The 72,089-nt window shown below is 42.5% G+C and overlaps 1 protein-coding gene across 1 annotated transcript; it reads right to left on the bottom strand.

Moving 5' to 3' along the window:
* Positions 1–23,784: 23,784 nt before the first annotated feature.
* LOC127585887 (class I histocompatibility antigen, F10 alpha chain-like) lies at positions 23,785–67,889 on the bottom strand. The gene is made up of 7 exons (XM_052043602.1): positions 67,762–67,889; positions 51,583–51,843; positions 46,572–46,847; positions 43,818–44,084; positions 38,539–38,646; positions 31,286–31,355; positions 23,785–24,934 (listed from the first exon to the last, which is right to left on the bottom strand). Exons 1-6 carry the CDS (start codon positions 67,811–67,813, stop codon positions 31,315–31,317), a joined length of 1,005 nt encoding a protein of 334 aa, XP_051899562.1. The 5' UTR covers positions 67,814–67,889; the 3' UTR covers positions 23,785–24,934; positions 31,286–31,314.
* Positions 67,890–72,089: the final 4,200 nt, after the last annotated feature.

The following is a 72,089-nucleotide window of genomic DNA, read 5'->3' as shown; positions in this document are numbered from 1 at the left end:
TGCCACATGCTCTTCCGCCTATTTTCTTACCGTTAGTAAACATGGAAACCTTACATTTCGTTCCCACCTCCAGGCGGTTGATATAAAATGCGAACAGTTGAGGGCCAAATACAGATCCCTGGACTACTCCACTAATTATATCCTCTCAGCACTTCCCCTGTCAAGTACACTCAAAACTTCTTTATGTCCGAATGCCACCTTTTCTTCCACTAACTGACAAATTGCCCAACCCTTCCTGGTAAGACAACCGCTTCAAGCCAGGAGCCTTGTGAACACTCTCTGACCTGCCCAAAGATAATTATATCAGTCTTTAACGATGGAGACAACATGTGCACAGAATATTGAAGATGCAGTTACATCGATGTCACACATAGTTGCAGCAACATTTGTCCAATTATATACTACACCTACTTTGCAATAAAAGGCAACATTCCACTTATCTTTCCAATAACTTGCTGAACCTGCATTGCTGACATTTTGTGTTTCATCTATGACGACACTCTGATCACTCTGTATCGCGATATACTTTATAAAATAAGCTATCTTTATTAGTCACAGGTACATCGAAACACACAGTGAAATGCATCTTTTTGCGTATAGCGTTCACGGGGGCGCCCGCAAGTGTCGCCACGTTTCTGGCGCCAACATAGCATGCCCACAGCTCCTTAACCCGTATGTCTTTGGAATGTGGGAGGAAACCGGAGCACCCGGAGGAAACCCACGCAGACACGGGGAGAACGTATAAACTCCTTTCAGACAGTGGCCGGATTTGAACCCGGGGCGCTGGCGCTGTAAAGCGTTACGCCAACCGCTAATTACCGTTTCTTTCCCCTACTTCAACAATATTCTGTTTATATTTTTCACGCTTTCCCGGATTACATCCCATCTCCCATTGCTAATTTCTTCCATGGAGTACCTGTGTCCTTTGTATATTCCTTACATCCTTACAATTTGCATTTTTGCTTGTATTTGTATTGACAGCAAATTTTACTGGAAAATACAAAGTTCTTTAACTACCTTTTAAAGAGAGATTATACACAGCTGAGGCCCTAACCCTTGCCCTCTACCATTACAACGCAGAAAAGAGCAATTTATCCTGACTCTGGCTCTTCCAGATAGTCAGTCCTCTGTCGAAACAGAAAATGCATGTTAATATTAACCCACCAGTTGTCAGGAAAGCCATCAGGCTGAAATATTAAAGGTTTCTTTCTCTTCAGATACTGCATGACCTGCTAAGTATGCCCAGCAGTTTTGTTTTGAATTTCAGACTTGCAGCATCCGTAGTATTTTGCTTCCAAATAGTCTGCCAATACCTTCAATTCTATCCCCAATGCCACACTGGCATGCAGGATAGAAGAAATGAAGCCACCAAGATAGTTCACGAGTAAGTTCTCTTCTGTTGCAGATGATCACAGAAGGTTGAACTCTCAAGTCCTAGATTTCCATTAATTGAGTTCTAAGTTATAGTGCATGACCTTCCATAGAACCATAGAACAGTACAGCATAATACAGGGCCTTCGGACCACCATGTTGTGCCGACTTTAAACCACGCCTAAGACTAAACCCCTTCCTCCCACATATCCCACTATTTTCAATTCCTCCATATGCTTATCGAACAATCTCTTGAATTTGGCAAACGTACCTGCCTCCACCACTACCCCAGGCAGCGCATTCAATGCACCAACCTCTCTGATATCTCCTTTGCACTACCGACCCATTACTTTAAAGCCATGCTCTCTTCTATTGAGCATTGGTGCCCTGGCAAAGAGGCGCTGGCTCTCTACTATCTATTCCTCTTAATATTTAGTATACATCTATCATGTCTCCCCTCATCCTCCTTTCCAAAGAATAAAGCCCTAGCTCCCTTAGTCTCTCCTCGTAATCCATACCCTCCAAACTAGGCAGCATCTTGGTAAATCTTCTCTGCACCGTTTGCAACGCTTCCACATCCTTCCTATAATGAGGAGACCAGAAATGGACACAGTACTCCAAGTGTGGCCAAACCAAAGTTTTGTAGAGCTGCATCATTACCTCGCGGCTCTTAAACTCGATCCCTCGACTTATGAAAGCTAACATCCCATAAGCTTTCTTAACTACCCTATACACCTGTGAGGCAACTTTCAGTGATCTTTGGATATGGTCCCCAGATCCCTCTGCTCCTCCGCACTACTGCGAATCCTGCCATTAGCTTCGTGCTCCGCCTTGGAATTTATCTTTCCAAAGTGTGCCACCTCATACTTCGCCGAATTGAACTCCATCTGCCAATTCTCAGCCCATCTCTGCATCCTATCAATATCCCTCTGCGATCTTAGGCAGTCTTCCACACTATCCACAGCACCACCGACCTTTGTGTCGTCTGCATACTTGCCAAACCACCCTTCTACCCCTCATCCAAGTCATAAATAAATATTACGTAGAGGTCCGAGAACCTATTCTTGTGGGACACCGGTAGTCACAGCCCTCCAATCTGAATGCACTCGCTCCACCATAACCCTCTGCTTTCTACATGCAAGGCAATTTTGAATCCACACCGCCAAGTATCCCCGGATCCCATGCCCTCTGACCTTCTGGAGAAGCCTACCATGTGGAACCTTGTCAAACGCCTTACTAAAATCCATGTAGACCACATCCACTGCACTACCCTCGTCAATCTGCCTGGTCACCTCCTCAAAGAATCCTATCAGGCTTGTGGGACATGATCTTCCCTTCACAAAGCCTCAGGGCTTCCTGTCACACAACAGGTAAAAAATCTAACTGTCTGAAAGCGACTTTCAATATCCAGGGCACAGGGCACAGTTAATACAACTGCTGCCTCATAAACAATCATGACACAGGTTCAAACCTGACCCATTGTGCTCTCTGTATACAGTCCGTTCCTCCTAATACACGGGGTATTTTTGTTTTCTATTCGTAATCATTAAATTCCCCAACATCTTTACAATATCTTTCCACTTGATACTTATGACATCGAATATTTTACACCATACGTCCTTAACTAAGGAATATGCATTAAAGCACTCCTCAATGAAGAAAGGTTTCAAGATATTTATTTAAAGAATCCCGTCTCCCTTTTCCATCCTCTACCCCGATGTTGCGCTAAATAAGCCGTACGTTTTCATATGTATTTTTTATTCCTTATGTAGTTTAAAACAGCTTTATATTTCCTTGATTTCAACTGCTAAAATGTGTTATCTTTATTTCACTGCCTACATTCGTAATTTCCCTCCTGCTTATTTCTTACCAGAAGCTTTCTCTACTGGCATTTCGCATGAAATCCACTTTTTATTTTATCTTAACTATTCTGCGTGTCGTTCGGGCTGGGGTGAGTCTAGATTTTAGAACTGTAAATTCTGATGGACATATTTTTGCTCTGAATTCTCACGACCGCTCACAGCTCCGAATCCATGAAGTAAGATTCCTATTGCACGATTGCTGAATCATGTGTAGTCCTGGAATTGTTACCACTTCAAATGAGCATTTGTATTCCTTGTCTGACTTCGTCCTTTCCAATAACTATAGTTTAATCATCACCAACTGTGGCTTGCACCCCCAGGGTTAGATTATTAAAATGGAACTTATGAAAAAAATCAATCGTTCTATTTCCAGTCCCTGGTGAACGTATCCATTAATCTCCCTCTATTCCAAAGAAACAACCACAGAGGTTGTTGAAACCTCCTATGCACTTTCTGTGGAGTTTATGGAGGTGGATATTCCTACAATTTTTAAAGAATATACATATGAGCAATTGAAATGCCAAGGCTGAATGCTGGAACATGAGATTAGTATTCACAGATACAGAAAGTCATAAGGTTATATAGCACGGAACAGACCCTTCGGCCCAATCCATCCATGCCGACCAAGTTTTCTACCTGGGCTCGTCCCATTTCCCCACGTTTGCCCCAAATCCCTCCAAACTGTCCTGTCCATGTACTGTCTAAATATATTTTAAGCGTTGGAATTGTGAAAGTACTGGATATGTAAGGGTCAATATAATGTACGGCTGTTATTGCTTCAACCATGGCGTGACAATAGTTATGATTGCAAGATGTGCAGGTGCTTGGGAGTGCTTAAGTCATATCTTGTTTTGCTAAAATTTTGCTGTAAGCTACTGCCCAAGTATGTGCAACTTCTCACGTAGGCATCTTTAGATTAGGTATAAAAGGTGGGACATAAACATGTAAATCTTTGAGTGGGGATCAGTACAGAGCTCGGGTTGCACTGGTTACACTTACTCTGTATCCCTCACTCCCTCTAGTGTTAAATAATAAAGCACTAATTGTACGCTCCTTGGTTCTGTTGTTGTCTACTTTATTACAGCGCGGGTCGACTTTCACAGAATTGTCCCCGCCTCTACTACTTCCTCTGGTAGATTGTTTTATATACCCACAGCTTTGTATATGAAGAAGTTGTCCCTTAGATCTCGTTTAAACATTTCCCCTCTTGCCTTAAACCTATGCCTTTATTTTTAGAGTCATCTACCCTGGGGAAACGGCTGTGAGCATTCACCTTATCTACGCCACTCATGAAGTTATAGACGTTTATAAGGTCACCGTTCAGCATACTGCGCTCCAAGGAAAAGTGTCTCAGCCTAATAACTCTCTCCTAAGAGTTCAAGCCCCCGCAGTCTAGGTGATATCCTCGTGAATATTTTCTGCGCTCTTTCAAGCTTAATGACATCCTTCCTTTGCCAGAATGCTGTGTTTCCGTGGAGTATGGTTGATACTTTGTGATTCTCTGATCCTGGACCATCTGTGTCTGAAATTCAGCCAACATGCCTCCCTACTATCATTTTTCCTTTTATCCTTTGTGCTTCAACTTTGCTGTTTTACAACACCTTCTCAAAAGCTATGTGGAAGTCCCTTCAGAACAATCGACTGCATTATTGTCATCAGTTCTGATGACACCATTACCTCGGTGTTAGTTTCCCTTTTAGTTTCTGATTCAATTCACCTTCTCAGACACCAGTTTTCCTATTATTCATCTCATTACTAGCAATGCAGAGAGATGCCAGGAACTGAGGTAGGGGGGCATCATTATTCGCACTTACAATTCTTAAAGAGCTGCAAGTCTGGGGTCTGGATTTTGCTGTGCTGGGGGACAGTTATTGGGAGTGCAGTTGAATGAAGAATCTTATTTATCGATTTTCAGAGGAACACATTTGCTCCACAATATGATATTCATTTTCTGAACTTCTTTAGCTCCCACACATGGAACTGGAAGGAGGAAATGCAGCAATGACCGTTTAAGAAGGCGGCGTCCAGGTAAATGAACAAGCTGTTTGTCTTTCTCCTAACCTGCCGGCAGAATATAAAAGGGAGAGAAGTTCTATCAGGAGCTGCCATTTTGAGAGGGGCTTTGTCGAGGTCGGATTATTACCGTTGAGATCGAAGTGCGGGCTTCAGTGAGCGTCAGGTTTCGGTGGCTGCGGTGAGTAATGACAAGGATGTTTTTTTCCCCTGTTTCTATATTTTACAGTCTTAGTCGAATGGAAAAACGATAAAAGTTACGGAGGCTTCTCTTGCAGGATGTGGGAGATCGGCTGCATTTCCCACGTCCTGATAGATTCACTTGCAGACATTGCGGCCAGCTGCAGCTTCTAGTAGACAGCTTAGAGCAGCTGGATCTGCGGAGGGACTCGCCTGGGGCATCTGAGATGCGGAGAATGTAGGAATCGATGCACTGAGTGAGCTGGTGAATCGGCAGATACAGAAGGAGAGGAGTTGGATGACCATCAGCAAGGCTAGTGAAGTCAGTGTTGTTCAGAAGCCCATGTGCTCATTCCTTTCTCCAACAAATATACTATGCCAGATACTATTCTGGGTATGGCCACCCAGGTGAGAACAGCAGCAACCAGCCCAGTGTTTAGCTCCAAGTTTGTGACCCCAGTTTGTACAAATGAGTGGGGCATAACGGAGAGCGATAATGGGGGGTGGTGGTGGATTCCATCATAACGGAAGTAGATGGGCGTTTTCATCGCCGCAAAAGCTCCAGGTTGGTGTGTTGTCTCCCTGGGGTCGGGGTCAAGGATGTCGCGGAGCAGCCATTAGACATTCTGAAAAGGGAGGCTAGATAGCCAATCATGGTGCCAATGACATCGGTAGGAGAAGGAATGAGACCCTGCAACGAGTTTAGGAAGCAATATAGCCGTTTAAAAAGCAGGACCACGAAGGTTGCAATCTCTGAATTGCTTCCTGTGACACGAGCTGGTGGAACAGAAAGATATATCAGATGACTGCGTGACTGAATGGATGATACAGGAAGGTGGGCTCTGGGTTCCTGGATCATTGGCACCGTTTCTGAGGAAGGTGAAACCTGAAAAAGTACGATAGGTTGCTCCTTACCCAGGGTATCCTTACCCAGGGTTGGGGGGCTGCAAGAGCTATTGGAGAAGAATTAAACTGTTTAAGTGTGGTGGTGGTGTTTAGAGTAGGTGTAGATGGAGAGCTGCAATCAGCCAGAGGAAAACAGCAAGTCCAACTGGCAGAACAAACCAGTGCGTATACATCAAGGGACCTCAAGGCGTCATTGCATCCATTTTACTGCAATAAGCATGACTGCTCTACCCAAGTGGCGGCAAATATCTGATTAGAGAAGGTTTGATAACATGGTTGTGATACACAGTGATATTTCCATTAGTGAAATGCCGCAATGAAAATCTTGTGGACTCTCTTCCTGTCTCACTTCCCAATTCCCCAAACCGTTTCCACCAGTTGCAAGTCACTCAATGGGGCAAGATGAGTGCAACACCAATAAACCTCAGAAGCCGAACGCCATACGGACAAGGCACCCAACTTTATCGGAACCTGATATACCATTAAGACATTCACCTGCACACTGCGGTTGCAGTTTGTATTGTCTGTAAAATGCACCATGATTATTCGCCTATGTTAGATCAATTGAACTTCCGAACCCCCGACCTCCAACAACAACAAGGACAAGAGCCATATAGTCACGGAAACAGCAATATTCTCTATGTCTACTTTCAAGTTCACTCCATCCTGTCCTGTAAATATACCGTTCTTCCTTTCTCAACGCCGCGGCCAAATCCGGGAAGTGGTGCAGTGGTTCCAGAACAAAACTATTACAGTGGTTTCAAAAAGTGGAGCAATGACGATAAGAGATGTGTAAAAACTTCAGGCCTTGACAGTGACGGCCATGTTACATTAATGAATCATGAAAGGAAACCTTCCTGTCGAATCTTAGTTAATTATGTCAATGGTATTTTATGCATGTCGAAACTCTCAATTTCAGTCCAGATGAGGCTGCTTTAAGAATCTCGAGAAGGAATGGAAACGCCCATGCCAATGATCATATACGGTTACTTAATCATAACAAACAATAGTTGTGGAAATGTAAGATCCATATAGATTAATTTCTATTCAAAAGACCACAGCTGCACTATTTTCTACTGAGATGCCAAGGTGGCATTTGCGCTATTTATATTTTTTTTTGTTTGCATAACCTTTCGAATGAAATATATTACATAAACAATAGAGCACCAAGATTGCCTGACATGTTTTTGCAAATATCTGTAACTATTGTTAATGAAATATGATGTAATTATCTCACGAGACCTCTCGCTGATATACATGAAGGCTTTCTCTGAAGATAACCAGATTTCGTAGCTTTACCAACGATAAACCAATAGAAAATGGGTCGTCCGATACTCGTGCAGATAGAAGAAGTGTATTACCCTATCCTTACATTGCTTGGTGTTCCTGGTAAGTCATTATTTCCAATTACAGTTTTTTTTTGAAGTTTACTTGACTGCGGTTTTCTGCACTGAGTTGACTGAGATTTTTACTGCAGATGATTGTCGAGCTGACAGGTGACACCATTTTTTCGACTCCAAACTGCCGCGTTTCTTCCTCTCGATTTAATATAGTCCCCGGTAGAAATGTATGAGCCCAGTCTGATTGTATTCGTGCTACAGGGCTGCTGAAACGAGCAATTAAAGCTCATATGGAATCTGGAAAGCATCGCCCATTAAATTCCACCTGGTACCCAAACACAAAGAGCAGAGGATGTTTCGATGTGGAGGCAATTGGAGAGCCAATCTGCAGTTAACAGAATGTGTTGAACATATTTAGGCTGCATCTGAATATAATGTGGCATTGATAACGTAAAGACAAGGAAATGAATAGTTCTTTTATGGTCAATCGTTGCTCTGATGTGTCATGTTTACTGATGGTAATAACACAAAATGACTGATACAAACTTGTTCGTGAACTGTGGATTCACGAAAAGCTTATTTTCCCGTTTGTTGTATTCAATGGACAGAAAACTCGTCGGGAACTTACTCGTTCCACAACTAATTGCATGAAATTAGTTTCTTAATTCGAACGATAACGAATATAAAGAAAGTTCAACTCCTTTTCAACTCTCTCCATCGCCTCGAAAGTCGTACACGGTTAGCAGAAGTTCCACTACTGTTCTTTATTTATGAGCACAGCGCACAAAGAGATTGCACATTGAAATAAAATGTAATTATATTAAGGTTAGGTCGGTTTCAATTGAACAATTAGTCAGAAGCTGTGTAAAGAGGGGCGTCGACATGAAATTATTACCAATATACATACTGCAAGCATGCAGAGGTGGAGGAACAGGTCATTTGGATTGAAGAGCCTGCATCGCTATTCAACAAGATTATTCCCATAATATGACTAACCTGCTTATATGGATTTTATCAGAATACTCACCTTTTCTACAAGACGTGATGTATTTTTAGTTACAGAGCAGGAATCAAGGACTTCGATGCAGCTGCAGATGGGGGGATCGATCTGAATCTGGAATCACCTGAATAAATATTTATTTGGAAATACAAGGTGGCGCTGCAAAATAACTTTCTTTGGTCGTAGAAATGTTAACATTTGCGTACCATGCATTTCGCTATTTGTGTTTGTTAATTCGAAATCCGGTACAAGGTAGAATGGCCAATAAAAATACACGGAAACTAGATCACTGTTGATATCTACAAACGTGACGCCGAATCCGTGGGAAAGCTGTAGAGTAAGTGGGATATATCTCTAAGTTTGACTGTACTATAAAATGGTAAATAATTGACGAGGTCTGGAATTTGCGCAATTTTCCAATATTATTATTTTCGTTTTGAAGTACCGAAGGAATAAAACTCATGAGGCATGAATCGGTTAACACGTCTATATTATTTAAATGTCATGGATTGAGAATGGTTTAAGTGGGAAAAGTGTCATTAATTCCAAGACGGTTTTGACCTGCAATAATCCTGACTCCGTTCACTCCTTCCTTCAATCTTCATTTATTTCCAGGTAACGTGGTGGCTATTCTGATTCTCTCCCGGGGCAAGTGCGGCCTCTCTGCGTGTATCACGATTTACCTGGTGGCTATGGCCGCGGCAGATCTATTGGTTCTGGTAGTTGATGTGATCCTATATGAATTGAATAGCATTTATTACCATGACTCGTTCCTGGACTTCACTCCAATCTGCAGTCTGAATTTCTTCCTCATATTTGCATCTATTGAATGTTCTGTCTGGTTCACTGTCGCTTTCACCTTTGATAGGTTTGTTGCCATTGGCTGCCCAAAATTAAGAATCAGATACTGCACCAAGAAAACCGCAACTGTTGTTGTGGCAACGATATTGGTACTCAGTATTTTCGAAAACGTTCCAATTTACTTTACCTTTGAACCTCGCGTCATAACGGGCAATATTTCGTGGTTCTGCAATGTAAAATCAACCCTCTATACTACCCCTATATGGGTTTCGTTTTTATGGTTCGACATAGCGTTAATGCCCTTCATTCCATTTCTCTTGATCCTGGTACTTAATGGTCTGACCATTAAGCACATTCTACTGACAAGCAGGGCCAGGAAGAGCCTCCGCAACAGCAGCAGCAACAGTGATCCAGAAATGACGAACCGAAGGAAATCTGTAGTTTTACTGCTAGCAATATCCAGTAGTTTTATACTATTGTGGATGTTAACTTTTGTTCATTATATATGTGTGCAAATTACAGAAATACAATACTTGCACACAGATTACAATGACCCTTTCACAATCATGGAACAAGTTGGATATATGTTGCAGCATTTAAGTTCCTGTACAAATACCATCATCTACGCTGTGTCCCAAACGAAATTCAGAGAACAATTAAAGGACCTGTTTAAATATCCGCTGGTTATGATAACTAAGGGACATAAACAGAATGCCTGCATCCATCCAGAATTGACAAGAGACAGCCGAAATAAGCTTCCACCTTAATTTGGTAAAAGGTACAACAGCCAGTATTGTGATTGATTATCCACAAACACATTTCGGACGAGTGTACCGTCGATACTGCAGGGAAATTGCTGCTACCTTCATTGAATTCGGCTCTGTCCCTAGCAATTTCATAGTTCCCGTCGTCAGTTCAACTCATTATTGGCTATCGTGTCATGGTTAAGGCTGATAATTTTCACGAAAATGACACCTATTCAAGTCTACATTAATCAATAAAGGATCACTAATGACAAAATAGTCAAGATTTTCTCGGGTATCTTTCATATCATCACTATTCGTGGAACTTATGGTTCGATATTATATATTAGAGATGAGATAACACTACCTCTCTGTTGTCAAGCAGGGCGCTTATTTTAAGCTATTATCAGAAATGTAAGACATGAGTGAAAGCGACGTTACTTCATGGATAAAGCAACTGATTCACAGTGACAGTTTCAGTGTGCTGCACATTCTATGGAATTCAAAGAGAAATGGAAAAGGTGCAAATCCGTCTGCTGCTGCCGAATAGAAGCCGAAAGCAACTTTCACCCCAACGTTACTCGCGTTCTCTCTTTCAATAACAGCCTGGTATTAAATATGTTCGACAATGCAGCTCGAACCATATTCGATAAAAGCAGTTCTTACGGACGATTTTGTGTTGTTAGAAGAAAACCTTCTGTCTGAATGTATTGGACAAAGTTTCGGCACGTAAAAAAATCATAAGCACCCTCAATGACTTTCCCCCATCACGTTCCTATGATACAATTCAATAGCTTGGGCTGTAAACCGGCTTTCATTTACCCACCTACTTGTTCTAACGGAGTGTGAAGGTTATGAAGCATAAGAATTAAACTCTCTTCAGACACGCTGCCTCCGTGCAGTTCAAAGCTGATCATGGATGGTAAAACCAATGCCGCTTAAATTATACATTTCTAACACAATTATGCAGAGCATTGTTGGGACTGGAGCTGGAATATTGTGTAAGGCCTGATCTCATTTCCTCTAGCCCAATTCTCCGCATGTGCGTCACATGGAGTGTAGCTGAAGGTTATCCATTGACTCCTGACACGACAGGTAATGTTGGGAACTCTCAGCAGGTCAGACCGTATCGGGGGAGGGCGGGAGCAAACGGAGTTATTGCTTCAAGTCAAGACTTGACGACCTGAGGAAGGGTTTTTGCCTTTATAGGTCAGCCCTGTTTCTCTTCCCCCAGAGGTGGCCAGGCCTGTTGAGGATTTCCATCATTTTCTGTTTATATATTTCCTTTGATTTCTAACATCTGCGTTTTTTTTGTTTTGTTTTCAGTTCATCAGACAGGAATGTTTCCTGAGAGGAGAGGTGAAGCAGACTGGGTTTATACCCTTCTGAATACAGAAGAATGAGAGATGATCTAAAATAAATCTTACAGGGTTGGCAGGGTAGAGGCAGGGTTAATGGTTGGAATGTATTCTGGAGGGGGAGGTAAAAAATCTGTGGTCATTGTAAATGCCGGTAAGAGCGACACAGGTCGAAAAAGGGATGAGCTCAAAATGAATTTAAAAAGCTAGGATCTAAATTTAGAAGGGAGCACTTCACAGGTAGTCACTCAGGAATGCTTCTTCAACCATGCGCTGGTCAATATACAAAGATGAGACCGGATGAATGTGTGGCAAAAGAGAGAGTAATACCTTCAGCCGACCATGTCAGTTTTCCGGAGAGTGAACATGCAGAAAGCATCTGGTCCGGATGGTGTCCCTGGCCGTGTCCTTACATCCCGTGCAGAGCAGCTGGCAGGGATGTTGCAGGCATTTTTACCCTCTCCCTCTTCAATCTGAGATTTCTAGCTACTTTAAGAAGCCCATTATCATCCCGGTACCCAAAAAAAAAGGTAACGTGCCTTAATGACTACCGCCCGGTGGCTCCGACATCCACCATCATGAAGTGCTTCCAGAGGCTGGTGATGACGCGCATTAGCTCCAGCCTCCCAGACAACCTCGACCCGCTACAATTCGGAGATACAAGAGATTCTGCAGATGCTGGAATCTGTAGCAACACACACAAAATGCTGGAGGAACGCAGCAGGTCAAGCAACATCTATGGAGGGGAAAAAAAGGTGGCATCCATCGTTAACGACCCTAAAAACTCGGTAAATGCCCTCTTCATATTACTGCCATCGGGGAGGTACAGGAGCCTGAAGACCCACCCTCAGCGTTTCAGGAACAGCTTCACGTCATCAGATTTTTGAATGGCCCAGGAACCCATGAAAACAACCTCGTTATTCCTATTTTGCAATTATTTATATTTGTAACTTACAGTAATTTTTATGTCTTTATATCTTGCATCGTACTGCTGCCGCAAAACAACAAATTTCACGACATTTGTCAGTGATAATAAAGCTGATTCTGATTCTGATTCTGATTCTGATGTTTCCGGTGGAAACCCTTCATCAGGAATGGAAAGCAAGAGGGCAGAAGCCAGAATAAAAAGGCAGGGGGAGGAGAACAAGCTGACGGGTGATAGGAGAGTCCAGGTGAGAGGGGCAAGGTAAGTGGTTGGAGGAGGGGGGGGTGGTAAAATGGAATGGTGTGAGAAGCGGAGAGATAATAGGTGGAAGAGGTAAAAGTGCTGAAGAGGAAGAAATCCGGCAGGAGAGGACAGTAGACCATGGAAGAGAGGGAAGGAGGTGGGGATTGAGGAGGTGATGGGCAGGTCGTGAGGGCGGGGGGATGGGAAAGAGAAGGGGTGAGGGTCCACAGTAATGATGGAAAACGAAGGGGGGAAAGGCGGGGGGAACAGAGGGGTGTGGTTACCGGAAGTGAGAGAAATCGATGTTGAGGACGTCAGGTTGGAGACTACCAAGGCGGAATATGAGAGGTTGCTCCTACAATCTGCGTCTGGCCTCAGACCTTGAGACCAGACACAGGTTGTCGGAGCAAGATCAAAGATTCCTTGGTATCCTCCAATCTGACGCCATCAACATCCAGTTTTGTAACTCGGTAACCACTCCCCTCTATTTACCCCTTCCCCACGTTTTATTCCCTCATTCCTGTTGTCTCCTCACCTCTTCACTTACACCTCCACCGCCCTTAGGACCTGCCCATTAGCTCCCGCTCATTCGCCAACTCCTTCCCTTTATTCAATGGTCTTCGTCCTTCTCTACTGGATTCTTTCTTCTTCAGCCTTTTGCTTCTTCCCCCATCACCTCTCAGCTTCTCACATCATCCTCTTTCATCACCTTCCCCCACCCACTTACCTTTCCCCCTCTCACCTGGACTCACCTATCACCCGCCAGCTAGTGCTCCTCCCCCTCCCCATCCTCCTGCCTTTTTATTCTGGCTTCTGCCCTCTTCTTACCCAGTCCTGATAAAGGGTTTCGACCCGAAATATCGACTGTCTGTTTCCCTCCATTGATGCTGCCTGACCGGCTGAGTTCCTCCGGCATTTTACGTGCGTTACCACTGCAATTCACCTACCGCTGTTACAGCTCCAGAGCGGACGCCATCTCCCTGGCAAAACAGTCATCTCTGGAGCATCTGGACAGTAAAGAGACCTACGTTAGACTATTGTTTATTGAGTACAGATCCGCGTTCACTACCATAATTCGAAGTACTCATCACCAAACTCCTAGAACTGGCACTCGACTTTCTGATCAACAGACTGCAATCAGCAAGGACAGGAAGAAAAATCCCTAGATTCTGCAGTAACTTCATCCACAAGTTTGCAGATGATACCAGCGTAGTGGGACGAATCTCAAATAACGATGAGTCCGAATACAGGAAGGGGACCGAGAGCCGAGATGCATGGTATCATGATAATAACCTTTCCCTTAATATCAGCAAAACAAGAGAGCTGGTCATTGGCTTCAGGAAGGAGGGTGCACACTCTCCGGTTTATATCAATGGTGCTGACTCGACGTTGAAACCCTCTCGTTGAAAGCTCCAAGTTTCTGGGAGTGAACATCACCAATGGCCTGTCCTTGCCCAATCACGGAGACCACGGTCAAGTAATAGCACCAGCCCCTCTACTTCCTTATCAGGCTAAAGAGATTTAGCATGTCCCCTTTGTTGACCCTCACCAATTTTCATCGATGCACCCTAGAAAGCATCCTATGGAGATGCCTCACACCTTGTTATGGTAGCTGCTCTTCCCGTGACCACAAGAAACTGCAAAGAGTTGTGAACACAGCTCAGTACAGCACCGAAGCCAGCCTCCCCTCCATGGACCCTTGTCTACACTTCTCGCTGTCTCGGTAGAGCAGCCAGCATTATCAAACATCCCCATCCTCCCCAGACATTCTCTATATCCCACAACACACACCCACCACCCACCCCCCACCCCAATCGGGCAGGAGATACAGCAGCCTGAAAGCAAGTACCACCACCCTCAAGGGCAGCTTCTATTCTGCTTATATAAGACTAATGAACGGTCCAACAATACAATAAAATGGACTCTTGACCTCACAATCTACCTCACTATGGCCTTGCACCTTATTGTCTACGTGCTCTACAATTTCTTTGTTACTGTATCAGAGTCAGAATCAGAATCGGGTTTATTATCACTGACATGTTTTTCAGTAGCAGCAGTACAGTGAAAGTCATAAAGACATAAAGTTACCATAAGTTACAAAAATAAATAAATAGTGCAAAAGAGAAATAACGAGTTGGTGTTCATGGGTTCCTCGAGCATTCAGAAATCTGACGGCGGAGGGGAAAAAGCTGTTCCTGAAACGTTGAGTGCGGGTCTTCAGGCTTCTGTACCTCCTCCCCAATGGTAGTAACGTTAAGAGAGCGCGTCCCCGACGGTGAGAGTCCTTAATGATGGATGCCGCTTTCTTGAGGCCTTGCCTCTAGAAGATGTCCTAGATGGTAGGGAGGGTTGTGCACATGCTGGATGTGGCTGAGTCTACAACCCTCGGCAGCCTCTTTCAAGCCTGAACACTGGAGCCTCCATACCAGCTGGTGATACAACGTCAGAATGCTCTCCACCGTACATTGATAGAAATTTGCAAGAGTCTTAGTGACATTCCAAATCTCCTCAAACTCCCAATGAATTAGAGCCGCTGATGTGCCTTCTTTGTGATTGCATCAATGTGTTTGGCCCAAGATCGATCCTCTGAGGTCTTGACACGCAGGAAATTGAAGCTGCTCACCCTTTCCATCGCTGACCGCTCAATGAGGACTCGTGTGTGTTCTCCCGACTTCCTCTTCCTGAAGTCCATAATCAATTCCTTAGTCTTGCAGATGTTGAGTACGAGGTGGTTCTTGCGACACCACTGAACCGACAGATCTACCTCGCTCCTGTACGCCTCCTCGTTGCCATCTGAGATTCTGCCAACAGTGGCGTCATCTGTGAATTTATAGATGGTGTTTGAGTTGTGCCTAGCCACACTCATGAGTACAGAGAGAGTAGAGCAGTGGGCTCAGCACGCATGCTTGTTGTGCGCCTGTATTGATTGTCAGTGAGGAGTAGAATAAGATAACACCTCATTCTGCATTGTTATTGTTTTTCCCCGTACTACTTCATTCCATTGTTGTAAGGAAATGATATGTTTGGTCGGCATGTAAGTCAAGATTTTCACTGTACCTCAGTACATCTGACAATAATAAACCAATTTACCAATTTATCATGACGACCATCAAATACCTACTTACACTAATCCCATTTGTCAGTACTTGGTCTATCGCCACTGATGCTGGTCCATGTACTTCTTAAATTTCGTGCAGGTACCTGTGTCCGCGACCTTCTCAGAATTCAGCAACCCTCTGGGTGGGAAATTAAGTTTTCCTCAGATCACACCTGAAACCTCTGTCCTCTGGACTTCGACGTCTCTGCCAAAGAGAAAGGTTTAGTAATGTCTAATCTAACTGTTTCCCACATAATTATGCATTCTCAATCAGATACTCCCTCCACCTCCTCTGCTCCAAGGAGAACAAACCCAGCCCATTAAGTTTCTATTAATGGCTGAAATGTTCCATTCCAGGACAACTTCTCCAATGCAATCACGCCCATTCTATAGTGTGACGACTCGGCCTGCACACGATATTCAAGCTGTGGCCTAACCAGTGTTTTATAAAGTCGAATGAACAGCTCCCCGTTCACGCACTTGTCTCGGGAAGTTAAGCTTCCCACATGGGTTGTTCACCATCCTGTATACATGAGCTGCCACCTTCTGGGATCATTGGACTTGTACACCAAGGATCCGTTGTTCTTCAATAAAGCCCATGGGACACTGGCCCCATTCAACGGTCTGTTTTGGAGTTTCAAAGTGATTAAGAGCGAGGACTGTCCCATCAACTATTCCGTTCTTGAACCAACCGGCAATGCCTGAATCACTAAAGTTTAGCAACCCTATGACCACTTTGATCACTTTGCACTAAAAAGGACTTCTTTTGTTCTAATTGTGTTCTTTTTTTTGTAAATTTGACTACAATTTATGTGTAATTTATTCTTGCGAATGCTGCTTGTAAGATACAACGTGCCTGTGATGCTGTTCCTACATCTGTTCAGACATACAGTATACTTGTACGGTGACAATAAACTCGACATCCACTTATACAAGGGACTGCAGATGTTGTCGTCTGAAGCAAAAAAAAAGCTGGAGGTACTCGGCGGGTCGAGTAACATCTGCGGAGACAAGGGATGGTCGACGTTTCGAGACGAGACCCTGCATCAGGTCCTGTATTTAGGATCTCGACCCAAAGCTCCGACTATCTCTGACTCCACAACTGCTGCTCGAACCACTGAGTTCCTCAAAAATTGTATTGTTTTTGCTTCAAAACCATGTGCCTCCATTTTACCTTATTTGACTTTGCATTCTATTTGATCTGGCCGGATTTTTTCTTCACGATGAACCTCCGCAGGAATATATGGTCCACTCTTTCGGTTTAGTTAAGATAACCCTCCGAATGAGTGCTGTGGCCTCGTTAAAAAAACAGCTGTGCTTCTACCAATACAAGTAAAATTAATTGCATCAGCAAACAAACTTTTCTGACAACGTTTATAGAATTGCAGCTGTGAAGGCAAATTAATGTTAGTCATTCAATCCTCTATAATTCACCTTAATAAGCAAAATATTTTACTCATCATATTCCTCACAACCATATGGAAATAGGAAAACTAAGTTTATCTGAGGATTTTCTCTGAGGATTCGAATGAAAACAGCTGTACCGTTTATTTGTTCAACCAGGTGTGATTAATCCAATTATTACCTGAACTAATTACCTCATGCATAAGTGCTCAAACGGATGAACCGTCTTCACAGCAATGAATCTCATCCATACCTGATCACACCGAAACGTCCGTCAGTAAAGAAATGCCGCTCTCTATAATCCCACAGATTGAGAGAATTTACTACCCCATTCTTGCACTGATTGGCGTCCCAGGTAAATTTGTGACAGTTACTCCTTGCCGTGTATTGTAAATTTGTCTGTATTACTGCTCTTGCTGCAGATCCATTAATCAGTTTATTCAGGTTTTCTTCGCAAGTTCTTAATGCGATTTAATCACTGTGTAGATACATGAAAGCACCAGTTTCCATGATGGTTTTTAATGTATTTTTCGATGCTACTTATTGTATCTGGAGGTATTACGTCTCGTAATCTGAAAGCGGATGTCAGAATAACAAATATACCACTTAGCTATTCACAGTAATTGGAATTCAGTTTAATTTCAATGTGCTGTTCATGTCTTCTTGCGTTATAACAACGCATTTATACAGGTTAAGTAGCGGAAACATTCAAGGCACTTCCAGCATCTATATACTCAATATAGAGGCTGAGGCAATAACTTACACCTCAGACATCGTGTGTATGATTGGTGGTGGGGCAGGGGTGTAGTGTTTGTAGATTTGGGTAGATTGTGATTTCTGGTGAGCGCTGATTTCCCATTAGTAAAATTAACCTAATCGGTTTTCTTTTCTGACAAAATGAAATATTTCCAAACTTTTCAAGCATTCGTGAAGATAATTATTTAATATAATCATTAACGATCTGAAAATGACACCTCAAAGAATATTAACAGAAAGCTGCCACATCAAGAACCATGCAAGCAATGAAAGACTAGAAACCATGCAGTCGGTAATAACTCAAACAAATCGTCCCCATGCTTGATTCATATCGACTATAAAGAGTGGGGCATACAGATTGTGCTGGTGGAACAAATCTTTTAAAACAAAGTAAACGATAAAGTGGAGGGATCATCATTCAAAGATGTAATCTATAAACTAATGTAAACAGCTTTTTGAATTGATGTTACATATTTTCCTTTGCCTTTGTGTAAACGTGATGCTGTAGTTTGCTCCATGTTGGCCAAGATATATGTTTACCTGAAAAATGAAGAGACCCCTAGGTCACAAACTTCAAAGGAAATAAACGAAAATTTGCCAGAATCAAAAGTTTCCTCATTTGCTTTTGGGACTAACCTTGTGAACTAGTACACATATCGAAAAATGAATTTACCATCTACTAGGAAAATTCCAGTGCAAACTGAGCTGTAATGTTTGCAACGAGCGTGAAGACCTTCGGTAGATTGATCATGAGAACATGAATGTTACTTTTGTAGTTTAGTTGTAGCATAGAACATTTTTTGAATGTATTTAAGCTTGCTCGTTTTCGTCGGTACTAACAGGGAACAGATATGATTATGGTTAATGAAAATAACTTATATTGTGATTCTAATGTATCGTTCTCGTGATGGAGATAAACGAAAACAAAAGTCTGTGTGCTTGTTGGTAATCAGCATTTATCAGGAATTCAAGAGAAATGAGTTTACTGCAAAAAAAAGATTAAATTAGGGAACTATTGAGTGATTCTGAGTGTTTAGTTCTTACAATAACTCCACACAGACAATGGGGTTATTTCAATAATTTGTTACTTCCTCGATTAGTGATTCGTTAAAATGTTTATTACTCGATTTCTGCGCTGACTGATCCATCTGGGCAGATTTTACTTCGGCCAAGAGTACATAACGAGTGGTGTTGCAACAAGAATCATTTACTTCAATGAAAATGACAGGCAGAAATTAGATATCTTTATTAGTCACATGTACATCGAAGCACACAGTGAAATGCATCTTTTGCGTAGAGTGTTTTGGGGGCAGCCCGCAAGTATCGCCACGCTTCCGGCGCCAACATAGCACGCCCACAACTTCCTAACCTGTACGTCTTAGAATGTGGGAGGAAACCGGAGCACCCGGAGGAAACCCACGCTGACAGGGGGAGAACGTACAAACTCCTTACAGACAGCGGCCGGAATTGAACCTGGGTCCATGGCGCTGTATGGCGTTACGCGAACCGCTAAATGCCCCGTTTTAAACAAGTATCAATTTTATAACTCTCCAAGTTTGTTATTACTTCCCACGAAACCAAAAGATAAAATATCAGGAAATATACAAAATATGCCGATAGTTCCATCGCAACTCTTTATACTCTTTATTATGGCCGATCATTAAAACCCCCAGGCGACGTTTTGTTACCTTGGAAATATTATCCCGTTTTGAAGCAAAGATTAATCGTTGAGAAAATTAAAATGACCGCCATGTGTAACCAGCCGGTGACTCGTGGTGAACCCAGTATCGATCCAAATGAATTTCACCACCTTAGACGAAGCAAAAGAATATCTAACAGCGAGGCAGCATGAGAGGTCTAGAATAAAAGCTTCAAATGACGTTTTTCTTTTCTGAAGAATTTTGTGAATTCTGAATTTCCATCCACGTTTTCTGCTTTTACAGGTAACTTACTGGCGATTGTGATTCTATCCCGTGGGAAGTGTGGTCTTTCGAAATGCATCACTCGTTACATGATTGCAATGGCTGTGGCAGATCTACTGGTGATAATATTTGATGTCATATTGTACGAGATTAATGATAAGTATTTTGCACGTTCTTTCGTGGATTACACTCCCGTTTGTAGCCTCAAAATCGCGCTAGTTTTTGCAGCCATTGATTGCTCAGTCTGGCTAACTGTTGCCTTCACATTTGATCGATTCATCGCCATTTGTTGTCAGAAGCTGAGAGCAAAGTACTGCACTGAGAAAACTGCAGCCACAGTTATTATGATTGTGTTTGGATTTAGCCTTGTACAAAACATCCCGATTTACTTTGAAAATGAACACCGAAAAATTATTGACGATGTTCCCTGGTTTTGCAAAGTGAAGTCGCACCTCTCTGGTTTTACTCTCTGGGTTGCATACTTCTTTTTTGACATCACCTTAACTCCGTTTGCGCCATTTCTGTTACTTGTGCTACTTAATGCTTTGACCACCCGGCATATTTTACGGGCCAGTAGGATAAGGAAAGGGCTCTGGGGAGACGGGAGTGGTGAAGATTGCAATGATCCAGAGATTGTGAACCGCAGAAAATCGATCATATTACTGCTCTCTATCTCAAGCTGTTTTATACTTCTATGGATGGTAACATTTATACATTACATCTGCACACAACTTGCAGGCTTTCAGTTCATGCTCACAGATTATAATGATCCGTTCGCCATCATGGAACACACTGGGTATATGCTTCAGTGCCTGAGTTCGTGCACAAACACATTTATTTATGCAGTGGCTCAGGCTAAGTTCAGAGAATCATTAGCGAATGCTATTAAATATCCTTTCACTCTCCTGGTTAAAATCATGGGCTAGTGAATTCAGAATATAACGTAATCTATTTGCAGACTAGAGATCGAGTAGCATATATTATGATCTCTTATCCAAATCCATGCTCATAATACAATTGTTTCCATGGAGCATGGATGACACAGAGGTTGGGGCCTTTTTAAATTACCTGATCGAAGGGTATATACATACATACATATACGTGTGTGTGTGTGAGAGAGAGAGCGAGAGAGAGAGAGAGCGAGAGAGAGAGAATATTAAAGTCGTTTATATGAGGTGAATTGGATTTTAACAGCATAAAATTTGCAATGTCCATTGTTATAGACGCCAAGGTTGGTATCTCCAAATTAGGTCATGCACCTAATTTATATATATATATATAAATCAGGTGTATAACTTAATTTGGAAATCCAAACCTTGGCGACTACAACAATGGACATTGCAAATTTTATGCCGTTAAAATCCAGTTGATCCCGTGTAAACAACTTTAATATACAGTACTTAACGTGTTTCTTCTTTCACACTTGAAATTACGTCAACTAGATTTACTAATAATCCAATACAATTGAAAACTATTCTGTCTGCACATCATTTTCCTTCCCCTGTTCTCCCCCTTCCTCCCCCACACACCCCACCCCCAATAAGTGGTTAAATAATGCACCATGTTACAGTATCATGGTGGTGCAAATGCAGTTAAAAAACATCTTCGATGGGACCTTTGTATGGATGATAGCAAATCGACCTTTCATTTTACATTCCACCTCTCTGAATAAAATATTTTGCATTTGATGATGGTGTTTTTGTTATTGTGTGTTTATTTAAACCAGGAGAAATCTGGTTATTGCGAAATGTGTGCAATGTTTCTTTTCAATAGTCAGAACTATTGACAGAGCTATGTCATCTGTTACCATACCTTCTGTTAGTTACATCCATGCAGGAAAGCAGGTATCTTTTTTTGTTACATAAGTGTATAAGGTGTCCCTGGCTGGGCCATGATTTATTGCCCATCCCCAATTGCGCTTCATAATGTGATGATTAGCTGTTTTCTTGAACCGCTGATGACCATCTGGTGAAGAAACGCCAAAATGCTTTTGGGGAAGGAGTTCTATAACAATGAGGGACAATCAATATATTTCTAAATCAGGATGGCAGCCAATTCGGAGGAAGACCTGCAGGTGGTATCGTTCTGAGTGGTAAATTTCAAAGGCGAATTGCAAACCTTCTTCATATGGAAAGGAAGCTGTTTGTATCGGCCGGGGGTGGCGGTTTAGAGGGAAGACTGTAGTGATCAATTCATGGCTCGAGTGTCCAAGAATGATTCTAATCCAGGTGAATGTTAACTTCAAGGGAATTCATGACTAATTGTTTCCATTTTATTTATATAATTTCTCTCACTGTGGTATTTAACAGGGAGACAGAAAAAGTGCAGCCCTACCACAGACACAGCACAGTAATACTCTGAGATTATGGCACCCAAGGATTTAGGTGCAGCCACGCAGATGTTGAACAATTGAAACCACAGCATATTTCAGATAGTTTTCTTTCTCTGATTTTACACAATAGTATAATAAATTTTCCAAGGAACCAGAAGTGGGTTTAAAGAGAGTGGGAAATGGAGCCCTGGTGAGTGCAAAGGAGCACAGGAGTAAGAGGCTGCAGTGGAGTGCTTAAAGGCAGTGTGGTAAACAGAACCCCAGTGAGTTCAAAGTGAGTGCACGAAACAACCAATTGAGCAAAATGCTGAACAAATGAGATTTCCTAATGATCTGACATTGGACTATTGGAGTGTTACTGTATTTGTTTGTTCAATTATCCAACTTTTTGCAAGTGCAACTACAGTAAAAGCATTATTCGATTGAATGCAAGCAAGTACTCTCAGTTTAGTCCTTGATTCATACCTATTCTGGTTCTGTTGCTTTGGAACAAATACCACATGCTGTTTCTCCTGCTCTAACTTCTTGAAGTAAAATTTCCACCCAATTTTGCTAGATTATATCGTAGTCTTGAAAATGTTGTCAGCACATCTGAGAACCAGTTTCCCTTGTGTAGTTTTGTCCTTTTCTATAACTATGCTAAATTATGATCATTACCTCCAAAATACAACACTGAGCTGCCAGCTTGCATGCTAAAATTGTCCCACACCACCCACTCTTTTGGTGATTTGCCCCCCACACATTCATCTAAATAGATTTTCTTGAATGTATTTTAAGAATTCACCACCACCTATTTTTTTGCACTGCTCTTGTCCCAGATAATATGTTGAAATCCACAACAAAACTTGTTCAGAGGTTTTTGTGTCACACAAAATGGTGAATATGTGGTTCCTTCTATTTCTCTTTGACTGACAAATGATGAGAAATATGAAGCGCCGAATCACAGAACTCTTACAACACAAGATGGAGGCCACTCAGCCTGTCAAGTCTGTGCCTATTCTTGACGAGGACACCTCACCAGTTCCAACTCAAGCCACTTCATCACCTTGCATTTCTTTCCTCACACCATATTCGTCCAATTTTCTCTGAAGGCCATAAAAGAATCTGTTCCACCACAACTACAAGCAATGCATTCCAAGTTCCAAACACACACTGCATGGAAAAGTTGCTCCTCGTTATTATTTGTTTTCTTCTCCTTTATCTTGGTGACATTTAGCCCTCAACCCCTCCACAAAAGGGAGAAGCTTCCCATGATCCACTTGTCCAGACCCCTCATTGGATGTCCACTCAGCATTCTCTCCTGTAAATAAAAATCACTGCCTCTAATCCATTATTTATCTATATTGCTCATTCTATGGACCATTCTTCTGAATTGCTTCTGGATCATCTTGTAATGTCTTCACACCCTTCCATTAATGAGGCAACCAGAATTAAACAATACTTTGCTTCTGCCTTTTCAAAGGTGGACACAATCTCCCAGAAATGCTAGGCAATGTAGAGTCTAGTTGGGGGGGGGGGGGGGGGGGGGGAAATGAAATCAGAACAAATAGGGAAATAACATGGAGGAAACTGACAGGATGAAAAACTAGCAATTTCCCAAGGCTCCAGACTTCATGAAGTAATCCTAGAAATTGGTCTCATTTTCTGACATTGGAATTTTTGCAGAGTACAACCAATGGATGGAAGACAGTTAATGTAACCCCACTATTTAAAAGCTATGGAGCGAGAACAGAACTATAGACCAGTGAGCCTGACAGTGGTGGGAATAAATATAAACACATGATAGGAGGGCACCTGGGAAAGAGTGACACAATTGGACAGAGTCAAGCAGATTTTGTGGCATATTGGCACAGTTGTTAGCACTCCTGCCTCAGCTCAAGAGATCTGAATTCAATCCAAAGCTTGGAGCTCTATTCTCCCTGACAGTATGGAGCCCTCCATGTGTTACATTTCACTCCCATGCGTCAAGTAAGTTCTGATGGATAGGATCATTGGTGACTGTAAATTGACCTTTGTGAAGTGGGTGGAAGTTGCAGGAAGGATGCAAGATGAAAATGATTAATGTAGATGCATGATTAGTGCAGAGGGACTGAACAAATGCTTATAGCATGAAAAGTGAGAGACTATCCATTTGTGCCAATAAAATCAAGATTATCTAAACCAAAATAAATTTACTGAGAGGCAATGATTATCCTTGCTCATGATTCACTAAAAGCAAGCATACACATGCAATGAGTCTCCCTAGCAAGATTGAAGCCTTGAGTGATATCTTTCTGCAATTTTTTTGTGGACTCCTGAGACAACACCTTGAATCTTGTCTGAATTTTGTTCTCCTTATTGGAGGAAGGAGATTCTTGCTTTGGAGATAATGCAGAGAGGGTTCATCAGATTCTTGAGATGGGAGGACTGATAGATGAAGTGAGATTAGGTAAATTAGGCTTGTTTGTTGAATATTAAAAGAAAGGATCTCAAACTCTCAAATTTCTAACAGGACTGGGCAGACTAGATGCAGGAAGGATATCAGGGCAATTCACAGCCCAGGGATCACAGTTGGAAGGTAAGTGGCAAGATATGTAGGACTGAACTGAGGAAAAATTCTCTCCCAAAGAATGGTGAACCCGTGGAATTTTCTATTGTGTTTGTTTGACTGCCAATTCATCCATGATCAATTTGTCTGTTTCCTACAAAACAAAAAGAAATGATTATTGCAGTAAGATAACTGTGTTTCAGAATGTTCTACCTGCATTTCTTTGCAACAACATCAATCAGTTTATTTGAGCCCACATATAAATTGACGATATATATTTCCTCCAAAATGCAAAATCAAGCCACTATAACATGGTGTACATTCCAATAGGTCTACTTAGATTTAATGTCTTCCTTCCTTTTTCAAAAACATTATGCTCAGTTGTCTAATCTCAAGGTATATTCTACTGATAGGTACAACCAGGGGAACCTCAAGAGCACCAGTGACCAGAAAAGCCCAAGAGAATGAAATTGAATGCTGTATTGCCAGTCACACTGGACAACTTTCTATCCCTATGGCTGAAAATTTTGATGCATTTTGAATGTACAAAGTACAAAGAAATCAAGAGCTTCTGCCATTGCCAAACAATGAAGCACTCTCAATAACTTTTTTTGTGCAGTCTCAAACCAACAGTGAATTGTTAAAACAATATCTATAATTATGAACATGAGACTGCAGATGCTGAAATCTGGAACAAAAAAAATGCTGGAAGAACTCAACAGGCTCAAGCAACATCTGTGGAGACAAATGGAGAAATTTCAGTTCAAGACCCCGCATCAGAACTGAAAGGGAAGATTGCTAGTATACTACAGTAAGAGGGAAGTTGGTAGATACAACCAAATGTTGAGGGCATGATGGGCAAATGGAGCCAATTGAAGGAGGAGTGCAAAGATGAACAAAAGGGAGAAGCAAATTTTCCAAGTGAGGCAGATGGTTACCTGCACCTCTTCCAATCTGGTCTCCTGCATTAAGTTCTCACCATGTGACCTCCTCTACATTGGAAAAACAAGCATAGAGAAGGCAACCATTTTGAGGAACACCTGCATGGTGTCTTCGATAGCCATCTTGAGCTTCCAATTGCATCTTGTTTTGACTCTTCCCAATCCCACAAGGATCTATCGGCCCATAGCAATGGGCAAAGTGACAAAAAGCTAAACAAATTGGAAGAACATTTTGGAAGCTCACAACCCAATGGTATGAATTTTGAATTTTCCAATTTCAGATGACCAACACTCCCAGTGCTCTTACCTGGCCACTTAGGTTTCTTCTCATTTTATTCACCTTCACCTCCCCCCCCCCACCCCCACCACACCTGGATCCATCTGCCCATCATCCCCTCCTCATCAGGTTCCACCAATCACCTACAAGCTTCTGTCCCACCCCTTTCCTCATACTGCTATATAATGGCAATCTTTCCTCTCAGTCCTGACACAGGGTCCCCAACCCACAACTTCAACTTGCACCTTTTGGCTCCAGAGATGCTGCTTGACCCACTGAGTTCTTGTAGCATTGTTTTTGTCCAGAATTGCTGTGAAAAAATAAAATTAAGGTCTCAAACTAACTGTAATTGAGAGAATTGAAACCATATTTTAATTAGTTTTAATTGGGCCAAACTTGTTTTTATAGGAGATTTGGATGGCAAGAGGGTGCAGTGTGTTATCCTAATCCAAGTTCCCACTCCTGCCTGCTGCAAAATCAGTGCCATGGATTAATTCTGTTAAATTGCATTTATTAGCAGTATGCCACCAAGGGAGAACTCTCCTTTAACACTCACTCAGTCTTTATCAGAGGTCTCCACAATACAAAGGAGCAAACATTAATACAGTCATTGTCATCACACTTAATCAATGCAGCTACAATGATTGAAACTTATCAGGTGCCTAAGATACAAAGACAATCATTACATACATTGTTTAGTATAATTGGTTCACAATCAAGTTCCAGACACAGTAATTACCACCTGGTCTTGAGTCAGGGGCTTGTGGGGTATTTTTTGTCATTAGTTACATGTACAATCACAATTTCTTAACCCCTTACTTCCTCAGTGGACACATCAGGTGGGCTCAAACTTGGCAAATGGAGTTTAATGCAGAAAAATGTGAGGTCATACACTTTGGTAAGAGGAATTCAGAGGCAGACTATTAACTAAGTAGGGAGTGACTGCAAATGGGTGAACCATAGGATCATAGAGCACAAAACAGGCCCTTCAGCCCACCATGTTGTGCCGTCCATCAAACCACCCTCACACTACCTAACCCCTTCCTCCCACATATCCCCCCATCCCACACTCCTCCATATGCCTATCCAACAAGCTCTTGAACCTGTCCAATGTATCTGCCTCCACCACCACCCCAGGCAGTGCATTCCATGCACCAACCACTCTCTGGGTGAAAAACCTCCCCCTGACGAACCTCCCACCCATAACCTTAAAGCCACACCCTCTCGTCTTGAGCATTGGTGCCCCAGGAAGGAGGCGCTGACTGTCTACTCTATCTATTCCTCTCAGTATTTTATATACCTATCATGTCTCCTCTCATCCTCGTCCTTTCCAGTGAATAAAGCCCTAGCACCTTAAGCCTCTCCTCATATTCAATACTCTCTAATCCAGGCAGCATCCTGGTAAATCTCCTCTGCACCCTCTCCAACGCCTCCACATCCTTCCTATAATGAGGCGACCAGAACTGAACACCGTACTCTAAGTGTGGCCTAACTAGAGTTTTGTAAAGCTGCATCATCACCTCGCAGCTCTTAAACTCAATCCTGCAATTTATGAAAGCCAACATCCCATTGGCCTTCTTAACTGCTCTTTCCACCTGTGAGGCAACTTTCAATGAACTGTGAATATGAACCCCCAGAACCCTCTGCTCCTCCACACTGCCAAGTACCTTGCCATTTTCCCAGTACTCTGCCCTGGAGTTTGTCCTTCCAAAGTGTACCACCTCACACTTCTCCGGATTGAACTCCATCTGCCACTTGTCAGCCCAGCTCTGCATCCTATCAATATCCCTCTGTAAGCTCCGACAGCCCTCCACACTATCCACAACACCGCCTATCTAAGTGTCATCTGCAAACTTACTAACCCAGCCCTCCACCCCCTCATCTAAGTCATCTATAAATATCACAAAAAGTAGAGGTCCCAGAACCAATCCCTGCGGGACACCACTAGTCACTGCCTTCCAATCCAAGGGCACTTCTTCCACCACAACCCTCTGCTTTCTACAGGCAAGCCAATTCCTAATCCACACAGCCAAGCTTCCTTGGATCTCTTGGCCTCTGACCTTCTGAAGAAGCCTACCATGAGGAACCTTATCAAACTGCTTACTAAAATCCATGTAAACCACATCCACCACACTGCCCTCATCAATCTTCCTGGTCACCTCCTCAAAGAACTCTATCAGGCTTGAGGCAAAATCTTCCCTTCACAAAGCCATGCTGTCTGTCCCTAATCAGTCCATGATTCTCTAGGTGTTCATAAATCCTATCCCTTAGAATCCTTTCTAACAGCTTACCCACCACAGACGTGAGACTCACCAGTCTATAATTCCCTGGCCTATCCCTATTACCTTTTTTGAACAAGGGGACAACATTCACAACCCTCCAATCCTCTGGCACCATCCTCGTGGACAACGGGGACTCAAAGATCCTTACCAGCGGTTCAACAATCTCCTCCCCAGCTTCTTGAAGCAGCCTGGGGAAAATCCTGTCAGGCCCCAGAGATTCATCTGTCTTAATATTATTTAACAACTTCAACACATCCTCTCTCTTGATATCTACAACCTCGAGAACATTACCCCTACCAGCACTTTCTGCGTCATCAAGACCCCTCTCCCTGGTGAATACCGAAGAGACGTACTCATTGAGAACTTCTCCCACTTCTGCCGCCTCCAGGCAAATTCTCCCACCTTTGTCCTTAATCGGACCTACCTTCACCCTAGCTATCCTCCTACCCTTCACGTACTTGAAAAAGGCCTTGGGATTTTCCTTAACCCTACTAGCCAAAGCCTTTTCATTTCCCCTTCTAGCTCTCCTCAGCCCTTTAAGTTCCTTCCTCACTACCCTATATTCCTCACAGGCCCTGTCTGAACCTTGCTGCTTATACCACACGTACGCTACCTTCTTCTCCCTAACAAGTCGTTCCACCTCTCTCGTCACCCACGGTTCCTTCACGCTGCCATTCCTTCACTGCCTCACTGGGACATATTTATCCCTAACATCCTGCATAAGATCCCTGAACATTCACCACATCTCCATGGTACATTTTCCTTCAAAAAGGACATCCCAATTTACACTCCCAAGTTCTCTCCTTATAGCCTCATAGTTCGCACTTCCCCAATTGAAAATCCTCTTGTCCTCTCTGCACCTGTCCATGACAATTTTAAAGGTTATGGAGCAATGGTCACTGTCCCCCAAATGCTCACCCACCAATAGATCCTTCACCTGTCCCAGTTCATTTCCTAAAACTAGATCTAACATGGCATTCCCTCTAGTCGGCCTGTCAACATACTGCGTCAGGAATCCCTCCTGGACACATTTAACAAATTCCGTCCCATCTAAACCTTTGGCACCAAGCAGGTTCCAGTCTATATTTGGGAAGTTGAAGTCTCCCATTATAACAACCCTGTTATTTTTGCTTCTCTCCAAACACTGCCTGCCAATCTGCTCCTCTATATCTCTACTGCTACCGGGGGGCCTATAGAATACTCCTAGTAGAGTAACTGCTCCTTTCTTGTTCCTTAATTCCACCCATACGGACTCTAGAGATGATCCTTCTACAACATCCATTTTTTCCACAGCCATAACAGTGTCCCTGACCAGTATCGCCACCCCTCCTCCTCTTCTCCCCCCCCCCCTCCCTATCCCTCTTAAAACACCGAAAACCAGGAATATTCAATATCTGCTCCTCTCCTGATGTCAGCCACATCTCAGTAATAGCCATGGTATCATAGTCCCCCATACTTATCCAAGCCCTCAGTTCATCCCCCTTATTCCTGACACTTCTTGCATTTCAGTAAACACACTTCAGTCCATCTACCTTACTACTTTTATAGCCTGTATTCTGCTTCTCCTTCCCCAAAGCCTCTCTACCTGTTTGATCTAATTTTTCCCCCATCCCCTTCTTCCTCTGACCTACTCCTCTGGTTCCCTTCCCCCTCACAAACTAGTTTAAACCCTCCTGAACCATCCTAGCAAATCTTGCAAGGATATTGACCCCCTTCTGGTTCGGGTGTAACCCGTTCTCTCTGTACAGGTCCCACCTTCCTGAGAAGAGATCCCAATGATCCAGAAATCTAAAACCCTCCCTCCTGCACCAGTTTCTCAACCATGCATTTATCTGCCACCTCCTCCTATTCCTGCCTTCACTATCGCATGGCACTGGCAGCAATCCTGAGATTGCTACCCTTGAGGTCCTGTTCCTCAATTCTCTGCCTAGCTCCCTGGACTCACTCTTCAGGACCTCATCCCCCTTCCTATCTATGTCATTGGTGCCAATATGGACTACAACTTCTGGCTGCTCTCCCTCCCACTCAAAAATCCTGTGGACCCCATCAGTGACATCCCAGACCCTGGCACCTGGGAGGCAACATACCATCTGGGATTCATGTTCACTGCCACAAAACCTCCTATCTGTTTCCCTGACTATCGAGTCCCCTATCACTACCGCATGTCTCTTTCCCACCCTTCCCTTCTGAGCAGCAGTACCAGTCCCAGTGCCAGAGACCTGGTCACTGCAGCTAGGCCCCTGCAGGTCATCCCCCCCAAACAGCTTCCAAGGCAGAAAACTTGTTACTGAGGGGGAACAGCCTCCGGGGTGAAGTGCATAGAATCCATGCAGGCTTGTAGCTGGTTCACAAGAAGCCAGCATGTAGGTGCAGCAGATAATTCAGCAGGCAAACAGCATATTACCTGCTACTGGACTGTAAAACTAGCTTAATATTGTATCAATGTTGATGAGGGTACACATGAAGTAGTTGTTGTCCACTTATTTAAGAAAGGATGTACTGGTATTGGAGGTAGTCCAGAAGAGATTCCTGGAATAAGGCTGCCCCACCATGAATGGCTAAAGAAGTTGGATCAGTATTCTTTGGCATTAAGAATAAGCATTGACCTTACTGAAATACATCAAAAGGCACAACAGTGGCATGCAGATAGATGAGCTGTTTGCACTCTAGAGAGCTCTCCTGGGGACAGTATTACAAGAATAGCAGACTGGCATTTAAAACTGAGATACAAACAGCTTCCTTCTTGCATAGGACGGTGAATCTCAAATTATTTAGTCTGAAAGAGGCAAGATCATTGGAAGTACCTAAAGAATAGGATATTGTTTTTGAAAGAGCGGGGTATTGAGGGTGACATGGAATTAGCATAGGAGTTGAGGCCCAAGGTAGTTCAGCCACGGTCAGGATATTTTACTCCTCAGTGCAAAACAGAATTAAAAGTTCTTGTCGTGGTCAGGAAATGTAATCCAACTTATTCCATATATTTAAGTTCCTGTATTTCAACTCACATCCAAGATGTCTCCGATTTAGCAACTGGTCAGCATCTCAAATTCTGGTTTGCTCGAATATTTTCATAAGCTGAGGAGTGAAACTGAATGTTAGCCAAGCCAGAAATGGAGCAGAGAAAGAACACTCAAAGCTGTGACTTACACATCTTCCTTTGAAACAATTAATATTGTTTAAATGAACTGTTTGAAAGACCTCCACTGCTGTCCTGTACTGATACAGGGCAATGGGATAAATGCCATGAAAATTATGTAAATTAGTTGGAGATTGTAAATGTTGTACAACATCATAAACAAAGTTAAACAGGACAATCAAATGACTGAGCATAAGGAACAGAGTGTTCATTGAAATAACATGCATGTTGAATTTCATTGAGCACATCTTTTACAGGGCACAATTTTCTCCTCAGAACACATTCCCAGGCTCCATTGGTGTGAAAGGCCAATTTTCCACAGTTTCACTGCAACACATTTGCTGGCCTCTATTCCTATTAGAATGACTGAAGAGACAAACTGATGACCTCTACTGGATTCACGTGCCAATTCTCGGTGATAAAAAGCTAATGCAACAGTCACCAAGACTCAATCTAAATGTGCAAATCATTGATGTTGAAAGTTTACATTGTTACTGGATGTCACCCCAAATATACTTTGAATTCACATTTTTTTTTTAACATGTTGGACAGCAGCATAATAAATTGGCCAATGAACCTGATGAGTTTAAAGGGAGTGGGAAATATAGAAGCACTCTGGTCTCTGGACTCCCATTCCAAATTTATGAGTGAGCCAGATGCCAGGACAAGATTTTCTCAACAAACAGATGCCAGATTGAGTTTTAAGACAAAACCCTGCAGGCCCAACAATGTGGGTCAACTCAGACCAAACTGGCATGAACACCAGTCAGCTGTATTAGTCATAGGACAGGTGCATCACAGATTACTGTTGGCCAAGCCTAAATTAATTTCAGTCGGTGACACAAAAAGCCAAGTTTACATCTGTTGCATGTCCCACTGGATGCAATGAATTGGCTGATTCAAAAGTCATAATTCTGCAACTAAGGAAGCAAATTTTAAACTCATCCAAGATGTACAGTTTAAGATCCACCTGATCCCCAAGCTGCAGCACAACAAAACTGGGTTTGATTCCCAATAGATGCAATGTTTCCAAGAGTTTTAGTTGCAGCAAGGACCTGTTCACGTTGTCCAGTCACAATTTAGTTAAATGTATGATTAAACTAAGGAGATTCACTTGCACTCTGGGATACCAAAATATTCCAGTGATATGACAAATTTCAAAGTAATTCAGGTAGTTTTCACATTTGTGTTGTGTTCTGATCAGAACTGCAGACAATAATCTAAATTCAGTCTAACATTCCAACTCCTGTACTCAATGCCCTGATTTATTAAGGCCAACATGCCAGAAGCTCTCTTCATGAGCCTATTTACCTGTGATGCAACTTTCAAGGAACTATGAATCTATATTCTCATGCCATTTTGTTCTACTGCACACCTCAGACCTACCATTCACTGTTTAAGTCTTACCCTGGGTTGCCCTCCCTAACTGCAACATTTCACACTTGTCTGCATTAAGTTCCATCTGCCATTTTTCAGCCCATTTTCCTAGCTGGTCAACATCACACTGCAAGCTTGATATACTTCCTCACTGTCCACAACACCCCCAATCTTGATGTCATTCAACATTTTGCTGATCCAGTTTACCAAAATCATCTAAATCATTAATATAGATAATAAACAATGGACCCAGCACCGATCCCTGCAGCATATCACCAGTCACAGGCCTCCCATCAGAGAGGCAACCATCTCCAACCACTCTCTGGCTTCTCCGGCAAAGCCAATGTTGAATCCAATTGGCTACTTTGTCCTGAATACCAAGTGATTTAACCTTCAAGAGCAGCCTCCCTTGCTGGACTTTGTCAAAGGCCTTGCTAAAGACCACGTAGACAACAACCACCACCTTTCCCTCAACCTTCGTGGTAACCTCCTTGAAGAACTTCAAAATTGGTTGGGCATGATCTACCACACACAAAGCCATGTTGACTATCCCTAGTCAGACCCTGTCTATCCAAATATTTATATATCCTGTCCCTTAGAATACCTTCCAATAATTTACCCATGACTGATGTCAGGCTCACCAGCCCATGATTTCCCAGCTTATTCTTAGATCCTTTCTTGAACAACAAAACAATATTAGCTATCCTCCAGCATCTCACCCATGGCTAAGGACATTTTAAATATCTCCACCAGTGCCCCTGCAATTTCTGCACTAGCTTCACACAGTCTGAGGGGACACCTTGTCTGGCCCTGGGGATTTATCCCCCTTCATTCACCTCAAGACAGCCAGAATGCCATAATCTGGTTATGGTCCATGACCTCACTACTCTTTTGCCTCAGTTCTATAGTCTGTGTCTGTCTCCAGAGTAAATATGGATGCAAAAAATTCATTTAAGATCTTCCCCATCTCTTTCAACTCCATGCATAGATAACCACACTGATCTTCAGGAGGATCAATTTTGTACCTTGCTAACTTTTTGCTCTTAATATAGTGATAGAAACCCTTGGGCTCCTTTCACCCTGCCTGCTAGAGCAACCTCATGTCCTCTTTGCCCTCCTGATTTCTCTCTCAAGTTTTCTTACATTTCTTATACTCCTCAAGCACCTCATTTGATCCCAACTGACTATACCTGATATGCACCTCCTTTTTCTTTACTATAGCCTCAATATCCCCCAATAAATAAGGTTCCCTAAACCTGATATAGCCTTGCCTTTTACGTTAACAGGAATATACTGACAGTGAAGAATCTGTATATCACTTTTGAAAGCCTCCCACTTACCAAGCAACTTTGTCAGAAAACAGTCTATCCCAATCCATACCTGCCAGATCCCTTCTGATGCCATTAAAGTTGGTTTTACTCCAATTTAGAATCTCAACCCAAGGACCACTCCCATCCTTCTCCATAATTATCTTAAAACTAATGGAATTATGATCACTCGATCCAATGTGCTCCCCCACACATTTGTCACCTGCTCAGTCTCATCCCCAAAGAGATCCAGTATTGCACTCTCTAGTTGGGATCTCTGCATATTGATTAAGGAAGCTTTCCTGAATATTTGACAAACTTCATCCCATCCAATCTTTTTAGAGACCGAGTCCCAGTCAATGTGGAAAGATAAAGTCACCTACTATCACAACCTCTTTCTTGCAACTGTCCACTGTCTCTACAAATTTGTTCCTCTAAATCTCACTGTCCGTCAGGAAGTCTATAATATAGTCCTATTAACATGGTCATGTTTCTTATTCCTCAATTCCACCCATATTGGCTCAGTAGACAAGCCCTCCAGTATGTGCTCTGAATACTGCTGTGACATTTTCCCTGATGAGTAAATGGCACTCTTCCCCCTTTAATACCTCCCTTACTATCATGTCTAGAACATCAGAAACCCAGAACATTGAGCTGCCAGTCCTGCCCCTCTTGCAACCAAGTCTCACTAATGGCTACAACACCACAATTTCATGTGCCAATCCATGCCAACACCACAAGTTCATCTGCCTTACCTACAATACACCTCACATTGAAATAGATGCATCTCAGAACATTAGTCCCGTCATGTTCACCAACCTATTGATTTCTGTCTCTGCTTGTTGGCTTAACATCTGCGTTCCCCACAACCACTCCACTTGCTGCCCTACCACTGGTTCCCACCCCCCTGCAACTCGAGTTTCATTCCCCCCCACCCAAGCAGCACTAACAAATCTTCCCACAAAGATATTGGTCCCACTCCAATTCATGTGCAAACCATCTCATTTGTAGAAGTCCCACCTGCCCTGGAAGAGAGACTAATGATCCAAAAATTGGAAGCCCTCCCCACTGCACCATCTCCTTAACCACATGTTAAACTGCACTATCTTCCTATTTTTTGCCTCACTTGCATATGGCACAGGTAGCAATCCTGACATCACCACTTTGGAGGTGCTGTCTTTTAACTTAGCAACTAACTCCCTGAACTCTCTTTGCAGGACTTTGTCAACCTTCCTGCATATGTCATGGGCACTGATGTGGACCATGACTTCTAGACGCTCACCCTTCCCCTTAAGAATGCTGTGGGCTCAACTCAAAACATCTGATCCTGGAACCTGACACACCATCCAGTTGTCTCATTCTCATCTTGTTCTCAGAGTCTCCTATCTGTTCCCCTAAACAATGAATCCCCTATCACTACTGTATTCCTCCTCCCCCACCCTACCATTTCTGAGCCACAGAGCCAGACAGTGCCAGAGACATGGCCACTGTAGCTTTCCTCTGGTAGGTCATTTCACCTCTCCCCCACCAGTATCTAAAATAATATACTTGTTATTGAGGAGAATGACCACAAGGGTACCCTGCACTGACTGCCTAATCCCTTTCCAGTCACCCAATTACCTGCATCCTGCAACCTCAGTGTGACTGCTTCCCTCTAACTCCTGTCCATCATCTCTTCAGTTTCCCCAAATGATACAGAGTTCATCCAGCTCCAGTTCCTTTACATGGTCAGTAAAGAGATGTCAGCAGGTGCGCTTCTCACAGATGTAGTCATCAGGGACACTGGAGGTCTCCCTGGTTTCCCACATCCCACAAGTGGAGCACAACACAGCCCTGACTGCCATGTCATTGCTCTACTGTGGAATAAGAGAAAGACAAAGACCTTACCCAAACCTCACCTTAGCATGCACCCACTGTAGCCTCCTGAACCAAAGCTGAGTCAAGGATAGCAATAAAATTTACCTGCTTTATATATGCCTTTCCTCTGAAGCCTTTCTTCCTTAGAGAGCTGCTCTCACTATCCAAACCTGAGCCCTTGAGCCACTTATTCTACCTCTTCACACCAAAGCCTCAGCTCCCCACTCTAATCCTGTCACAATGGCTGCTCCAAAATAGCCACTCTGCTTAATCCTAACTTCTTTTTATTGGCTGGCTAATTTGCTAATTGGCAGCAATCAATTACTACTAACACTATGCAAGTGTGCTTCTATAAGGGACCTGCTCACTGAAACTGAATGCAAAGCCTAGAGACTCACCTCTTTTGAAATCTCCCATCTTTTGCTCCAAATCCCGGCTCCTGCTTACTGAAACTGAACACAAGGCACGGAGGCTCATTTCTTCTGAAATCTCCCAACCATATATTATTCATAAAGGGTTTCTTGATTCTGCTGTTCAAAACCAGTGTCATCCATAAATAACAATAACTTAATTTCAATTTCACTATGCTTGTCCACGTCCTCATCAGAACAGACCCCAGATCTACAATAACAGAAATTTCTAATGGAAGCAGAGTCTCCTTGATGGCCCTAAACATACTGATATTACCTTGATGCTAACCAAAGTTACACGATGCTGTTAGACCACACCATCCAACCAACTTATCCTGGTATTACTCTTCTCTTGTACAAGCACTCCTTATCTATTTCCCAGTCCTGTTCTTACATTATTTCCTCTTTATCCATCTGTTCAATGTAAAATTAAATGATACACTTGGTCTCACCTAACTCTTTATCCCTAAATGTCCACTAAACAAAATCACAATTTTCTGAAAAGAATTGTTTGCACTTTTCGTGCCAGTCTGTTGCATTTATTCAAGTATGTTTTGTCAGTTATTCTTTAACCTATTTATTGTACTATGAAACTTTGTTGTTGGGGGGCGCTATTGCACAGCAGAGACAGACTGGTGGAACGCCTGGTCTTTCCAGATGCTATGAGGCCCATTCTCTTGCATTTTCATAAATACAAATTGCATGAAACATTCAACTGTGCTTTAATGAACGAGGCAAGGATGACGTTGTTCAGCCTTTGAAAGTGCACAAATGCAAGTGTTGTCTCTGCAGTTACCGAGGGAGTTGAGGCCAATCTTGTCTCTGGTTTGGAAGTGTTGTAGTTTGAACAGATTCCCACTAGTCTGTTCATTGTTAGAGATCAGGTGCTGCACTGAAGCGAGAAAGACTGCAAATGTACCAGGCAAACACTTTGCTTGACACAGGTCTCCACGAAAATCATCGTCTAGTATAATTGTTTGAATGTCATCATGAAACAAATGTGGAACGGAGAGGAATTTCAGGTGCTGGTTGCATTTGAGGAGGGTGTTCCACAATCCCTCTGGATTAATGGAGTCAAATGCCATGAAAAGTGAGTTCCTACAAAAGACAATCTATTTTCTGCATCTTTTGGACACAGAACAGTGAATATTATGTCCCACATGACTCTGGTTAGGTGGAAAGTACATGGCACTTCATGGAGCAGCTCTTCAGCCCTTTGGCCCAGAGCATTCCTGCCAACCATCAAGTATCCATCTGCATTATTCCTATTCAGCAACGTTTGATCCTTAGCCTGCTGTTCCTTGGCAAATCAACTGCTGGTCCAAATGCTTCTCAATTTTATGAGAGTTTCTGCCTCACCACCCCTTCAGGTTGTCTATTCCAGATTCCAAACACCCTCTGGGTGAAAACAAAAGTCCTCCTTGCACCCCCACTAAATCTCTTACTCCTCACCTTAAACCTACGTCTTCTGGTCTTAGATATCTCTGTGATGGTAAAGGTTTCTTACCATCTACCATGTCAATGCCCACCATAATTCTGTATACCTTTAATTGGTTTCTACCTTCCCCACCACCACCACCCCCCCAAGCCTCCCATGCTCTTAAGGAAAATAAACCCAGCCCTTTCAGTCTGAAGTATTCCACCTCAGACAAATCCTTCAGAATGTCCACAGTACCATCCAGAATCCCAGCAACCAATCTGATAAACCTTTACTGTAGTCTTGCTATAACAGGCACAACTTTCCAGTATAAAGAGGTGAGGGGAAAATCCTCTTTATGCTGGCTATCCCCTCTTTTACTCTCTCAGTCCTGATTCTTGACCTGAAATGTCGACCATCCCTCTGCCTCCACAGATGCTGCCTGACCCGCTGAGTTCCTCCAGCAGTTTGTTTCCTGCAACTTTCTTTACAGAGTCATGTAGTTTTAAATCAACTTTTTGGATTTGATGCAAATGATTTCATTATATTTATGTATTAATATTTGTTATCCTATTTAACTCTTTAAATCCACATGAACAGTTTTCAAAAGTATTATTATGAGAAACATATAAAAACTGTACAAAGGCTGTTTGATGGCATTTCAGTAACAGGGTCTCCCCATCTACTTGCTTAGCCTACTTCAGATCGAGCATTTTCTTCAAATGCAATGTTTTTGGAAGCAATCTCATCTCACCTTTTCTCCTCTTTCTCAAGAAAACAATTCCTCCCAGAATAACAGACAGCAATATCAGTACACACACGGCAATCAGCCCTATGTGCCTGTCTTCCTTCGAATTTCCTTCTGAAACACAATACAGTTGTATGATTATACAAGTAGATTGAAAAGTTCTGTAGACATATATATATGGCTCTGTTCAAGATACGTAGGTGATATGTTGTTTTTTTCAAGTATGGCATTCCCTTAATAAACAGTGCATACAGTGCATTATGTTATTAAAGGGTACTTTCTCTCCTCCATAGACTATTCTAGACAATATATCGCAGGACAAAGTAGGAAACCGATCAGTAAAGGGCTACTCGTTTATCATAAGACAGGATCAGTTACATATTCCATATAAAAGTATGATCTGGGGAGCAATGGTAAAAAAAAACATAGAATTTCACATTAAGTTTGAGAGAAATCTTGGTCTGAAACTCCTGTGTTACAGTAAAATGTATTTACAAATATATGAAGGCACAGTTAGCTGTCGTGGACTGTGAAAATTAATTAAAACATAAAATTGAAAGGAACTTTGATTACTTTGCACTGAAATGAACTTTGGGTTTTTATTTTGTTCTAATTGCTTTCTTCCTCAAAAAAAATGTGTATAATTTATGTTTTTCTTGTGAATGCTGCTTATTGGATGCTATGTGCCTGTGATGCTGCTGCAAGTCATTGTACCTGTGCATACATGTACAATACTTGTGCACTTGACAATAAACTTGACTTTGACGTGATAGTGGCAGATGTTTAATGAAGTATTTTATAAATCTCAACAAAACTATACTCCTTTGAGAAATAAAGACTTTACAAGAAGAGACTAAGGGAAATAGATAAATAGAAATTTTTTTTTAAAGATGGCATACACCTTTATTAAGATTCATGGTAGCTCCCAGCGTGGGAAAAGTTCAGAAAACAGCAAAGTATGGCAAAAAATGTATCAAGAGTGAGTAAGTATATTATGTGGATAAACTTGCAAGAAACTTTAAAAAGGCAGTAAAAACTTAAACACATATATAAAATAGAAGAGAGTCACTAAGTTAAACATTGGTCACAGAGGATGATACAGGGTGACAGGGAAGGGGGGTAATAACAGGCTATAAGGAAATGACAAAGGTTGATTCGTGGTTTGACAGAATCACAGAATGTTTACAGCAGACCCACTCACCGTCTTTTCTGTTCCAAGAACCAGAGTTTCCCCAGTCAATAACATAACTCAAGTCCCTCTTCCCTGGAATCAATTTGGCAATTCTATTCTGCACTCCCTCCAAAGCAGTTTTATCTTTCCTGATGTGTGAAATCCAGAACTGGATACGTGTATGGTATACCAGCTACTGTATATCGTCCCCTGTAGGTGAGTGGTGGGAGAATCAGACAGGCTTGGGGTGGGGGTGAGAGGGCACAGGTGTTAATGAGCATGTGCAAAAGGAAGGGTCACAGGAGAATGGGATTGATGGACTGTTCTGGAAGCCACTGTAAACCCAATGGGCTGAATAGCATCATCATATGTTGCAAGGAAACATGACAACCTTCACTGTGACGGATAATCTGACGTGCCTGTCATTAGTCGGTTTATCCCTACACCCTCGCTCCTCAGACTTCAATACCACAGCCCAATTCAAGGAAAGATATCTCATCTTTCAGCCAAGTATATTACAGCACCAGTGTGATTCCTGAGATAGGGATGGTGGGGATTGCCCTGTGAACAGAGATTATGATGTGCCACTCAAGAGAAGCCTGCAGAGGTTTAGTCTTTTTATATACCTGTTGCCTTTGTCATCCTTGGTGGTACTGGCAATATGTTTGGGTGTTGCTCCAAGAGTAGCCTAGGTGAGTAACTGCAGGGTATTTCGTAGACAGTGCACACTGCAGGCACCATGTACTGGAGGTGGAAGGAATAAATGTTTCAAGCTGTGCACATCATACAAATCAAGCCAGCTTCTTTGTCCTAGATGGTGTCTGGGCCTCAAGTATTTTTGGAATTCCACTTGACCAGGGAAGTGGAGAGTATTCCACCATATACTTTAATTGAGAACTCCAGATACAACCCGTGGAAGGCCGTCCTGAGCACAGGGGCAATTTCAAACGAAACTGGAATCACAGATGGATGCTCGATGCTGTGACAGGGCTTGCACAATATAACTTCCTACAAGGTGAGATCTGGTAGCATAATTGGCAACGACCCATCACTCACAGATGAGCTCAATGTCTTTTATTTGTACTTTGATAGGGAGAACTATGACACACCCACATAAGCCCCCATATCTCTGGATGACACTGTGATTAAAGTCTCCGAGGCCAATGCCCGAGTATCCTTCAAGAACGTGAATCCATGAAAGGCATTTGGTCCAGATGGCAGTCCAGACAACGTAACTGGTCAAGTGCTAAAGATTTGTGTGAACCAGCTGGCTGGAGTATTTATGGACATATTCAACCTCTTGCTTCTGTGGTCTAGGTTCCTACCTGCTTCAAAAAAGCATCAATTGTACTGGTGCCCAAGACCTGCCTCAATAATTACCATCTGATGGCACTTACATCAACTGTAATGAAGTGCCTTGAGAGGTTGGTTATAGTGTGAATCAACTCCTGCCTTAGAGATGACCTGGATCCACTCGAATTTGTCTACTGCCACAACAGTTCAACAGCAGATGCAATTCCTCTGGCTCTTATCTCTGCCCTGGACAATCTGGACATCAGGAACTTGTTTGTCAGGCTGCTGTTCATCAACTGCAGCTCGGTGTTCAACAGAATCATCCCATCCAAACTTATCACCAAGCTCCAAGACCTGTGCCTCTGTACCTCCCTCTGCAACTGGATACTTGACTTCCTTATAGGCCGACCTCAATCAATGAGGATTAGCAACATCAGCTCCTCCTCTCTGATCATCAACACAGGTGCACGTCAAGGGTTCATGCTTAGCCCCCTGCTCTACCATCTATATTTACACGACTCTGTGGCTAAGCAAAGCTCCAATGCCATCTTCAAATTCGCCAATGACATTACTGTTGTTGGACAAATCACAGGTGGCGATGAGTCAGCTTACCGGAGGGAGATAGGACACCTGGCTGAGTGGTGGCGCAAAAACAACCACTCGCTCAACGTCAGCAATACTAAAGAGTTGATTGTTGGCTTCAGGAAGGGGAAGGAGGGCTATGTTCTATGTTCTATATGAGGGAGAACATGTGCCCTACATTGGGGGATCAATGGTGGAGAGAGTCAGCAGCTTGAAATTCCTGGGCTTTAACATTTTGGATGATCTGTCCTGGGCCCAGCACATCGATGCAATCGGAAGGAAAGTGTGCCAGCATCTTTACATTCTTGGGGTAAGGAGGTTTCACTTAGCTTCCAACACTCTCAACAAATTTCAACAGATGTACTATTGAAAGTATCCTGACTGGTTTCATCACAGTCTGGTGCAGCAATTCAAATGCACAGGAACGCAAGAAGATGCAGAGAGTAATGGACTCTGCCCAATACATCACGGGCATATCCCTCCCCACTGTCATTAGTATTTACAGGAAGCACTACCTCAAGCAGGCAACATCTATCATCAGAGGTCCCAACCATTGGAGCCATGCCATCTTTTCACAACTACAATTGGGCAGGAGGTATAGAAGTCTCACACAAAAAGTGCTGGAGAAACTCAGGTCAGGCAGCATCGATGGAGGGAAATATACAGTCGACATTTCAGGCTGAATCCTTTCATCAGGAATGGAAAGAAAGAGGGCAGAAACAAGAATAAAAGGGTGGAGGGAGGGGGACGAGCATGAGCTAGCAGGTGACAGGTGAATCCAGGTGAGAAGGGGTACGGTAGGTAGGAAGGGGAGGGGTGAAGTGCAAATGATTTGAGATGCTGGGAAGTGATAGCTGGAAGAGCCAAAGGGCTGAAGAAGATGGAATCCGATAGGACAGTGGACCATAGGATTCACCTATCACCTGCCAGCTCATGCTCCTCCCCCTCCCCCCACCTTTTTATTCTGGCTTCTTCCTTCTTTCTTTCCAGTCCTGATGAAGGGTCTCAGCCTGAAACGTCGACTGTTCATTTCCCTCCATAGATGCTGCCTGACCTGCTGAGTTCCACCAGCACTTTTTTGTGTGTTGCTCCAGATCTCCAGCATCTGCAGTCTCTCGTGTCTCCAGGTACAGAAGCTCAAAGTCCCGCACCACCGGGTTCAAAAACAGCTACTTCCCTTCAAACATTTCATGAAAGAACAGCTATTTCCCTTCAACCAACTGGCAAAACCCTAATCACTACAGTTTAGCAACACTGTGAACACTTTGACCACTTTGTGCTAACATGGACTCTCTGTCTTCTTTTTGTTCTAATTGTGTTTTCTTGTCAAAATTGTGTATAATTTAATTTGTGTTTTTCTTGTGAATGCTGCTTTTATGATGTATGTGCCTGTGATACAGCTGCAAGTTAGCTTTTTGTTACACCTGCGAATACGTGTATCTGTGCCTATGACAATACACTCGACTCTGACTTTTGACTTTGATCCTTGTAGACAGTGAAAAGGCTTTGGGATGAGTAAATTATTGGCCACAGAATACCCAGCCCGTAACTTGTTCAGATAACTACAGTTTTATGCACAATGTGCAGTTGAGGTTTTGCTCCATGGTGATTGTAGGAAATTGATTCTGGGAAAGTTAATGATGGTAATTCCACTGAATATCAAAGGTAGACAGGTTCCTTTTTGTTGGGGATTATCATAGCCAGGCCCTTTTGTGACACAAATGCTAATTGTCACTTATCAATCTATAGTTGAACATTATCCAGGTCTTTCTGCAAGGAGGTATAGACTTCCCTTTGGTTCCCAACTTAGTTGCTTCAAGACTTATTTTTCTAACCTTTAGTTAAAAGCTCATTAAGATCAAAAGCCAACAAGGTTTATCTCTCCACACTTGCTGTAGATTTTGCTGAATACATTTTGAAATAGTTGTTTCAATTTCAGGCTGATAACAACTGGAATGCGTTACATTTGTGATAACAATGCTCGATGTGTAAGTGATGTGCAAAGGAAAAGACAGAAGGTTACACATGGACTGTGATGGACAAGAGAAGATGGGAATTGTTACAATTTTTGTTTTAGTCCATCAGCAACACTGAAGACTACACAGTATAAACAACGTTCAAAGGAATTAGAATATGGGGTGACTCATGGATTGAAATGGAAACACCAAATGATAATGATAAACTGGTTTATTAATACTTCTGTAACTTTTTCCAACTATTCGAATAGGAATGTCCTTACCCCAGACGACTGTCTTCCCATCCGGCAAGCTGCTGTGATCAATATGGCAGGAATACACTTTACCATCAAACGGATCAAGCTCAAGGACAGACTTCAGTTGATATGTACCATCTACATTGGGTAATATCCCTGTGGATTTCATCTCAGAGACACGTTGCCCATTCCGGAACCAGGTCACGCTGATGGCCGGCGGGTAAAATCCAGACACGTTGCAGTAGAGAAACCAACGATCACGCTTGCGTGCATCAAGAGAGACCTCAGGGGTAACTACATGACAGAAAGTTGGTTCTGTTCAGCTGCAGTAAAATCTGCACTGTGACCATCAAACATGTTTTCACACTACTCCCACGTTTCCTCTTGCATTACCATCACCTGACCAGTCCCCGATTCTGCTACCACCCACCAATCTTAGGAACAATTACAGTAACCAATCAACCTTCCATTCAACTCGTCTTTGGCATGTGGAGGAAATGAGAGCACGCAGTGGAAACCCCTGCAGGAGCAGAGAGAACGTAAAATCTCCACACAGCAGCACCCAAAATGTTTTCACTTGGGCACATAATTGATTATAATCAATAATTCACAATAGATCATTGACACCAAACAATTACAAAACGAAGGGCAAGGTGGGAAAAGAGACAAGCTTCAAATTGGCAGCATTTTCACTGGCTGGAGAGTCTCCAATGAGAGGATCGAGTTACAAGATAAGGGGCAGGTCACTTAACCTGACGTGTGTAGATATTTCTATTCACAGATGGTGATCAGTCTCTGGCACTCTCGTGCCCAGCCATTTGTGGAAGCTAGATCTCTTGATGCCTGAAAGATGGAGGAAGTTATATTTTTAAAAGGTGAGGGAATCGAGAGCCGTGGGGAACTGGCACAGGAAAGGAGTTGAGGGGTGGGGAAGATCAGCTATGATCATATTGAATGGTGGGGCAGGCTTGAGGGGCTGACTGACCTACTATTGCTCTTATTTCCTTGTGTTCTTGAATCCAGGTCTCTGGAACTGTGAGAGAGTGGTGCTTAACTGTTGAATCACTCTGCTGAATGTTTCACGAAAAGAATCAAAGGAAGTGAAAAACAAATGATGCCAGAATATCATACTAAAGAAAGAGAATTGGGACTGGTGTGCACTGGGGTGGCGCTGCAGCACAGAAGGTAGTACAGCTCTCACAGCTCCAGTGAGCAGGATTCGATCATGATCTCTGTCAAAGAAACAAAAAATACTTGAAGCACTCAGCGGGTCAGGCAGCATCAGTGAAATCAGAAATAGATTTCGCATTTCAGATTCGAAGCCTTTCACCAAAACTGGGAAAGAGGAAGCACATTAGTCTTGAATTGCAGGAGAGGAGGGGGAGAGGTGGACAGGTTAGGTTGAAACCAGGTTGCTGCTGAGGTAAGCTGTTGAGTTCCCTCTTCAAGCCATTGATTGGGTGACCTCCTCTGCAGTTTCTCCCATTAAACCATTGATTTAGTGAAGTTATAGAGGAGGTCACCAAATCAATGGGTTAATGGGGGAAGCTGCAGAGTGAGAAAATGAACAAAAGCAATGGAATCAGGACAGAGAGAGAGAGAGAGAGAAGCCAAGGAATGAGAGTTGTAAAATGCAGTACTATAGGTTCTGAGCAGATATGCAATGATAATATCACAGGTGGATACCTTGCAGCAGAAGTGTCCAGTTCTGATACAGCCAGAGAAAATAAATTACCTTAAGTTGGAGAATTGGATATAGAGTTTGGAAGGCTGCAACACGCCCATTTGGAAGATGAGGTGTTGTTCCACAAGTTTACATTGGCCTTTTTTATAACAGTGCAGGATGCTACAAATAGATGGGTCATTGTAGGAGTGAGATCTAGAATTAAAATGCCAGGCAAATGGAACCTCAAAATCCCAATGGAATGAATGCAGTTTCTTTGTAAAGCAGTCACCCAATCTGTTTCATTTATCCAATGCAGAGGAGACCACATTGTGAAAAAAAAATCTGGTACAAGATTGGAAGAAGTGCAGGTGAACTAATGCTTCACTTGCAACTGCTGCCTCAGTCTGTGGATAGTGGGAAGGGAAGAGGTAAAACAGGTGCTGCATGTGCCATAAAGAGGAGAGTGGTTGGTGGGGATAACAGAGCAGACCAGGGAATTGCAAGGGGAATGACCCCTGTGAAATTCTGAATGGAGAATGGAGGGCAAAAATGGGTCTAGTTGTGGAATCCTGTTGAAGCTGGAAGACAAAGTGTTGAAGGAGGAGGCTGAGGGGGTTGAAGGCGAGGACCAGGGGAATCCTATCCTTACTACGTCAAAGAGGAGATGGGGTGAGAGTAGAGTAGTCTGATGTAGATGTGATGACATCAGGGGCTCTGTCAACTGTCATCAAGGGAAGCCACAGTTATTGAAGGACGACATCCGTTGCTGTCTGTGTGGAGTTTACACTCCCCTGTCACACAGTGGGTTTCCTCCAGGTGCTGCAGTTTTATCCCACATACTAAAGGCATGCCAGTAAGTCATTTGGCTACTGTAAGTTACCCATTGTATAGATGATTAAACAGAGGAGAATCAGAGGAAGTTGATGGAAATGTGAGAGTGGGTGGTGTAATGTGCTGATGGGATTGCATCGAGACCTGGCATAGACTCGATGGGCCGAATCACCTTCCTCTCCGTCATGAGGAAATAAGAAATGATTGTGGCCAGGTCACGAGTAATAATGGTATATCGCTCAATGCCGACTATCACAAAACAATGAACTATACTATGAACTCACCTTTTCTGGTCAGGTATGCTTCTCCAACTGCATAATATGTCCTCCATAGATTCACACAATCATTTTCTAACAAGCTCTTGAAATAATGGTCCATTTTCACATTATTATCCCATTTCTCTTTGAAGGGCTGAGCTATTGGATCATGTACAATCCACTTTAGCTTGTCTTTATCAAAACTAAATGCATATCTTCCATCAAAAGCGAGCTTCAGTATCCCGTTGTTGGGACTGGGATCATTCACCTCACAACCAAACTGCCCTTGAAGATAGTGATAATCTGAAAGAAACAAATCAATCAATCATTGATTCATTATTACGTATGTCTCGGACAGTTTCCGAGCACCCAGGTCAACCCCACATGGAGAACGTTCAATCTCCACACAGACAATCCTTTCCAATGAAGACTGGGAATGGACTCAAGCACCAGAAACAAGCATCGTCACATAGAGGCCTGGCAGACAGTGAAAAATTGACACGAAGATTAATCAGGAATTATCCATTTCAGTCCAATATTTTTGCCAATGTAGTTTCCTTTATTGACAAATAAAATTTAAAAATGCAGCTGCTGGAAACCCAAAATAATAACAGAAAATGCTGTGAACTCTCAGCAGGTCAGGCAGCTTCTATGAAGGGACCAACAGAGTTAACGTTTCAGGGCAAAGACCTTCTCAAACATTAACTCTGTTTCTCTTACACAGATGCATCTGACATGAATGTTTCAGCATTTCCAGTTTACATTCCCAGACCGTCATAGAACAGCTGCAAATCAGGGTTAGCATGCAACAGATGTCACCACATCTGTTATTCTTGGAGTCGGGGAATTAAATGGAGGTCTCCAACCTTACTGCCATACCACAGCATAAAGCTGCAGAACACATCTCTCCAATGCAAGTTAGCCCTGGCACACAAAAGATTCCATTTATTTCAAGGGGGATTCTTGACCTGGGGATTTGTTTCTTATTTTGTTTATTTTTTCATTGATTTGTAAATGTGATTTATTTGACATTTTGGTTGCTGTCTCTTTGAATTATTTATATCATGTATTAGTTTTCAAATGTCTCAAATTCCGAGCATCTGCAGGAAGGCAATGCTCAGCTCTGCACTCTGGCCTCTGTCATAGGCTGTTGGGCCAAAATCACAATGATCCCATCGAGGACCCTCCTCCCAACACTTGAGAACTCACTCTGCCTCACCGCCTAATTCCCAGTGGCACAGGGTCAACAATATTATCTCTGTGCATTCAGTCCAGGCAATTAAGGTCAGTAATTCTCAGAGGCTCTCCCTGTTCTTTAACGTTAATTCGTCTTGTAGACTTCAAAGCCACAATGAGTGAAATAAAACACAAGCCATTTCAACCAGTTTTTGTAGCACTGTGAATTATAGGATTCTGCGACTTTTTTCTCTACTGACTGTGAAGATGTAAGATGGAATGCCAATTCACTCTGAGCTCAATCAAAACGAAAAGTGTGCCAAACATCTTGGGTTACTGACACAACACATATTATTTAACATTGTCGCAGTAAATTAAACAAACATTTTCATATGCAACCTTCACAAAATGGAGGAGACAATTCCCTGAATGCCACCGGGTTCAGGAAAGCAGAACTTGTGTATTTCCTAAGCCATTCCATCATAGAATCACAGAGTAATACAACACAGAAACAGACCCTCTTGCCCAAATTGTCCATTCCAACCAAGATGCCCATCTGAGCTAATCTCAATGATCTTTTGAGTTGATGCTGGCTCTCAGAGCAAGCTCATTGCCCCAGTTATTTCTGTCTTACAATCCCATCTACTCTCTACATTAAAGAGTAGTTAACACCCTCTTTTCCGACACCTTACATAACTAACTGAAATTATGGAAAAGATTTTAGGTCTTAATCCTTATCGTAAGGGCTTGATAGCAATAATCTATGATTTAATTATGAAAATACGTCCAGCATCACTGGACAAAATTAAGAATGAATGGGAAAGTGAACTCCAGACATCTTTACCTACAGAGACATGGAAGAAAATTCTTCTTTGTTAATACATCTTCAATGTGCCAGACACTCTTTGATACAGTTTAAGGTAGTTCACGGGACCCCTATGTCAAAAGATAAGCTAGCTCATTTTTACCACCATATAAATCCTATACGTGACAGAGGTAAATTGAATGTGGCTTCTATGACACATATGTTTTGGTCCTGTCCTCTTTTGAAAAAATATTGGAAAGACATTTTTAACATTACCTCAACTGTATTGAATATTGATTTACAACCTCACCCTATCACTGCAATTTTTGGATTACCAAAGATGGAGTCTGGCCATTTATCTGCTTCTGCTTACCGTATGATTGCCTTTGTTACATTAACGGCCAAACGATCAATTTTGCTTAAATGGAAGGATCCAATACCCCCGACTACTTTTCAACAGTTCTCTCAAACTATATCATGTTTAAACTTGGACAAAAATTAGGAGTGGTACTGTTGATCCTTCGCTTAAATTTGAAGATATTTGGAGTCCATTTATTCAATATTTTCACATGATGTAGATCCCCTTTCAATAACTTTCCAATTTAGAGGAACGGATTTGACGACATAAGATTGCTCTGTTTCTACTGAGAAATTCCAGTCCAGTTTTTTTTTCTTTTTTTTGGGAAATTTTTTGGTTTGGTTTGGTTTGATATATTGTTTATTACTTTTCTTATTGATTTGGGTTTTTTTTCTTTCATATACATAATAAATTTTTTCTTTCCTTTCTTTTATATTATATTCATTTACTAAGAGATTATGGGATCTACAGATTTTTTTTATATTTTATTGCTCCCTGTGATTATCTATGCTATAATTGTTCTCCTGGTCTCTTTGTATTACATCTACAAACATCGATGTTATATATTAACCTGTATTAATTTGGAAACTACTAATAAAAAAGATTGAAAATAAAGAGTAATTAACAGTGCCCAATTAACCTGGCAACATGTACAGCTTTTGGATGTGGGAGGAAACTGCAGCACCCAGAGGAAACCCACGGTATCACATGCAAGACAGCATCAGAGGTCAAAATTGAACTCAGCTTACTGGAATACAAGGCAACAGCATCACATCCTGAACCTCTAACATCTGCTCCACATCTGTGTCTTTTTTTTATACGGACTAATTCCTACTTAACAGGAGACTAGCTGCCCATAACATAAACCATTGAATTTTCATGTGCATAAAGTCAACACAATTAAAAAGAAATGATTGTTCAATTAATTCAATATTACACTGTTGACCAAAAGGAAAAAAAAATAGAATTCCTCAAGGATAAAGCACTGTCAATTGATATTTTACTCCCAATGATTCAGTAAACCTGAGACTAATTCAATCAAAGTCTTATTGTCATTAATTAAAAACACCATTGCTCCTAGATGTGGAAGGTTGACAAAAATTGTACCCGTGGTATAATATTTTGCTGTATTGTATCAGCTGCCAGATCCAAGCCTCATTCACTCTTCATCCGGAGGTAAAGATTACTTTAGTAAACATACTTAGTTAAATGTATAACTGAAGATCATGTAATAAAAAGTAACATCTTAAGAAATAATTAATCAATGATACGTTACCAAGACCATTCAATGAATGCAGCAGTGGCAGAACGAATTTCATGGCTTGCAATGAGAGTCAAGGGCAAATCAGCTGCCCAAGTTATGATATGTCTGATTTTCATGAGATCTAGTGAACATAAACTTGGGCATCTGACTTTGCCATTAATTCACGCTGTCTTATAATTTTTGTTTCCATTAGTCAGGGTACAAACAAGCAACTGATTGACAAGTGATTTGGTTTTGTCAGTCGATGAGAACTGAGATTCTTCATTGGGTGAAATTCAACTTCAGTAGGGTTGCAAAATGGATCATCACAGAGGGATTGCCTCTTGTATCAGCCAGACCTATTCAACTTTGAAGAGAATGGAAAAGAAAACTGTGTATGGGTGGTATGAGTACTGCTTGTTGCATTGCAGTATAGTTGAACTTCACCCTTTGGTTTACATTTGTCATTCAAGGGAGTTAACTGTTCACTTTCAGTGATAAAATTGAATAATTACACTTGAAATATTTCTTATAAATTTTCTTTTAGTCAATACAATTGTGTATAAAATAACAAGGGGCATAAATAGGGTCAATGCACACAGAAAAGATTTACAAAAATGTTGCCAGGACTCGAGGGAATGAGTTATCCAAAGAGAGAGGTTGGGACTTTATTCATTGAAGCATGGGAGAACGAAGGGTGATCTTATAGCGATGTATAAAATCATGAGAGACATAGATAGGGTGAATGCACAAAGTCTTTTTCCCAGGGTTGGGGAATCAAGAAATAGAGGTCATAGGTTAAAGGTGAGAAGGGAGAAATTTAATAGGAACCTGAGGGGCATCTTTTTCACCCAGAGGGTGGTCATTAGATGGAATGAGCTGCCAGAAGAAGTCGTTGAGCCCAGTATATAAGCAGTACTTAAAAGGCTCTTGGACAGGTAATGGATAGGAAAGGTTGAGAGGAATATGGGCCAAGTGCGGGCAAATGGGACTAGCTTAGATGGGAATCTTGGTCGCCATGGATCAGTTGAGACAAAGGGCCTGATTCCATGCTGTATGACTCTATAAACATGGGGTATGTAATGGACTTAGCACCTGCTAAGGCAGCAAAATTTGAATGATCTGGAAATGCAAACAGAAAATACTGAAAACACTCGGCAAGCTGGGCAGAATCTGTGGAAAGAGAAACAAAGATAACATTTCAGGCTGAAGACTGTTAGAACAAGGAAACAGAGAAAAAAATGAGTAAGTGGCAAACAGGAATGGGGAGTTGGATAAAAGGAATATTTGATTGGGCAAGGACACGGGTGCCATGGTGACAGGCTGCTGATGAAGCCATCAGGTGATGTTGTTTTTGGTTGATATTTCAGATTTCCAGCATCTGCATGTTTTTTTTTAATTTTCATTTACATTGACCCGGGACACAATCCAAATTCATTCAAATTAATAAACTAACTTGCTGTTTCGTTACGTTGCTGCAGCCATTCCGTCACCTGCCCCTTGATGATTCCATGGAAACCACTTTGAGTGACTGTAACTCCAGCCCAGTAAGACTTGTCAAATGCAGCCGCCATCCATTCCTGCCTTGGAACCGTCACTTCCATATTTTTGTCATAATACTGTATCTCATAGCCATCCAGGACACCCACGACAATATACTCTGGTAGGTCAGCAGTCCCATGGGTCATGGTGTAGTAATAGATCAGTGAGTGAGACTCTAAACAGAACAAAATAATAGAAATGTTAAGTTTACTAAGCAACATTTGGAAATAGCTTAAAATAATTGATATTCAGAGAATGTGGGGAGAAAATGAGTTATGGTAGGATTAGTTTAAAATGGGTGCTTAGTGGTCAGCATGGACTTAAAGGGCCAATGGGCCATTTTTCATGCTTTTCATCTGTAAGGTTCTATAAGTTACATCACATTATATTTAGGCAGATGGAGCCAGGCACACCATTTTTTCTGCAGTGTAGATCCAACCAGTTCTCCTCCACTAACACTCTCCTCCAACCGGCAGAAGATGTTCTTAACCTGAACAAACTTTTCTTTTGATTCTTCTCACCTTCTACAAATCAAAGGTGAAGCCATAGGCACCAGCATGGTCCCCAGTTACACCTGCCTTTTCGTTAGCGACATGGAGCGGTCCTGATTGCAAAGCTACTCTGGCTCCACTCCCCATTTCTCTCCCTGGTACATCGACGACTGTGTTGGTGCTATCCCTGGCAGGAACTCATCAGTTTTATCAATTTTGTTACTAACGTCCACCCTCTCCTCAAATTCATATCAACCATCGCTGAATGTCTCCCCCATTTCTGGATTCCTCTGTCTCCATCTCAGAAGACAAACTACCAATTAACATTTACTATAAATCCATGAACTCCCAAAGTAACATAGACTACACCTCCTCCCACCCTGTCCCTTGTAAGGACATCATGTCTTTCTGTTTCTCCATCTCTGCCACATCTGCTCTAAAGATGTGGCTTCCCATCTGCTGTGGATGATCAAGTCCTCACCCACATCTCCTCCATTTCCCATACTTCTACCCCGCACTGCCTCATCACAGACAGGACAGTTTCCTTAGTTCCCTTTCGCCCTAGCAGCCTATACATCCAGCACATCATTCTTCATCATTTCTGCCGGCTGCTACATGATCCCACCACTAGTCACCTTCCCATCCCCACCCCTCACTGCTTTCTGCAGGGACCGCTCCCTGGTTCACTCATGCTTCCCCACCCATCCCTCACTATCCACTGGCAATTTCCCCTGCAGCTGTAGGAGGTGTAACACATCTCCCTACACCTAGTCACTCACCACAATCCAGGGAGCTAAAAAAGCCCTTCCAAATGAGGCAGAGATTCACGTGTACCTTCTCCAACCTTACCCATTGCATTCGATGCTCATGACGTGGCCTCCTCTACATCTGAGAGACCTAGCACAGACTGGGCAACTTGCTTTGCCGAGCATCTACCTGCTCTCTGTCCAGAGATACAAGAAATTCTGCAGATGCTGGAATCTGGAGCAATAAACAAAAAGTGCTAGAGGAACTCAGCAGGTCAGGCAGCATCCGTGGGGGGCCATGATATGTCCATGGAAAGGACGATTAAGGAAAATCCCAAGGCATTTTATACATACATTAAAAACTGGAGGGTAACTAGGAAACATGTAGGAGCACTCAAGGTCAAAGGAGGAAATTTATGCCTGCAGCCAAAGGAAGTGGGTAAGGTTACGAAATGAGTACGTCATATCGGTATTCACCAAGGAGAAGGACATGGAAGGTAATGAGATAAGTGAAGGGCATGCAGATATTCTAGGGCGTGCTATTATGAACAAGGAGGAGATGTTGTGCAAGTCTGGGACCTGATGCAATCTTTCCCAGGTTACTGAAAGAGGGAAGAGAGGAGATTGCTGGGGCTTTGACAGAGATTCTTAGCTGCTGGCGATGCCCCAGAAAACTGGAGAATAGCCAATGTTATTCCTCTGTTTATGAAGGGCAAGACGGACAAACCAGGATATTATAGGCCAGTGAGCCTGACATCAGTGGTAGGAAAATTATTGCAGAGGAGTTTTAGGAATAGGATTTACTCAGACATGTAGCGATAGCATGGCTTTGTTCAGGGGAAGTCATACCTCAGTTTCCTGAGGAGGTGACAAAGATGATTGATGGAAGCAGGGCAGTGGATGTTGTACACATGGACAGTAGTATTCAACAAGGTCTCTCATGATCCAAAAGACTAAGGCACATGGCATCCATGTTGATTTGTTAGATTGGGTTCAAATTTGGCTTGGCCAAAGAAGACAGAGGGTAGTGGGGGAGGGGTGTGTTGTTCTGAGTGGAGGTCTGTGACCAGTGGTGGTCCACAGGGATCAATGCTGAGCTCTCTATTATTTCTGATAATAAACTTAAAAAATTTGAATGAAAATGTAAGCAGGCTGATTAACAAGTTTACAGACAACACAAAAATGGGCAGAATTGGTTGTCACAGGAAACAACAGGATATAGACCAGTTGGAAATAGGGGCAGAGAAATGGCAGATGGAATTTAATCTGTGCCAAGTGCGAGGTTTTGCAGTTTGGAGGGTCAAATGTAAGAGGAAGGTATACAGTAAATGGCAGGACACTTTGGAGCATTGAAGTACAGAGGGGTCATGGGATGCAAGTCCATATCTCCCAAAAAGTGGCAACACAGGTAGTAAGTGTGGTAAAGAAGGCATACGGCATACTCGCCTTCATCGGTTGGGACAGAGGGTATGGACGTCAGTAAGTCATCTTGCAGCTGTATGAAACTTGGTAAGAGCATATTTGGAGCACTGTGTGCAGTTCCCATTGCTGTATTGCAGGAAGAATGCAGAAGCTTTGGAGAGGCTGGATGTTGCCTGGAGAGAGAATATTAGCTATAAGAGGAGGTTGGACAAACTTGGATTATTTTGTCTGGAAGGTTGGAGACTAAAGAACAACACCTGGCAGAAATATATAAAATTAAGAGAGGCATAGATCACGTAGATACAGTCTTTATCCCAAGGTAAAAATGTCAAATACCAGAGACAATTTATGTGGCAAGTTTTTTTCTTTAAATACGGAGAGTGGTAGGTGCCTGGAATGTACTGTCAGTGGAAATTATGGAAGCAGATATGAGAGCAAAAGGGTTATTTGGACACGAACTTGAACAGGGAAAGGAGAGAAAAAGACCATGTGCAGGCTGATGTACAGTTTAAATTGGCATCACAGTCAGCACAGATACCTTGGGCCAAAGGGCCTGTTCTTGTGCTGTACTATTGTTCTTGTACTATACTTTGTTCTATTGGGTTATAGGTGACCCAAGTAGAATATGAGGTATTGGAATTGGTTTTTATTGTCACTTGCACCAAGGTACAGTGAAAGACTTGTCTTGTTTACTGTTCATACAGATCAATTCATCACACGGTGCATTGAGGTGGTACAAGGTACAATACAGAATAAAGTGCCACAGTTACTGAGAAAATGCAGTGCAGGTAGACAATAAGGTGCAAGGTCATAACGAGGTAGATTGTCAGGTCAAGAGTCAAGAGTCCATCTTATTGTTCGTGTTCTTATCTTATTGTTCTTCTGGTTTGTGTTTGGCCTCACTATGGCAGTGGAGAAGGCTGAGGACAGACAGGTCGGTGTAGGAATGGGGAGGGGACATGCAACTGGAAATTCAGGATGCATTGTGGACGGAGCGCACATGGTCTACAAATCATCCTGGTCTATGCATGATGTAGAAGCGGCCACATTGAGAGCACCAAATGCAATAGACAAGGTTGGAGGACATGGATGTCAACTTTTGCCTCACCTGGAAGGGCTGTTTAGGGTCCTGGATGACGGTGAGGGAGGAGGGGTAGGGACAAGGGTAGAACTTCCCAAGGTTGCAGGGGAAAGTGCAGGGGAAATCCTACAGTTTCAGGGGAAGTGCTAGCAGCTGGGGTAAACATTGGTCCATTAGAAGTGAGACTGAAGAATTTATAATGCGAAGCAGAGAGAAGAAATGACTGTTTGGCTCAGTGTTTATGGTAAAAAAAAGGACTAAAACTATTTCCAATAATAACAGAAAATCAAGGGGTCAAGAGAGGGAGGAACACAAAACGATTTCTATCAATAGAGAAAAGGGTACCAGAGGGGAGAGACAAGGGGCTGCAGCTGCTGAAATCTGGCACAACACACAAAGTGCGGGAAGAACTCAGAGGGTCAGCAACATCCATTTGAGTCAATGAGTCATTATGGCACAGAAACAGGATGTTTGGCCCACCGCAAATCAGTCAGCACATTTATAATGTTTTATGAAAGGGAAATTATGATGGACAGGTTTTCAGGAGTTTGAAGACATAATATCGATCAGTGAAAAGGGAGGTGGGAGAGCAAGGGAGAGGTGAGAGCACGGGGGGGTGAGAGAGCATGGGGGGTTGAGAGAGCACAGGGGGGAGTGAGCAACGGTGGGAAGAGTGAGTGGAGAGCGCAAGGTGGGAGAGAGTAATGGTTGGGAGAGAGCGAGGGGAGAGCGCAGGGGAGGAGAGAGCAAGCGGGGGGACGATGATGGCAAAAGCTGTGTGATGTGAGAAATATTGCCATTATTCACTTGGGTTCTTTGAACCACTTTACCCCAGAAAGCTCTGGATGCAACGTAATTAAATACATACTATATTAAATATTGCTTAAACTATGAGGATGTCAAGCGATATCGGAAGACTGTGGGAATAGTTTTGAATGCGTGATTGGATCAGATAGCATCTTACATTACAATCAATATTCAACAAGAGATTTAGCTTTGAGAGTTACTGCTTCTAAGTTCCCGTAGGGTTTTCCATCGTTAATATCTTGCTGGGCTCTGTGGATGTTGGCCTAATTTGCTCCTCTGCATTTGTTGCTGATATCCAGTAGGCACCCACCCCTTTTGTTCTAAATCATCCTTAGAATGCTGGTTCCTCAAAAGATGAGGTCATGGTTTGTTTTAGCTAAATATAATTACCATGGCCATTTGTTGCTCTCACCAGTGGCCTCCCGATGAGCTTCTGATAGCTCACCACATTGCCTTTTGTCAGGAAGTTCCTCTTATATCTTTGAGACGCCCCAGTTTCACTTCCTCAATGAACAATGATTTCTTGCAAGTCTGTGTTTTTTCTAGCTGTGCACTCACTGTCTGCATTTGTGAACATTAAGACATAAACTTCATGCAAACATCAGAATTCACCAATTCGTTTATTATCAACCTTTTAAACAAGTATAACTTTGTATTGGCCTTTTTAGTTAAGCTTTCTCATAACGCCTTGCACCTTAATCAAGATAACAACACAAAGTTACCAACAAATTACAAACAATAACACCCAATGACAGCACACCACTTTATCTTGTTTGTTCCCCTTTGTCCTGCTTGGTAACTTGGCTCAGTGTTTCTTCTGGGTAATATCGAACTAGTAACATGAAAAAAACAGAAACAATCTTAAAATTCATAGATTCATGTAGCACAGAAGTTGACTCTTTCAGCCCAACTTGTCCATGTTAATTGTGCTGCCTAGTTCGCATTTGCCTGCATTAACCCTCTGTATCTTTCCTATCAAAGTACCTGGCCAAATGCCTTTTAAGCATTGTTATTATATCTGCCTCTGACACCTCATTTCAGTTTACCGCCACACTGTGTGGAAAACTTACCCCTCAGATCTCCTTAATATTTCTCTCCTCTCACCTTAAATGTTTAGTCTAGACTTACCTGCCCTGGGAAAAAGACTGTCTTTGCATCTGATTTATGCCCCTCAATTTTATTCACCTCCATAAGGTCAAGCCTCAGCCTCCTATGTTCCAGTGAGAATAAACACAGCCTATCCAATTCTTCCTTGTAACTACAGCCTTCCATTCCAGACAACATCCTGGTGAATCTCTTCTGTTGTTACCATGTCCTTCTGGCAGTGTGGCAACTGGAAATGTACCCAAAACCCCAAGTGAAGCCTAGCCAATGTTTTGTACAGCTGCATCATGACGTCCCAACTCATATACTCAATGCCTTGGCCTATGAAGGCAAGCATACCAAATGCTTTCCTCACTAACCTATCCACCTGTGTTGACCTTTTCAGGGAGTTATCGACTTGCACCCCAAGGTCTCTCTGTACATTAATGCTCCTGAAGTCCATGACATTTACTGAATATGTCCCACCAGAATATGACTTTCCAATGTGCATGACCTCACACGTCTGGATTAAATTCCATCTGCCACAGATCTACCCAGTATTCAGCTATTCTATGCTTGCAGAGGTTGTAGGGACAGATACATTAGGGATATTTTAGAGACCCTTAGATAGGCACATAAATGATAGAGAAATGGAGGGCTATGTGGGAGGGAAGGGTTAGATAGATCTTAGAGCAGGATAAAATGTCGGCACAACATTGTGGGCCGAAGGGCCTGTACTGTGCTGTAATGTTCTATATTGTACGTCTCACTGTATCCTGAGACATGCTTCTTCACTGTTGACATCTCCACCAATTTTAATGTTGCCTGCAAACCTATGAATCAGACTTACAATACTTTCATCCAAGCCATATATTACAAACTTCAAAGATTGGAATTGGGTTATTATTGTCACATGTACCAAGGAACAGTGAAAAACTTGTCTTGCATACCATTTATACAGATCAATTCCTTACACAGTGCATTGAGGTAATACAAGGTAAAACAATAAAAGAATGCAGAATAAAATGTAACAGCTGCAGAGGATGTGCAGGCAGACAATAAAGTGCAAGGTCATAATGAGGTAGATTGTGAGGTCAAGAATCCATCTCATCATATAAGGGAACCATTCAATAATCACCATGGAACAGAAGCTGTCCTTGAGCCTGGTGGTACATGCTTTCAGGCTTTTGTATCTTCTGCGTGACGGGAGAAGGGACAAGAGAGAACGTCTGGGGGGTGCAGGGGGTGGTGTCTTTGATTATGCTGGCTGCTTTACCAAGGCAGTGAGAAGTATGGACAGCATTCCAGCAGGGACCCCTGTGTTACACCACTGGTTACATACTTCCAGTTAGAGAAACACCCATCCACCACTACCATCTGCCTCCTATCACCAAGCCAATCTTGTATCCACTTTGCTGACACACTTCATATCCCCTGTGCCTTTACCTTGTGTACCAATTTACCATGCAGGACCTTGACAAGCATCTTACTAAAGTCAATGTAAACCAGTTCAACTTCTCTGCGTCCATCAACTTTCTTTGTTACCTTTTCATAAACTTGAACAGAACATGATCTCCCCTGCACAAAACCATAATCTCTGCCTTTCCTGGCGAACAGAAATTCTGTAAGAGATTTGGCTCTGACATTCCTGCTTTTAAGTTCCCTGCAGGTTTCTCCATTGTTCTTGATGTACTCTGTAGATGCTGGTCTGCATTTTCTGGCAATAACTTGGATTCACCTACTGCTTTTTTTTAAAAATCATTCCTGGGATGCTGTTTCCTGAGGTTATGGATTGTATCAGCTAAATATAATTACCATGACCATCTGCTGTTCTTATCAATAGCCTTCTGATAAGCTGCTGACAGCTCACCACATTGATGGACTGAGGAGGTGTGCAAGATAAGAGGTAGATTGTGCCAGGTAAGGTAGGGGAGCAGGGGTGGAGTTGGGAGACGGTGGCAGGTGAATGATATGTGTAGGTAGACTAAACAGCAAAACAAACAGATGGAGCAAGATGGGGGCAGGGGAATGTGAATGTTGGAATGCTGGAGGGAGATAAGCAGGAACACAAAGGGCTGCCAGCTCTGTAAAGGTGAGAATGGGAACCATTAGGAGAGAGGTGACTGGCAGTTAGAACCATTCACTTCATGCTGCATTGTTCTTGCTCAGACCATTAATTTGAACAGCTTTTCTCTGTCTACTCCCTTCATGACTGTGTATATCCCTCTGTCCCAAGGAGAATAACACCAACTTCTGTCCATCCAGACCAATATACCTGGAATCATTTTGGTAAATCACTTCTGCACACTGTCCATTGAGTAAAATTGTTTTATTATTGTCACATTTAGAGTGTAAAACTTTGTTTTGCATGCCATCCCTACAGATCCTTTCATCACTTCAGTGCATTGAGGTACTACGAGGGAAAACAATAACAGAATGAAGAATATGGTGTTACAGTTACAGTGAACATTTCTAAATACATGTCAACTAGTGACATTCTGTCACTTTCAGAGAATATATCGTCACTATCAGTGTTTTTTCATTGTGAGTGGTTCCCCACCCTATGAAGTCCCTCCATACATAAGTCTTCCTATAAGCACTGAGAGTGCAACCTTGTTAAATGGCATTGATAATATCCAGCATTTTATCTCCCTTCTCAGAAATGTAAGTACTTCATTAAGCATGGCTTAACTTTTACAATTTCCTGCTGCTTCTCTCTGATCAGTTCATAGTTCACTGAAAGCACAGTCCCAAGCAATAGATTTCTGGACATGGCTCTTGAATTAATTACAAAATTGGTTTATTATTGTCACATTTGGAGTGAAAAACTTTGTTTTTTTTATTTTTTTTTTAATTTTATTTACAGCGTGGTAACAGGTCGTTCTGGACCAATGAGTCCGTGCTGCCCATTTTAAACCCAAATTAACCTACTTGTATGTCTTTGGAATGTGGGAGGAAACCGGAGCACCCAGAGGAAACCCACACAGACACGGGAGAACATACAAACTCCTTACAGACAGCGGCAGGAGTCGAACCCCGATCGCTGGCGCTGTAATAGCGTCGCGCTAACAGCTACTCTACCATACTGTACCTGTGCTTTGCATGCCATCCATACAGATCCTTTCATCACTTCAGTGCATTGAGGTAGTACAAGGGAAAACAACAACAGAATGAAGAATATAGTGTTACGTATAGTTACAGGGAAAGTGCAGTGCAGGCAGACAATAAGGTACAAGGCCACAGCGAGATAGATTGTGAGGTCAAGAGTCCATCTTATCATACTAGGGAACTATTCAGTAGCCTTATAAAAGTGGAATAGAAGCTGCAATGCAGTCACGATGTTTCTAAAATGCAATCCCCAAAATTGTATGCAATACCAGTTGCAGCTGAACCAGTGTTTTATGAAGACTGATTTTGAAGTCTTGCTCTTTTTTGTGTGTAGTTCTGGTTGCCACATGACAGGAAGGATGTGGAGGCTTTGGAGAGTGTGCAAAGGAGGTTCAACAGGAGATTGTTACCCAGATTACAGAGTATTAGCTACAAAGAGAGTGGAGCATTTCCTCTTGCTGCCCGTTGATTTCAGTTCAACCAATACTCCTTGGTGCCACCTTCTGTCAAAAGATGCCATGATATCAAGGGCAGTCAGTCTCATCTCAACTCTGCCATTTCTAAATACATATCAACAAGTGACATTCTGTCACTTTCAGAGAATATATCTTCACTATCAGTGTTTTTTCATCGTGAGTGGTTCCCCACCCAATGACGTCACCAATCCCTCCATACAGAAGTCTTCCTATAAGCACTGTGAGGGCAACCTTGTTAAATGGCTTCTCAAAGGGCATTGATAATATCCAGCATTTTATCTCCCTTCTCAGAAATGTAAGTACTTCATTAAGCATGGCTTAACTTTTACAGTTTCCTGCTGTTTCTCTCTGATCATTTCATAGTTCGCTAAAAGCACAGTCCCAAGCAATAGATTTCTGGACATGGCTCTTGAATTAATTACCAAAAATCCTACATTCTAGAATATGATTTCATTACAACAACAACCAAGCAGACTTCCAGTTTTCATTAGAACACAAGGTAAAAATTCTATGGGTGCTATAAAATTGGAGTGGAAACAACATCTTTACAGGTAGGTACAGTGGTAACACTTCGGATGTCCAATAAATTGACAAAGATCTAGAATATGAATTCAGATTTTTTCTTCTCAGCTATTTCATACCTTTCTAAGTATTTCCAACATTTCCTAATTTGTCAAAAGACAACCGTTCGTGTGGTCTTGATCTTGCGTCATTTTAAAGTGGTTTATGAATCTCAGGAGATAGGACGTACTTTACCAGTTAAAAAGCATTGCGATATTTGGGTGACGTACCATTGTGATAATGCTGTGCAGTTTCCCACAGAGCACAAGGACAATTATATGCATTTTCTCAATCCATGTAACTTTTCATAATTGGCATATTGCAAGGTCATAACAGGGCAATTTACACTCAAATTCAAGATGATGCAGTTAACAACAAACAGACCTTTGTTACCAAGGTGTTGTGGAAGGTGTTGTGGATGCATACTCCCTTCCCCACCCTCCTTGCAGTTTAACAAGCTTCTTTGTTTCCCCTCCCAGTTCCGATGAATGATCTTTGATCTGAAGCTCTAGCTCTATCCTTTCCTCAGATGCAGGCTGACCCTCTGAGTACTTAAAGTATTTTCTATTTTTATTATATGAAAGGCAACTGTAACGTTACTATTCATGCATGAATTAATTATTCTCTCATTTCATCTCTGCAAGTTATGAACATTTCTGCAGCAAAAAAACAATCTGCTGGAGGAACTCAGCGGGTCAAGCAGTATCTGTGGGAGGAAAGGAATTGTCGATGATTTGGGTCAAAACCCTGCATCAGGACATTTCTGCACATAATACTGCTGCAAAATATCACAAAATATACAAAGCAACACAATATTACTCAAATTAGCTGAGTAGTTCAAACAGTTTTGAATCAGTTACTTATTTATGGTATATCAATCATTTTATTGGTTTTACTTCACATAACCCACAAAGTAATCAACAGGATTAACGGCAAAAAATAGGAATCAAAGGAAAGCTTGTGGCATGTGTGAGAGAAACAAGTTCCGGGGAAACAGAGAAATAAGGAGAGGGGGATAGGACTAATGGGATTGCTCCCCTCAGCCAAATGGTATCCTTCAGCATTGCTCCAAGTACAAGATTAGATTAACCAATGCTTATTGTTGGACTTTGTACCGACAACATTTTATCACTTTATTGTTCTCTTAGTATAAAAATTGATTGCATGTTCTTTCCTGAATAAACCAATCTAAAATTAGTTGGTTTCCCTGAAAAGTTATAACCTTTCAGTTCTGGTATCATCCTCACCAATTCCTTCTTGCACCTTCCCCAGTGTCTCTATATATCCTTTTTGTAATCAGAAAACCTGAAGACCCTGCATTACTCTCCACACGGTGGAACAACGTAAAGGTTTGAAGAGATCTTCCTACATTTCTGTTTGAATTCTCTGTCAATGAAATGAAGCTTAAGTAATTTTACAGATTGATTTACTGTGTTTAATGATCTGTGAATTCCATTGTTTGAAATGTCCCTCCCTCCCCTCACATACCGCTGAGACATCATCTAGGCACAGAAAACCGGGCCCTACTAACTCCACGCTAACCTTGAAGCACCCATTTTTACACTACTCCTAACACATGTTTACTACATTTTAACACATTTTTATTCTACCCACATTCCCAACTTCTCCCTCCAGATCCTATCACTTACATAGGAACTATAGTCAATTTAAAGTGGCCAATTAACCTACCAATTTGTATATTTTTGGTATGTCGGAGGGAACCAGAGCACACAGAAGAAACCCCTGGTCACATAGAAAATGTGCAAACCCCACAGAGACGGTGTTGGAGGTCATAACTGAGCCCAGCTCGCTGGAGCTGTGAAGCAACAATTCCACTGGCTGTGGCACTATGCCTTTGTTACTGCTTGACAACGGCTTATCCCAGCATGATTTGATCTCCCTTATCATACAAATCTTTGCTACCCATAAGACATTGGAGCAGAATTAGTCCATTTGGCCCCTCGAGTCGGCTCTGCCATTCAATCATGGCTGAGTTTTTCCTTCAACCCCATTCTCCCCTCTTCTCCCCATAAGGCTTAATCAAGAACCTATCAATCTGCCTTAAATACACCCAATGTCTTGGCCTCCACCACCCTCTGTGACAACAAATTCCACAGATTCACCACCCTCTGACTGAAGAAACTCCCCCCCCCCTGATCTCAGTTTTAGAGGTATGTCCCTTTATTCTGAGGCTGTGCTCTTGGATCCTCGACTCTCCTACCAATGGAAAGATCCACTCCATGTCCACTCTATCCAGGCCTTTCATTATTCAGTAGCGTTCAATGAGATCCCCCTCATCCTTCGAGTACAGACCCAAAGACATCAAATGGTCCTCATATATGAAAGCTTCCTTTCCTGGGATCATTCTTGTGAACCTCCTCTGGAGCCTCTCCAGGGCCAGTGCATCTTTCCTTAGATATAGGGCCCAAAGTTGCTCAAAATATTCCAACTGTGCTTACTTGCTCTGTTCCATTCACTCATTGTCTTTCTGATTTTAAAAAAAATCAGTCTTTAAACTCTGAATATTGTTTTTAAATCTCCAGGGCTGTGTAGCTCCTCCATCTGTATTGATCCCAACCATTCAACCAACCTCCTCCAGTTCTGACTGCCTGATTATTGTTTTTAGATTAGTTATAGATTATAGATTTTAGATCTTTATTCAGTGAGCAGGTGCAGGAAGTAGAATTGCCTCCCTAAACATCTCCACCTCTTATCCTCCTATTAAGTTGCTCCTTTAAATGTTTATCTAGTTAATTGTCTTGATATCTCATCACATGATATGAAGTAAAATTTTGTTTGATAATAATCGTAAAAAGCTCCTTAAGGTACTTTTCTACATTGAAATTGCAACAACTATGTTACTGTTTACCTCTACATCTCCTTTGTTTCCCTTCCCCAGATTAGATTAGTACGTTCCAAGGAGAATATAATTGTTTTATACACCCAGCAGTCACTGTTGGCATCTATATTGCCCAAGTTTATTGAACTTTTCCTGCATTTTGGGATCGTATTGTAGTGTTTCCACTGTGCAGACATAACATGAGCAGCAAGATGCCTTCATCCTTTGTCCCTGATCACCATTCTATAGGATCACAGGTGATCGTCTACCTTAGTACCACTTTTCTGAACTAATCCATGACTCCCCTTTTATCAAAAGGTCGATCTATCACTGCCTTGAGCAGACTGAATAGCTGAATGCCCAAGGCACCTTGGGCAGAGCATTCAAAAGATTCATTACACTCTGGGTGAAAAACTTTCTTCTCATCTCTCTACTGAATGGCTGATCCCTTATTTTCAAATTGTGAATCTTGGTTCTAGGTTCACCAGCCTGGGGAAAGAGTATCCCTCTTTACACTGCGCATAAGCACTTTATACAAACCATCCTTAACGGACAATGCTTTTCCTAATTTGATGATATAACTGGTCAGTAGGAAAGGCTTGAGTGTGTAAAGAGATTGAGGATACAAAAGTAGGTTCTGTTCAACCCATTTGGACACCCAGATGCTAAATTGGCTCCAGTGCGACGCCTAACTTTTGTGGCAAAAGACAAGGCAGCTGCTATATTAGGAAGGGTGGTACCAATGTGATGTCAATCTCTGCTCCAATTTGAAGAGTAGGCACTTTGTGCTGGTGATCAGCACGAAGGAAAAGCACGAGAAAATAGCAGGAGTAGGGCACTTGGCCCCTCTTGCCTGAACTGCCTTTTAATATGAGGACCAAGGTATTTTAGGGTCCAAGTCCATAGCTCCCTGAAAGAGGCCACACAATTCAATAGGATGGTAAAGAAGGTGAAAGGCATACTTGCCTTTAATAGTCATTGAATTCGTCAGTCAGGAGGTTATGTTGCAGCTTTATAAAACTCTGGTTAGGCCGCATCTGGAATATTGCATTCAATTCTGGTCATTCTCTATTGGAAGGATGTGGAGGCTTTGGAGAGGGTGATGTAGAGGTTTATCCAGATGCTACCCAGTTTAGAGGGTATGTCCTATAAGGAGAGGTTGGAAAAATTTGGATTGCTTTCTCTGGAGCAACAAAGGCTGAGGGGAGACCTGAAGGAAGTTTATAAGATTACGAGAGACATAGATAGAGTCAACAGCTGATATCTTTTTCCCCAGGGTTGAAATGTTTAATACTAGAGGGCATGGATTTAAGATGAGAAGGGGAAATTTCAAAGGAGATGTGTGGGGCAGGATTTTTCTTTTTTGTTTCACAGAGAGTGTGGTGGGTGCATGGACTGCGCTGCCAGGAATGGTGGTGAAGGCAGAAAAAATAGAAACATTTAAAAGGCCTTTAGACAGGCACATGAATGTGCAGAGAATGGAGGGATATGGACCATGTGCAGGCAGATGGGATTAGGTATCATTTACAATTAGTTTGGCACAACATTATGGGGTGAACAGCCAGTTCCTGTGCTGCACTGATCTATGTTCCAATATGATCATGGCTGATCTATCCCAAGCCTTATTCCTCTCTGTACGAGTTCCCCATCACCCTCACTTCCCTAGTTTTTCAAAGATTTGTCTACTTCCACTCTAATAATCCAGTCTGCATGACTCCCTGGGATAGAGAATTCCAGTCATTTACTACCCTCTGTGAGAGAAAGTTTCTACACATCTCAGTTTCAAATGGCCATCTTGTAACTCCTGTTCCTTCATTTGAGACTCTCACTCCAATATAAAAACTGCCAATTTGAAGCTTGCCTCTCTCCCCACCTCCCCTTCTTACCCTTGCGGAGAACCACAAGATCCACTCTCCACCACCCACCTCCAAAGCAACTTGTGTTCTTTAAAGAAATCTGTGGGTTAATTGCAGATTGATTGGCGTGGAATTTGGAGATTTGCCCTGAGGCTGTGTGAGTTTCCTGCATTTGCTCTAGTTTCTTCACTCATCCCAAAGACATGTTAATTGGCTACTATCAATTACCACTAGCGTAGCTGGATGGGTGGGTGAATCAGGGAGAGTTGAGGGCATGCAAGACTTAATGGGTTGCAGGGAAATAGAAGGGAATTGCATTGAGTAAATGGTCCATGCTGACCAAGATCCCCACCTCAGCTGGTCCCATATCCCCCTAAGCTTTTCCTATTCATGTATTTGTCCAAGTTCCTTTTAAATGTTGTTAATGTATCTGCCTCAGCCAGTTCCTCTAGCAGCTCATTCCATATACAGACCACCCACTGAGTGAAAAAGTTGACCCTCAGGTTCCAATTAAATCTCTCCCCTCTTAACTTAAACCCATGCCCTCTGGTTCTTAATTCCCCAGCCCAGGGTAAAAGACTGTGCATTCACCCTGTCTATGCCCCTCATGATTTTATACACCTCTATCAGATCACTGCTCATCCTCCTATGCTGCAAGGAATAAGATCCAGGCTGCTCAACCTCTCACTGTAACTAAGTCCCTCCAGTCCTGGCAACATGCTTGTATATCTTTTCTACACGCTTTCCAGCTTAATGGCTTATTCCCCATAGCAGGGTGACCAGACCAGAACACAATATTATGCAGTCTCACCAACGTCTTGTACAACTGCAAAATAACATCCCAACTTCTAAACTCAATGCCCTGTTTGATGAAGACCAGCGTGCCAAAGCCTTTCTTCGTCACCCTGTCTACCTATGTCGCCACTTTCGGGGATACTATGTGCCTGTACGCCGAGGCCCTTCTGTTCTACAATGCTCCCTGGGCCCTACCATTCACTTTGAAAGTCCTACCTTGATGCGTCTTCCCAAAATGCAACACCTCGCACTAATCTGAGTTAAACTTCATTTGCCATTACTCGGCCCACTTACCCACCTGATCAAGATCCCCCTCCTGATAAACACCTTCACTGTCTAAGACACCTATTTTAATGTCATCTGTAAACTAACTAACATCTGTAATTAAATCCGAGAAAATTGGGAAATGTTTGCAAGTTGGAGATTTCGCTTCCCATTTTAGTAGTAACATTTTGCCAAAAGCTGTCGTTCAGTCGGTGGAGAAGATTTGACAGACACAGTTCCCCACCTCTCCCACATCGTATTTCTATTTACATAAATAGAAATTGAAATCGAGAAGTTTTTTTATGTCAAACCGGGTGGCTCCTGCTCACTTTATCGAACACCCCCTTAAAAGATGCCAAACGAGACGACATATGTTGCAAAACAAAGCAGAAATTCCAATCTGGTGGGAGACCGGTTTGAAATAATAGAGATTAAACGCTTCATTTCCGCACAAACCTCAGCATCCGCACTTTGCAGAGCACACGCGGTTTTCACCCGACAGCCATTCCTGTTCAGTGGTGGCACATTACCCAGTAACAGATAAAATTAGAATCGGATACTTACCAGCCAGAGCCACTTGTACGCGGAAAAAAACCAGCAGGATGAACATAAACATACTGCACACTTCTTCTCGCTGTCACTGACGGCGACTGAGCACCTTGGCCTTACTTCTCCAACAAAGGATCAGTGCGAAAGCTCATGACCCAATCAGAATGAAAATATGGTTTTTCGTCACCAGTTGTCAAGCGGTTTTTCTGGACTCCGACCAGCCCCAAATCTTGACTCCAATCCTCAGTCAGTAGTAAATGGACATACAACAAGGGCCGAAGGACCTGTTTCCGTGCTTATAACCCTATAACTCCAATACGTGGCAGGGTGTTGTTATGTTGAATTTAGCGCTCTGTTCTTGTGGTGTCAGCTGTCTATAAAATACTTCTATGATTCAAGAGACCAATAAATCCAATTCTATATCACCACTAGAATTATTACAGCGCAGAGCACGAAGGTGGAAACCAAATAGAAAATGAAATTCTGTGAACGAATGACATTAAAGGCTCATTTGTACATGGACACTGGACAAAGCATAGACTAGACAATGATGCGTGGCCATTTAGTGTGGACCTGTTTACTCAATCAGATATTGGGAGAAATTACACGAAGAAGAAAATGATTAAATACTTGAAGCAAATACCCAAAAATTTGCTACAAAGACATTTCGTGGCTGATGATTTACCTCAACTCACTATTGGTATTGGCATTGGTTTATTATTGTCACTTGTACCGAGGTACAGTGCAAAATTTGTCTTGCTTACCGTTCGTGCAGATCACTTCATTACACAGTGCATTGAGGTCGTACAGGGTAAAAGTAATAACAGAATACTGAGTAAAGTGTCACAGCTGCAGGGAAGTGCATTGAGGGTGGACAATAAGGTGCAAGGTCAAACAAGGTAGATTGTGAGGTCAAGAATCCATCTCATCATATAAGGTCGATGTCATTCAATTGTCTTATCACAGTGGGATGGAAGCTGTCCTTGAGCTTGCTGGTATGTGCCCTCATGCTCTTGTATCTCCTGCCTGATGGGAGATGGAAGAAGAGAGAATGACTGGGGTGGGTGAGGTCTTTGATTATGCTTCATCAAGACAGTGAGAGGTATAGACATGGAGGGAAGGCTGGTTTCCGTGATGTGCTGGGCTGAGTCTGCCACGCTGCAGTTTCTTGTGGTCCAGGGCAGAGCAGTTGCCATACCAAGCCATGATGCATCCAGATAGGATGCGTTCTGTGGTCCATTGATGAAAGTTGGTGAGTGTCAAAGAGGACATGCCAAATTGCTTACATGCTTATATTAAAATAATTTTAAGCCTACAGGAAACTTAGCGAATTTTCTCATGTAAACGCTGACTGCCCTGTCTGTGGATAAGCGTGTTCATGTCTGAAATGAAGGCATTTTAATTCCTTGCCACCTTAGATGTCTGTTTCTCTTTGGTAGAGTTTTGTGTATTCACAGTTTGCCCCTCCTATTCTGAGAATTCACGACTTTGTAAAGCTTAGAGTCATACAGCATGGAAACAGGTGCTCTGGCACAGGGAATCTGCACTGACCATGAAGCAATTACCAACATATGCCCCACCGATACCCCCTCCACCCCCCAGATTCTGCCACTCACTCACACACCAGGGGCAATTTGCAGCGGTCAATTAACCTACCAACCCACACACCGTCGCAATATGGAAGGAAACCAAAGTATCCAACTGAAGGTGGATAAATCATCTGGACCAGAGGGATTACATCCCAGGGTCTGAAAGAGATAGCTGAAGAGATTGTGGAGGTATTAGTAGTGATCTTTAAAGAATCACTACAGTTGAGATTGTTTCCAGAGGACTGGAAAGTCACAAATGTCAGCCCACTCTTTAAGAAGGGAAGGGGGCAGGAGATAGGAAATTATGGGCCAGTTAGCCTGACTTCAGTGGTTGGTAAGATTTTAGAGTCCGTTATTGAGGATGAGGGTTCGGGGTACTTGGAAGCACATGATAAAATAGGCCGAAGTCAACATGGTTTCCATGAGGGAAAATCTTGCCTGATAACCCTGTTGGAATTCTTTGAGGAAGTAACAGGCAGGATAGACAAAGGAGAGTCAGTGGATGTTGTTTACTTGGATTTTCAGAAGGCCTTTGATAAGGTGCCGCACATGAGGCAGCAAAACAAGATAGGAGCCCATGGTATCACATGAAAAGTATGAGCATGGATAGAAGATTGGCTGACTGGCAGAAGGCACAGTGTGGGAATAAAGGGGGCCTTTTATGGTTGGGTGCCATTGACTAGTGGTGTTCCACAGGGGTCGATGTTTGCTTCGCTACTTTTGCCATTAAATATTGATGACCTGGATGATGGAATTGATGGTTTTGTGGCCAAGTTTGCAGACGATACAATGATATGTGGAGAGACAGGTAGTGTTGTGGAAACAGGGAGTCTGCAGAAGGACTTGGATAGATTAGGATAGTGGGCAAAGAAGTGGCAGATGGAATACAGCATGGGGAAGTGTGGGGTTATGTACATTGTAGGAAGAATAGAAGTGCAGCTATTTTCTAAATGGGGAGAGAATTCAGAAATTGGAGGTGCAAGGGGACTTGGGAGTCCTAATTCAGTATTCCCTTAAGGTTAACTTGCAGGTTGAATCAGAAGTAAGGAAGGTAATTGCAATGTTGGCATTCATTTCAAGAGGAATAGGATATAGAAGCAAGGATGTAATACTGAGGATTTATAAGGCGTTGGTTAGACCACATTTGGAGTATTGTGAGCAGGTTTGGGCCCCATATCTATGGAAGGATGAGCTGGCATTGGGAAGGGTCCAGAGGAGGTTTGGAGAATGATTCCAGGAATGAAAGGGTTAATGTATGAGGGGTGTTTCATAGCTCTGGGCATGTACTCACTGGAGTTTAGAAGGACAAGTTGGGATCTCATTGAAACCTACCAAATATTGAAAGGCCTGGATAGAGTGGACGTGGAGAGGATCTTTCCAGTAGTGGGAGAGTCTAGGACCAAGGGCACTGCCTCATAATAAAGGGATGTCCCTTCAGAACAGAGATGAGGAGGAATTTCTTTAGCTAAAGACTGGTGAATCTGTGGAATCCATTGCCACAGATGGCTATGGAGTCCCAGACATTGGGTATATTTAAAGGGGAGTTTGATAGGTTCTTGATTAGCAAAGGTGTCAAAGTTTATGGGGAGAAGGCAAGAGAATGGGGTTGAGAGGTCAAATGGCAGAACAGACTTGATGTGCTGAATGGCCTAATTCTGCTGCTGTGTCTTATGGTCTTACCCAGGGCAAACTCCACACAGACAGGACCGGAGGTCAGGATATGACATGAGCACTGAGGCAGCAACCCCCTGTTCTCTTTCGACTGTGCATGGTGCAATCATGACTACAGTAGAACAACAGATCTGGGCCAAATAGCAGAAAGAATTTGTTTTGGCAGAACAGGTCAACCAGCAAAGTTGGGGGAACTTCCTGTCTGACCGATTTAACTTTATTTTCATTCAAGGGATATGGGCTGCACATGCTGAGCCAGTGTTTAATTGCCCATCCCTAGTTGCCCTTGAGGAGGTGGTAGTGAGCTGCCTTCTTGAACCACTACAGCCCTTAAAATACACCCACAATGTTGTCAGGGAGGCAGTTCCAGTATTTTGGTCCAGCAACGGTGAAGGAAAGGTGATATATTTCCAAATCAGGATATTGTGTGGTTTGGAGGGAAATTTCTGGATGGTGACTTTCCCCATCCTTTTCCTGCCTTTCTGGATAGTGGAGGTCATGGGTTTGGAAAGTGTTGACTGAGGAGTCTTGGTGAGTTGCTGCAGTGCATTCTGTAGATCATACAAAGTACTAAGGAGTTTATACATTCTCCCCGTGTCTGTGTGGGTTTCCTCCAGGCGCTCCGGTTTCCTCCCACATTCCAAAGACGTACAGGTTAGGAAGCTGTGGGCATGCTATGTTGATGCCGGAAGCATGGCGACACTTGCGGGCTGCCCCCAGAACACTCTACGCAAAAGACGCTTTTCACTGTGTGTTTCGATGTACATGTGACTAATAGAGAAATCAAATCAAATCAAATCCTGTGTGTCAGTGGTGGAGTCAATGACTGGTTCAAGTGGGCTGTGCTGCTTTGTCCTGTATGGTGTTGAGCTTTTTGAGCGTTGTTGAAGCTGTCCTCATCCAGACAAGTGGAGCGTATTCCATCATGCTCTTGACTTTAGCCTTGACAGGCTTTGGGGAGTTAGCAGGTGAGTTACTGGCAGCAGAATTCCTAGCCTCTTACCAATACCAACTCTTGCAGCCACATTGTGTATATGGTTTCTCCATTTCAATTTCTGGTCCATGGTAATCTCTGGGATATTG

The sequence above is a fragment of the Pristis pectinata genome, chromosome 34 (genome assembly GCF_009764475.1).
Source record: "Pristis pectinata isolate sPriPec2 chromosome 34, sPriPec2.1.pri, whole genome shotgun sequence".
NCBI lineage: Eukaryota > Metazoa > Chordata > Chondrichthyes > Rhinopristiformes > Pristidae > Pristis > Pristis pectinata.
Note: the sequence above shows the minus strand (reverse complement) of the source record. Positions and strands in the feature narration are given on the sequence as shown.

Coding starts and splice junctions, on each gene's coding strand:
- LOC127585887 (XM_052043602.1), bottom strand. CDS start 67,813: ATGTTTATGTTCATCCTGCTGGTTTTTTTCCGCGTACAAGTGGCTCTG. Junction 51,844..67,761: donor CGTACAAGTGGCTCTGGCTG/GTAAGTATCCGA, acceptor TGTTCTGTTTAG/AGTCTCACTCACTGATCTAT. Junction 31,356..38,538: donor CTTGAGAAAGAGGAGAAAAG/GTGAGATGAGAT, acceptor TTCACTCCTCAG/CTTATGAAAATATTCGAGCA.